The sequence below is a fragment of the Rhinatrema bivittatum genome, chromosome 3 (genome assembly GCF_901001135.1).
Source record: "Rhinatrema bivittatum chromosome 3, aRhiBiv1.1, whole genome shotgun sequence".
NCBI classification, from domain to species: domain Eukaryota; kingdom Metazoa; phylum Chordata; class Amphibia; order Gymnophiona; family Rhinatrematidae; genus Rhinatrema; species Rhinatrema bivittatum.
In genome coordinates, this window is record NC_042617.1 from 379,861,964 (window position 1) to 379,934,052 (window position 72,089).

The window sequence follows — 72,089 nt, forward strand, 5'->3', positions numbered from 1 at the left end:
TAGGGGTTTATGCAAACAGATATTTACACAGTTCTTTGTGGGGAAATAAGATAAACGTTTTCTCTCTACATCTCACCAAGGTTATTAATAAAATTATATAGGATAATTATATAACAGATAAAGGATATGACAGTAACTGCATCATTGCTTATATGTATCCTACATGCCCCTCAAAAAAATAATGTCCTCATTAGTTGTGACCAGCTCTGAGATGGCAGGATAAGGAGTTTGAAGAACCTTCAAAAGCAAGTCAAATATCTTCATAGAGAGATAAGGCAACTCAATCAGAACATCTCAGAAATGTGGACTGCATATCCACATAGACCACTGACTATCTCCAAACTATTAGGAAAAACATCTTCATCTCCATTAGAACTTTGAGAAATATGAGACAGAGCCACAGAGAGGAACCCTCCACTACCTCTGCAGAATCTACTTAGACTAAACCTATGGAGCAGCCAAAGCAAGAACAATTCCTGAAACTGAGGTGGTCAAGGTGGGCCTGCCTACCCATCAATGACAAAGTTTTGGCAAGAAAAGATCCCATCCAAAAAGTGTCCCTTTTTTCAATATACATGGTTGGACTCTCTGCTATGTACTCTGTCTCTAGATTACCTAACCTGACCTGGAAACTATGTTGACTTTCCCTTGTGTGTACTGATCCATCACACCAGTGTTAGGGTTTTGTATGTTTGTGGGCCAACGGGAGTAATGGTACCACCCATAGGGAGGAGCCCTGTGAGTCTCACCATCGGAAAGCAAAGTCTCAGCAGGCTTCATACACAGCTGTGGAATAAAGTCTTTATTAGAGAGAGAGAGAGGGACTGCCCAAGAAGCGGGCAGTGCAGAGACAAGCACAATGTTCGTGTAATGGGGTAGCCCCAGAGGGAATACCTCCTAATAGTAATCTGGTAATGATCCGCAGAGTGGGGTACACCGATAAGGTCCCCTCATAGAGATGGCTTGGTAGTGGCCTGCAGCGCAGGGTACACCAGTGGGGTTCCTCAAGTAGATCAGGAATGGTAATGGCCCGCAGTGTGGGGTACGCCAGAGGATTCCCACAGATGATGGTACAGAGGAGGTCCGCAGGATGAGGTGCTCATAGGAGGTCCTATGAAGGTGAATGCGGTAGTGGCCCACAGCGTGGGGTACAGCAGAGGCAGGAAGTAATCCAAGGATTCAGAGTACTCACAACAAGGTGCATTCCAGCAGTAGTCCTGGGATGCAGGGTAGAGTGATAGCCCAAGGCAGAAGGCCCTCCGAGGATCGCATAGCCAGAGACAAGGAAGGGCCCCCGAGGAGTGGGTACCCAGAGGGTGTCTTGCCAGAGTAGAAGCTGGAACGGAAGTCCGTAGCATGAGGTGCAGAATCAGCAATGAGGGAACTTGTTGCCAAGTCGTCAGTGGTCAGGTTCAGTCGGCTTAAGTATCCGGGAGTGGAGACGTCATCAGCGGGGGATGCCACTGAGGTTCCCGCCAAGCAGTGCTTAACCTGACCTGTGCATGCACGTGTCTAAGTGATCCAGGAGTCAAAGTGGCAGTCGGCAGCGCCCACGCCATCCTGGGACCGCCAGATGGGTCGGCGGTAGCTGGCGGAGGCTGCCACTTTCCCCAATGGAGTCACTGAAGAGAAGAGAGAGGTGAGCAGAAGTGGTCGCAGCCATCTGTGACTGACGGGTGTAACAATACCTCCCTTCTTAGGGCCCCCCCAGGGGGGTTTGGTTTTCTAGGGTGAGAGATGTGGAACTGTTTGATCAATTCCTTGTCAAGGATGTTGCTCGCAGGTTACCAACTATTTTCTTCGGGACCAAAACTTTCCCATGCGATGAGGTATTCCCAGCGTCTTCTGCCCTTCCTGATGTTTAAGATGTCCTCTACCTGGTATATGATGTTCTCTTCAGCAATTTAGAGGTTGGGGTTCAGGTGTTTTCCTTGAGAATTCATAAAGGATGAGTGGTTTTAAAAGCGACATGTGGAAGGTGTTGTGGATTTTCAAAGAAGTGGGTAATCGCAGACTCTAGGTGACTGGACCTAGGCGATGAAGTACTGCAAACGGCCCAATGTACCTGGGAGTGAAGCGAGCAGAGGGCAGCTTCAAATGGATGAATCAGGTTCTAAGCCACACCTTGTCTCCAGGATTTAACTGAGGAGCCGCATGATGATGAGCATCGTAGAATTTCTTGGCCTTTTTATGGGCTTGCTGCAGTAGCTGCTTTGTATGCTCCCAGATTTGGTGAAGCTCTTGTGCAGATACCTGTGCCACTGGAGATGACACCGACAGTGGTAAGGGTAGAGGTGGCAGAGGTTGAAGTCTGTAGACGATTTGAAAAGGTGATAAACCAGTTGAGGCAGACTGGTGAGAGTTTAAGGCAAACTCGTCCCATGGAAGAAGCTCAGACCAATTGCTCTGCCTAGTGATCACATATGCCCAGAGGAACTGCTTTAAGGTCTGATTCATTCTCTCTGTCTGACCATTAGCCTGTGGATGGTATGCGGATGTGAGGTCCAGAGATATGTCGAATTTCTTGCATAGCGATCTCCAAAATTTCTCCGCGATCCGATAGGATGTGTCTTGGGAGTCCGTGAAGGCGAAAAATATGATGGATGAATAACTTTGCTAATTCAGGTGCAGAGGGAAGACCGGGTAATGCCACAAAGTGAACCATCTTCAAAAAGCGGTCTACTGTAACCCAGATGTTGCCACTGGATGGAGGTAAATCCACGATGAAGTCTGTGACTATATGCGTGCATGGTTCGCTTGGAGCAGGTAGCGGTTGAGGGACTCCCCAGGGGCAGCCAGATGGTGGCTTTTGATGGTTGCAAGTAGGACATCTCTACGTAAATTTGGACATCTTTCTCATAGAGGGCCATCAATAATATCTTTGTAACGAGGAGAGCATCCTAGCCAGTCCAGGGTGGCCTGCGAGTAGAGAGTCATGTGCCCATCTAAAGATCTTCCTTCTGAGTGATCGGGGGACCACAGTCTTCCCAGCTGGCACTGTGTGTGTGGCAGCGAGGAGAACCCTTGCTGGATCGATGATGTGGCATGGAGTGTCAGGGACATCTTCCGTGGTGAATGAACGAGAAAGAGCGTCAGCTCGAGTATTCTTGTTCGCTGGCTGGTATCGCAAGATGAAATTGAATCTGGTAAAGAATAGAGACCACCGGGCTTGTCTGTGATTCAGGCGTTGAGCATGGTGCAGGAACTCGAGGTTCTTGTGGTCGGTGTAGCCAGGGACACCTCCTTGAAAGCCAACTTAACTGCTAGCAGTTCTTTGTCTCCTATCCCGTAGTTGTGCTCTGCAGGATAGAATCGCCATGAGTAAAAGGGACATGGATGTAACATGTTATTGGTGGAGTGCTGGCTGAGAACAGCGCCGACCCCAACGTCTGATGCGTCTACTTCGATGATGAAAGGTCGTTGGGGATCTGGATGGTGTAGGCATGGCTCTTGCAAAAATACCTCCTTAAGTTCTTGGAAGGCTGTCATGGCTTCAGGGGACCACTGTGAAAGGATGGCTCCCTTCCAAGTCATAGCTATGAGAGGCGCAGTTAGCGTAGAGTAGTTCCAAAAAACTTCAAAGGGCCTTGAGGCCTGTGGGTTGGGGCCAATCTCAAATGCTGTTGGTCTTTTTTGGATCCATCTGGAACCCTTGACTAGAAACCATGTAGCCCAAGATGGGAACTGACTCCTGGTGAAAGGAGCACTTCTCCAATTTAGCATATAACTGGTTGTCTCTTAGGCATTGTAAGACATTTGTGACATCTAAGTGGTGGCTCTGAAGGTTTTGAGAGAAAACCAAAATGTCGTCCAGATATACCACTACGCAGGTGTACAGCATCTCTCTGAAGGTTTCGTTCATCATGTTTTGAAAAACTGCTGGGGTGTTGCAGAGGCAAAATGTGGCTGTCGCGGGTGTTAAAAGCTGTTTTTCATTCATCACCCCAGCATATTCTCACTAAATTTTAGTCTCCTCTAAGGTCCAATTTAGTAAAATTCTTGGCCCCCTTGGAGCCTGTCAAAAAGTTCTGATATTAAAGGCAGCAGGTAACGATCCTTCTGAGTGATCTCGTTGAGGCCACGGTAGTCTATGCATGGTCGGAGAGAGCCATCTTTTTTTCCTACAAGAAGAATCCGGCCCCAACAGGAGACTTAGAAGGTCGAATAAAGCCTTTCGTCAACTTTTCTTTAATATAATCAGACATGGTGTTGGTCTCGGTCAGAGAAAGTAGGTAGACCCTTCCTCTGGGAGGCTCGGTGTTGGGTATTAAGTTTATGGCGCAGTCGAAGGAGCGATACAGTGGCAGGCCTGGAAGGGAGGTAGTAGTTGTGAGACAGGGCATGGGAGAAACTGTCTTCAAACACTTCCCATGGCAAGAATCGCCCCAGCGAGACAACTGTAATGTACCCCAATCGAATTGGGGTGTGTGCACTTGCAACCAAGGCGGTCCAAGCACCACGGGCTATATGGCTTTCTCTAGATCCAAGGATGAGATGGTCTCTGTGTGCATTGACCCAGTGCGAAGCTGGATTGGAACTATGGATCGGGTGGCTTCGCTTGGTAATGGTTCGCCATGGAGAGATGACAAGAGCAGACGCATAGGTGTCTGGATGGTGGGGATTTGTAGATGTTCCATGAGTTGTCTCATTATAAAGTTACCGCAGGCCCCGGAATCTATAAGCGCCAATGGGTGAAACTCCAAAGAGTCCAGGTTGATAGAGATGGGCAATGTTAGTGGAGGAGATGGTGCTGTTAGACCTAGGAGGAGTCCTCCAGCAGATCCTAGGATAGTACATATTGAGCTGATGCGAGAAGCACCTGACAAAACTTTCTTGGATCCTTTAACCCGTGGGATCGCTCTTGTAGATGATAATCAATGCGACCGTCGAGGTCGATAAAAGAGTCCAAAGTTGCAGGGAGTTCTCATGCAGCTAATTCATCCTTGATGCATGAGCTTAATCCCTCAAGGAATATGGCACGCAGACAGTCCGAGTCCCAGTGTTATTCAGAGGAAAGAGTCTTGAACTCAATGACATACTCAGTCAGCGACCGGTTACCTTGTTGCAAAAGCAGGAGTGTGGATCCAGCGATGGTCTTGCAACCAGGGTCATCAAATGCTGAGCAAAAGAGAGCAAGAAAGCCCAGCAGGTCATTGAGTATCAGATCCATCTGTTCCAAAAGGGGTGATACCCAGGCCAAGGCCTTCCCATCCAGGAGAAACAGAATATATGTAGTTTTGGCAGACATATCAGGAAAACATGCAGGTCATAAAGCGAAGTGCATGTTACATAGATTCAGAAAACCCCCACAGGAGAAGGGGTCACCTGCAAAACGTGGAGATGCCGAGAAGGGCACTGAAGGCCGGAACAAGGGCACCTATGAAGAAGGAATAGGCTTGGCAGGCATTGAGGCAGGGTCCAGCCAATTACTTAGCTGATTAATGGCGCTAGCCAAAGTCTCTAGTACCTTTTGCTGTTCTGTAATACGTTAGGCCAGGCCAGGGATGGCCTGTATCACTGAGACCTGTGCCGGGTCCATGACTTGGCAATCTGTTATGGTTTTGTATGTTTGTGGGCCCCTGGGCTGACAGGAGTGATGGTACCACCCACAGGGAAGAGCCCTGTGAGTCTCACCATCGGGAAGCGAAGTCTCAGCAGGCTTCATACACAGCTGTGGAATAAAGTCTTTATTAGAGAGAGAGAGAGAGTGACTGCCCGAGAAGTGGGCAGTGCAGAGACAAGCACAATGTTCGTGAGATGGGGTAGAACCAGAGGGGATACCTCCTAGAAGTAATCCGGTAATGGTCCGCAGAGCGGGGTACACCGATAAGGTCCTCTCATAGAGATGGTGTGATTGTGGCCTGCAGCACAGGGTACACCAGCGGGGTTCCTCAAGTAGATCAGAAATGGTAGTAGCCCGCAGTGCAGGGTATGCCAGAGGATTCCCACAGATGATGGTATGGAGGGGGTCTGCAGGATAAAGTCCTCATAGACGTTCCTATGAAGGTGAACGTGGTAGTAGCCTGCAGCGAGGGGTACACCGGAGGCTGGAAGTAATTCAAGGATTCGGAGTACTCACAACAAGGTACATTTAGCAGAAGTCCTGGGATGCAGGGTTGAGCGATAGCCCAAGACAGAAGGCCCTCCGAGGAGTGGATAGCCAGAGACAAGGAAGGGCCCCCGAGGAGCGGGTACCCAGAGGGTTTCTCACCAGAGTAGGAGCTGGAACGGAAGTCCGTAGAGTGAGGTGCGGAATCAGCAATGAGGGAACTCATTAGGGATGTGCAGACAAAACGTTTTCGTTGAATCGTTGATACGTTTTCGTGGGGTGTCGATTTCGTTCAATATGGACTTATGGAGAATTCCATAAGTTGAGGATCTGTCCATACTTTTCCCGGTTCCCTAAATAAAAATTTAAACCCCCCACCCTCCTTAATCCCTCCCAAGACTTATCAAAACTCCCTGGTGGTCCAGCAGGGAGTCAGGAAGCCATCCCTGCACTCCTTTGCAATTTCCTCACGGCGCCGATAGCCTGTGTCACAGGGGCTGCCCGTGCTATTGGTCAGCCCCTGTCACATGGTCACCGGCGCCATCTTGTGCTCCTACCACGTAACAGGTAGGTCATGTGGCAGGAGGTCGCTCCGGGGCCCCCGCTGGACCCAACCGGAACTTTTGGCCGGCTTGGGGGGGGCCTCCTGACCCCCCCAAGCTGGCCAAAAGTTCCGGTTGGGTCCAACGGGGGTCCCGGAGCGGAGGCGCGGAGGAGCACGTGACACCGGCGTCACTCCGCTCCGGCGTCACGTGCTACTCCGCTCCGGCGTCACATGCTCCTCCGCTCCCGGACCCCCGTTGGACCCAACCGGAACTTTTGGCCAGCTTGGGGAGGGTCAGGAGGCCCCCCCAAGCTGGCCAAAAGTTCCGGTTGGGTCCAACGGGGGTCCCGGAGCGACCTCCTGCCACATGACCTACCTGTCACGTGGTAGGAGCACAAGATGGCGCCGGTGACCATGTGACAGGGGCTGACCAATGGCACGGGCAGCCCCTGTGACACAGGCTATCGGCGCCGTGAGGAAATCGCAAAGGAGCGCAGGGATGGCTTCCTGACTCCCCGCTGGACCACCATGGAGTTTTGGTAAGTCTTGGGGGGGTCAGGAGGGTGGGGGGTTTAAGTGTTTATTTAGGTTCAACATATTCAACATAGCTATGTTGAATAAGTTGAAAGTCGCGATGCATTGCGCATCATCACTTTTTTTAAGTTTGAAAAAAAATAAGTTGCGGAGTGCAAATGCGTTCAAAATGAATGCACACCCCTAGAACTCATTGCCAAGTCATTAATGGTCAGGTTCGGTTGGCTTAAGTATCAGGAGTGGAGACGTCATTAGCAGGGGACGCCCCTGAGGTTCCCGCCAAGCAGTGCTGAACCTGATCTGTGCACGCACGCATGTGCCTATGTGATCCCAGAGTCAAGATGGTGGTCAGCAGCGCCCACGCCATCCCGGGAACACCAGGTGGGTCGGTGGTAGCTGGCGGAGGCCACCACTTTCCTCAATGGAGTCACTGAAGAGAAGAGAGAGGTGAGCAGAAGTGGTCGCAGCCGTCTGTGAACAACGGGCGTAACAACCAGGCATTGATGCTTCCATCCATTCTGTGTTATATGTCCAACTGGTATGTAAAAAAAACCAAAACATTAGTTGTACCAGAGTTGATTGTGGGCTTGTATTTATCTGAAGGCACTTATTTGTGTATAAATGGTGCTTATTTGAAGTTAGTTACCTTTACTGTTGTCTGATAATTGCTTTGTAATAAAAGTAATCTATTTTGGATTTTCATATCTTATTTTTTTGGGGGGTTGAGGATGGGGATTCCATATTATAATACACTTCCCACACAAAAAAATGTTAAAATATGTAAAATTAGGTGAATATATTATTATGACTTGTTTTGTTAATAAACATTTACTTACAGAAAACTTATCAGTCCATCATACAACAGCTGATCCACATTTTGTGAAGAAAAGAAAAAAAATCAAATAAAAAAGTTATTCATACTTCTTTCTGTGATCTTCATGCATAGGTACATACAATTTATGTACACCATTTCCAAAAGAAATAATTTGCAATCAGTTTTCTCAAGCCTGATTGTCACTGACTCTGGTTTCCCTGTCTCTAACAGGAGGGGTTCTGAGGATGCAGGAGATGACTAGGGTTTCTGTCAGCAGGAATACGATGCTTTACTGTTATATTATAGAGAAGACTGCAGGCAATGCAGTTATATTCCATTTTCTCAGAGACTGTCTGATGTATTTGAATATCTGAACTGATTTTTTAACTGTCTAAGAAACTGATGTGCAACATTTGTTTTATAAAAGGTTTTTTTGCATGAAAAAGAAAATGCAAAAAATACCCTCAAATGCACACTAATGTTAAAGTGTATGCGTTTTGCATGAAATTTCAGCGAAAGCCTCTTTTGCAAAAAATTTTCACAAAAGTTAGCTTCACAGTAGTAAATGTGTAGTCCATTTCATGAAACGTTTATTCACAGTCCCCATTCATGAGCTGCTGCAATGCAAACTCTTGCAAAACAACTCATGAAAGGGGAATTTAGGCAAACTGGGCATGAGAAAAAGGCTTTGGAAGCCTGTCTTCATTAAAAAAAATATACCTCAAAGTATAGTTATTTTAGATGTCCCATATGAGAGAGGTTTGCATCATGTGAGCCAACATGTGTGTTTAAAGGAGTCATGTTAGTTCGAAAGGCCTCCCTATCTACCCCATCCTCTTTCCCCATCGTAAAAAATCCAAGGTGGTGCTAGAGACAGTCCACTCCAACTCCCGAGCTCCTAGTGAGGCAAAAATGTTACAAAGCTTTGGGTCTTGTTAAGCTTTTCCCCTAAACCCCATCCCCTTACCCCCTGTTACGAGCGCGCGCGGGCGCGGTCGTCTCGGGCGGGTGGTGAGCCCTTGGGCCACGGCAGGACCCCAGGAGGAGCCCAAGGCCACACCGTGGGAGGTGAGCTGAGCAGGCATGGTGAGCCAGGCAGGCAGGAACAGAAGCAGGGAGTCCGGCCCTCAGCCGGACCTGCATGCCCATGGTAGCCAACACGGGGAAGTTGACTAGTGAACGGTCCTCCGACTGTTCCCGGCCCTTTCGGACCCGCCGCAGGGAACGGCAATGGGCAGCAGGCCGGACAGAGGCGAGGGCAGACAGAGTCCTTAAACTGAAGACATCAGACGGGGCAGAAGCAAGACGAAGACATCAGGACAAGGGCTGAAGCGAGACACAGGAAAGGCCCAGGCGAGCAGGAACTCCGATGCTGGGATACTCACATCCGAAGCCCCCTCGGCTGGCAGAAGCTCAAGAGCCCGTGGGACGAATCCCTCCTGTTGGCCACTCCAGGGCCCAACAGGACAGAAGGCTCAGGAACCAGGTCAAGGCAGAGACAGGTAGACATCCGGACAAGGGCTGAAGCAGACACTGGAGACAAGGCTGGACGGGAACATTGCACTGTCCATCAGGGCGCCCTACTCAGCCCACCCGTGGGACTGAGTCACGGACCACCCTGTCCCAGACGCGCCCTACACAGCCTAGGGAGGCTGGTCGCGGACCACGCTGAGAAGGAGGGCGCGGGGAAGACCCAGGCGAACAGGAACTCCGATGCTGGGATACTCACATCCGAAGTCCATACGGCTGGCAGGCACAGGAACAAACAACTAGGCACACGTCAAGGCAGACATCAGGAAACATGTCTAGGCAGACATCAGGAAACACAGAGGACCTGGACCGGCAAGGTTACAGACAACTGTAATGCACAATCTGCAGGCCGAAGACAAGCAGGAGTCGGAGTCACGGACCGGAGTCAAGGCAGGCTGAAGACAAGCAGGAGTCGGAGTCACGGACCGGAGTCAAGGCAGGCTGAAGACAAGCAGGAGTCGGAGTCACGGACCGGAGTCAAGGCAGGCTGAAGACAAGCAGGAGTCGGAGTCACGGACCGGAGTCAAGGCAGGCTGAAGACAAGCAGGAGTCGGAGTCACGGACCGGAGTCAAGGCAGGCTGAAGACAAGCAGGAGTCGGAGTCACGGACCGGAGTCAAGGCAGGCTTGACGACAAGCAGGAGTCGGAGTCACGGACCGGAGTCAAGGCAGGCTGACGACAAGCAGGAGTCGTAGTCACGGAGGACCTGGATCGGGAGAGGCCACAGGCAACTGTGTAACCCAATCCGAAGGCCGAAGACAAGCAGGAGTCGGAGTCACGGACCGGAGTCAAGGCAGGCTGAAGACAAGCAGGAGTCGGAGTCACGGACCGGAGTCAAGGCAGGCTGAAGACAAGCAGGAGTCGGAGTCACGGACCGGAGTCAAGGCATGCTGACGACAAGCAGGAGTCGGAGTCACGGACCGGAGTCAAGGCATGCTGACGACAAGCAGGAGTCGGAGTCACGGAGGACCTGGATCGGGAGAGGCCACAGGCAACTGTGTAACCCAATCCGAAGGCAAAGACACAGTGAACAGAAAGTCCTTAAATACTGGAGGTAGAGGGCAACTCCCTGGGAGGAGCTTGCCAGGACCGCCCACCACTGGTCCTATAACTAGGGTAGAGAGCTGCGGGCCAGCCCCTAGGGAAGGGCGTCGCCCAACAGGAAGTCCAAACACTGAGGCTGCAAGCCACCGGCACAGCTAGGCCTCTCAGGCCCTGGAGCAAGTCCTGGATGATGCGCAGGCGAGGCCCTGGCTTCAGAGCGGCCTCTGGAGGAAGGTAAGAGACCTCCTGCAGCGCAGCAGCAGGGGGGATCGCAACAACCCCCAATAAATAAAGTAATGATTACTGCCCCCAAGACCCTATAAAGAGGCAAATTAGCCCAAATAAAGACATGAACAACCCAATGCACCAAAAGCTGGTTTAGTTACTATATGTTGCAATTGTTTTTATTGTATTTCGATTCAAGTGATGCGATTGTTTTATTGTATCTCTATCAATTTGATATGAATGCTCTTATTGGAAGTTACCTAGATCCTGGCACCAGGCGATTAATAAATAAATAATAAATGAGGGGCAAAGGAGTAGCATGATGTGAAGTCCCCAAGGTGATAAAAGACAAGTAAATGGCACCAACAACAGTGACATGAACACCCCAAGGCATTTAAACTGAAGCAAGGGGCACAAACTACAGTGGCAAATACACACCAAGACACCAAAGAACAATATGGTACAAACAGTGAAATGAATATCCCAAGATTTAGAATGAGGAGTTTTAGCATTACAATACACCCAGTAGTGTAGACTCAAACACACAAAGTAAACAGTCAGTTTATTAGAAAAAAAAGCACACAATGGTATCAACATCTCCAGACATTGAGAGAGGGGGAAGAGGGTAGGTAGGAAGTGCAGTTTTCAACACCCGAAAGTAGAGAATGAGAGTTAAATTAGTAAGCACAATGGAATAACATCCAAGGCACAAAGTGAGGGTTAAAGCAGCAAGCACTGAGGCATCAAAGTCCCGAGACATAGATAGCACAGTAGAATCAATAATCCTAGGCATCGAGCAAGGGATAAAGCCAAAGGAACAGTGGCATCAAAACTTCAAGGCATAGAGTGAGGGCAAGGCAGCAGTACAGTGCTTTGGAGGCAGCAAGGTATAGAGTTAGGTGAAGGGCAGCAAATACAGTGGAATCAAAACCCTAAGGCATAGAGTGAGGGTAGGGCAGCAAGCACAGTGGTAGCAAAACAGGATGCTGGACTTGATGGACCTTTGGTATGACCCAATATAGCATTGTTTATGTTCTAAAACTCCAAGGAATCGTGAAAGGGACAAAGAGCATCAAGAACAGAGGCCAGAATAAACCAAGGTACCAGTCATTTTCTGGAACAATCTGGGAGAAAAGAGCAGCAAAGCAGTGCCAACAGTGGCATAAATATCCCAAGGCACCGTGAGGGGGCAAAATGTTGCCAGCAGTGGCAGGAGTTCACAGAGGCACCATGAGAGAGCCAGGAGCAAGCTGGTAAGTAACAATAGCAGAGTAGCACATCAAGGAGCTGTACCAGAAGAGAGGCAGGACTTGGGGATTGGGCAAGGCAGCAAGGGTAAAAGTGGCAACTAGTTACAACTCAGCAAAGTGCTGAGGGCACAAACTGTGGGCATTGATATACTATAGCTGTGCACTCAGTCCTCCTGCCGCTTGCATGGAAATTCAGGGAAACCCAAAAGAGGGAGGTTTAGATCAAAACAGATTTCCCGAGTGAATAAATAAATGAATCAAAACCCAAAAGGTCACTAGAATACAAATATTTTGTTTACCTCAGACAGCCTGCCAACAATAATAATCACTGAAGAAAAATGTGGGACTGCAAGGAAAAGGTTTGCCATCAGAGGTAAAAAAAAAACAAACAAACAAAAAAAGCCCCTCTCTTATACAATTTTTATGTGAAAAAATATAAAATAGAAAACACTTCATTAGCTTAAATCCCAAAGCCACAAAGTACTTCTCTTACTAAATTGTAGTCCAGCAATTTATATATATATATATATATATATATATATATATATATATATATATATATATATATATATATATATATATATACACACACACACACATACAAAGAGAGAGAGAGAGAAAACTTAGGTAGAGAGAAAAAAACTGCATTAGCTAAAATCCCAAAGTACTTATGTTGCTCAATTATTGTCCAACCTTCCAGCTTCAGGCATCAGAATAAAATGTTCACTATTGCTGTCTGGCTTAGGACAGCAGTTTTGTACATCTTATTCTGATGTCTGTTCTGGAAGGTTGGACTAAGATTGAGTAAGATAAGTACTTTGGGATTTAAGCTAATGATGTTTTTTTTTCTCTCTCCTTAAGTTTTTTTTTTTTATACAAAAATTGCTAGACAATTGAGTAAGATAAATACCTTGTGACTTTGGGATTTAAACTAATGAAGTTTTTCACTCAACTTTTTTCACATCAAATTTGTAAAAGAGGGTGGCTTACTTATGATGACATTTTTGCCTGCAGTCCAGCTTCTTTCTTCAGTGATTACTGTTATTGGTAGGCTGTATAAAGTTTTGTCTTTTGTTAAAACAAAACTTTTGTGTTCCAGTGATCTTTTGGGCTTTGTCACATTGATTTTAAAGAACAGCTTTTCCACCAAGTCTAGTGCAAGCTGTGAATGATGTGGACTCATAGAGCCCCCTCCGTTGAGAATATCTGTTCCCTAGACACGTTGGTTTGTGGCAGAAAAGGAAATGCTGGACCACCTTTGCCATATCTGGACAGAATGTAGCCTTGTGTACACAATGTATGTGTGCCCATATCCTTGATGGGTTCATTGAGCTAGTGTGCGACTGAAATTTGTGCCTGGAGTCTCCTTTGCTGAGGGAGGATAATCTCATCTGCTGTAGCTGTGGCCAGTGTCAGTAGAACCCATTCTCTGGTGGTCATTGTGGGGAGGAGATAAAGGTAGGGGAGAACATGGTAGCTGACAGGGTGCTGTGTGGAGTGCCCAATCTTTCCTGTGTTACATCCCCACTGTCTCTCTGCCTCAGATTCTCCTTTTCCCACATCCTAGCCACCAACATCTCCTTCCAATGAATTAGTCTGTGGTACTGGAAGGTAATATTCCCTTTTACCCATGGATCACATTGCATGGCTTTTCCAAGAGGCCTTTGTGTCATTTTTATCATATGACTTGTAATTTTGATGGGTTTTTTTTCCATTTGTATTTATGGGTTTTTTTTTTTAAACTCTTTATTTATAACTTTTCAAAATTAAATTACAAGAATATACTCTTGTTTTTAGGAACTTATTTAGGTATATCCCTAAAACAATATTCAAGGTGTTGCTACACAAAAAAAAAAGAATGAAAAAAAGAAAAAAATATCTGAACAATCAGACCATAAAGTGGGAAATCGTTAACAATGAAATTGAGCAAAGGAAGTACGAAAACGATACTTAATGGTTCCATTACTGTCTAGTCTAGCCAATTGAAGAAGACTTGTTCTGTAAGAAATTATATATTTGAGTAGGATCAAAACAAGTAGCTAGAACCAAGAAATGTTACTACACATTTACAGGGGTATTTCAATAAAAAGTACCCCCAATAGCCAGAACCCTTTACTTCTTTTCTAAAAAAAAAAAAAGCCTCCTACGAATTTGGGTATCCCTGACAAGGTCAGGGAATGCAGATAGCTTACATCCCAAAAAAAGCTGCTCACTTTGATGAAGAAAAAGGCACAAATTCCAAATTTTTATGAGATTCATCCATATGGAGAGTTGCTCTATCATTAATGGCAGTATAAGAATTTACCAAAAAATCAAAAATGTTGAAAGAGGATACGTCAGATACCTCAGTATCCTCAGATCTAGTAAAGGATTTGGAGTCATGAAGATAATAAACCTTAAAAAATTTACTGGGTCATTTATCAAATTGAATTAGGGCCTTTTCACATGCGTTAGGGCACTAACACACGCAATAAGGCCCTAACGCGCTTGATAAATACCACACTGCAAAATGTGTACGCAAAGGAAGAATTGGTATTTGAGTGGGAGGAATTTGAGCAGGGTAAATGGAAATGAGGGTGTGCTAGCACGGTTTGCGAACAGTAATGCACACTATCATGGAATTTAATGCGGGATTTAATAACACCTATTTATTTGCAGTATGGTGAAAAAATGATTTATCGCGGGTGATATCACGGATCAAGTCTATTATCACAGGGATTATTGTGTGTGAAAAAAAGTGGAATTGTAAGGGACACACCTACCAGGCCTTTCTGGCTCAATAAAAACACCTGTTCTTGTTGCGCTCGGGGGTGGACCCTTGTCCTGGAACAGTGGAGAATGGCTCCCTGGTAGGGACCAGGAAGCACCTGCCCCCAGGGAGTAGAGCACTGGAGGAGACAGAGGCTAGGATGAGCTTCACCACTGGAAGCCCAAGGTCCCCCCGGGTGGAGCCCGTAGGGACCCGGGCTACTTGGACTTAGGTGGGCCACGCAGGGTCTCCTTGAGAGATGATAGACAGGCATGCCCACAGACAGGAGAGAAGCGCGATCAGGTTCGAGACTGGAGGTCAGATGGCGCAAGGAGGACCAGAACAGCATAGGCGATGACAAGGCAAGGAACAGAACCAGAATCTGGAGACATGGTCAATCAGGCAGAGGTCAGAATCTGAGGGTCAGTCCGAGGAGTGGTCAACAATGCAGGGGTCAGGGTCTGGAGGTCAGATGAGGTAACAGGCAGCCCGAGGTCAGAAGGCAGGCAGCAGGCAGAGGAGTTAAGGAGCAAGCTGAGGTTGGAAGGCAGGCAGCAGGCAGGAGAGTCAAGGAGCAAGCCGAGGTCAGTACCAGTGAGACAGTCCGGAGGTACTACTTGGGGACACGACAGACAAACACAGGAACAAGAGGACACTGGAAAGGAAGGATGCAGGAATAAGGCTGGAACAGAAGGATCCTGGAACGAGACTGGAACAAGACAGGAACAAGACTAGAACAAGGCTCAGAATGCAGTGACAATCTAGCACAATACTAACCCGATTGCCAAGGCAAGGAAGTGCAGGCAGGGACTTCCTTATATCAGGGAATCAATTAAGGCGCGCCGCGGAGCTAGGACCCGCCCCTGGCCCTACAACAGGCCGGGCGGTCCGCACGTGTGTAGGTGCGTGGCCAATGCCATGGAAGGCGTGAACTCCGACGTGAGGCCTGGTGCGCAGTGGAAGGCCCGGTGACCACCACCGCAGGACGCCGGGGCCTGGAAGAGCTTGCAGCTGCCCCTAGGGAGGCCGACCCGGGACCTGCAGTGGAACCATAGAGGTGAGCATCCCCATGCGTGGGCCGGACATGGAAGGAGTGCGCAACAGTACCCTCCCTTCTAGGCCAACTCCTACGCGGCGTGGCTTGTCAGGGTGAGTCCTATGAAAGGTTTTCAGGAGTTCCTTATCAAAGATGTTGTGGGAAGGTTCCCACGAATTCTACTCGGCCCCATAACCCTCCCAGGCTAGGAGGTACTCCCATTTCCCTCAACGCCGATGGACGTCGAGGACCTCTCTTACCTGCAGGGATGAATCTGGTTCTGTAGAGACCCATGGAGGAGAGAGGACTCTACGTGAGGGCCAGTAGAGGACCAACGGCTTCAATAGGGACACATGAAACGTGTTATGGATACCCATGGCACGAGGTAGCTGGAGTTGATACGATACAGCTCCTACTCTTTGGATTACGGGAAATGGCCCAATGTATTTAGGAGCCAAGCGGTGAGAGGGAAGTCTCAGTCATATGTGTCGAGCGCTTAGCCACACCTTCTGGCCAGGGCAGAAGAGTGGAGTAGGACATCTATGGGCATCCGAAGTATGCTTGGAGCATTCAGCGGCCTGGGAAAGGCATTCTTTTACTTGGTTCCACACTTGACAAATGGTGTGAGCCATGGATTGCGTCTCTGGAGAAGGAACAGTCAGAGGAACTGGAAGAGGCAGCTGAGGTTGCCATCCAAATACCATGGAAAATAGAGATACATCGGTGGCTGCAGCGAAATGGGTATTGTGCGATAGCTCAGCCCAGGGAAGAAGATCAGACCAGTTATCCTGTTGATCATTTACATAGGAGCGGAGGAATATCTTCAAGGTCCGATTGGTTCTTTCAGCTTGACCATTGGCCTGTGGATGATAGGCCGATGTGAAACTTAGGAATATTAAACTTCTTACATAGGGAGCGCCAATACTTGGCAGTAAACTGTGGTCCCTGGTTGGATATAATCTCCTTGGGGAGTCCATGAAGGAGAAAAATGTTTTTCAAAAACAATTTGGCTAATTCTGGGACCGTCGGAAGGCCCGGCAATGGAATAAAGTGACCCAATTTTGAAAAACGGTCAATGATGCCTCAAATTACGGTATTGTTCTGGGATGGAGGCAGGCCTGTAATAAAGTCCATTGAGATGCCAGACCATGGCTTGGTAGGTGCTGGAAGTGGTTGGAGTAAGCCCCAAGGCTTTCCAGTAGGCGGTTTCTGTTGGGTGCAGACGAGACAGGAGTCCACATAGTTTCAGGAGTCTTGCACCATGTTGGGCCACCAGTAGTGTCTTCGTAACATCTCTAGGGTCCTGGCATGACCCGGGTGTCCTGCCAACTTGGAATCATGAGCCCATTTCAGAACTTGTTCACGTAATCTATGTGGAATGATGGTTTTTCCAGTAGGAAATGTAATGGTCACAGCAAGGGATATACAGGCAGGATCTATGATTTTTATTTTATTTATTTATTTATTTAAAATTTTTATATACCGACATTCATCCAGGATATCACATCGGTTTACAGTGTAACACAACCAAACGCCAAGCATGGCACTTTACATTGAACAAAATGATATAGCTAGGGCCTTCAGGAACATCTTCAGGTTCAAATGATCTTGACAGTGCACCAGCACGGAAGTTCTTGGAACCAGGACGGAAACATAGAATGAAGCTGAACTGTTCAAAGAAGAGAGGCCATCGAGCTTGTCGGGGATTCAGTAGTTGAGCTTCTTTAAGGTGCTCAAAGTTCTTATGGTCAGTGAAGATGATAAACTTGTGTTGTGCCCTTCCAACCAGGGGCGCCACTCTTGGAGTGCCAACTTGACTGCGAGGAGTTCTCGGTCACCAATGATATAACATTGTTCCGTAGGAGAGAACAATGGGGCGGATTTTAAGAGCCCTGCTCGCCTAAATCCGCCCAAATCCGGGCGGATTTAGGCGAGCAGGGCCCTGCGCGCCGGTGAGCCTATTTTACATAGGCTCACCGGCGCGCGCAGACCCCGGGACTCGCGTAAGTCCCGGGGTTCGCCGAGGGGGGCGTGTCAGGGCGTGTCAGGGGGCGGGCCCTAACCGCGCGGCGTTTAGGGGGCGTGCCGGGAGCGTTTCGGGGGCGGACCCGGAGGCGTGGTTACGGCCCGGGGCGGCCCAGGGGCGTGGCCGCGCCCTCCGGACCCGCCCCCAGGTTGCGTCCCGGCGCGCAGGATGCCCGCTGACGCGTGGGGATTTACGCCTCCCTCTGGGAGGCGTAAATCCCCCGACAAAGGTAAGGGGGGAGCTTAGACAGGGCCGGGTGGGTGGGTTAGGTAGGGGAAGGGAGGGGAAGGTGAGGGGAGGGCAAAAGGAAGTTCCCTCCGAGGCCGCTCCGATTTCGGAGCGGCCTTGGAGGGAACGGGGGTAGGCTGCGCGGCTCGGCGCGCGCCGGCTATACAAAATCGATAGCCTTGCGCGCGCCGATCCAGGTTTTTAGCAGATACGCGCGGCTCCGCGCGTATCTACTAAAATCCAGCGTACTTTTGTTTGCGCCTGGAGTGCAAACAAAAGTAGGCCTATTCGCGGAGTATGAAAATCCGCCCCAATGTGTATAGAATGAACAAGGTATCAATTTACCCATGGAGAAAATTGGCTTAAGACAGCTCCTGCGAAAATTGCAGAGGCGTCAACTTCAATGACAAATGGATGTCTTGGGTCCAGATGCTGAAGACAAGGGCCAGAACAGAAGGCCTCCTTATTCGTCTAAAAGGCGGCTTGTGCTTTAGGGGTCCATACCCGAGTGTTAGCCCCTTCCCTGGTCATGGCGGTAAGCGGGGCAACTAAGGTAGAATAATTGGCAATGAAGCTCTGGTAATAATTGGTAAAGCCAAGGAAACGTTGTAGGGCCCGTAGGCCTACTGGCTGGGACCAGTCACGGATACCCTGGACTTTCTCTGGATCCATGGAGAAACCTCGATCGGATATGATATACCCTAAGAAGGGTAAGCGATTACACTCAAAAAGGCATTTTTCCAACTTGGCATACAGATGGTTCTCTCTCAGACATTGAAGGATGATCTGAACATGATCTCAATGAGATTCAAGGTCTTTGGAAAAGATTAGGATGTCGTCAAGATATACAACTATGAAGGAGTACAAGAGGGCTCGGAGAATTTCTTTCATAAGGCGTTAAAAGACCGCTGGGGCATTGTATAGCCCAAAGATCATCACAGTATATTCGTAGTGACCATCCCTCATATTGAATGCGGTTCTTCAGATATTTTCTGGTTGGATGCATACCAGATTGTACGCACCTCTCAGATCCAACTTGGTGAAGATCTGTGCCTCTTCAAGGCGGTCGAAAAGTTCACTGATAAGGGGCAGGGGATATCGGTCTTTGTGGGTTATGGCGTTGAGCCCTCTGTAGTCAATTCAAGGGTGTAGACTGCCGTCCTTTTTCTTAACGAAGTAGAACCCCGCTTCAGCAGGGGAATCAGAAGGACAAATGAACCCTTTCTCTAGGTTCTCTTTAATATACTCAGATATAGCTTGGGTCTCGGGTTGAGACAGTGGGTAAGTTCTGTCTTTGAGAGGCGTTGTGCCCAGCAGAATTTCTATAGGGCAATTGAAGTTGTGTAACGGAGGCAAGGTATCCGCTTTCTGCTTCGAGAAGACATCTTTGAAGTCAGAGTACTGTGGAGGCAAACCAGGCAAAGTAACAGACTTCAGAACAGGGACTATTGGAGATACAGAACATAAACAGGTCTTCTGGCATTTAGAGCCCCACTGCACCAACTGCAGGGAATGCCAATCGAACTGGGGTTTGTGGGCCTGGAGCCAGGGCAGCCCCAGGATATCTGGTAGGGATGTGAATCGTTTTAGGACGATTAAAATTATCGTCCGATAATTTTAATATCGTCTTAAACCGTTATGGAACACAATACAATACAGATTCTAACGATTTATCGTTATAAATCGTTAGAATCGTGAGCCGGCACACTAAAACCCCCTAAAACCCACCCCCGACCCTTTAAATTAAATCCCCCACCCTCCCGAACCCCCCCCCAAATAACTTAAATAACCTGCGGGTCCAGCGGCGGTCCGGAACGGCAGCGGTCCGGAACGGGCTCCTGCTCCTGCATCTTGTCGTCTTCGGCCGGCGCCATTTTCCAAAATGGCGCCGAAAAATGGCGGCGGCCATAGACGAAAAAGATTGGACGGCAGGAGGTCCTTCCGGACCCCCGCTGGACTTTTGGCAAGTCTCGTGGGGGTCAGGAGGCCCCCCACAAGCTGGCCAAAAGTTCCTGGAGGTCCAGCGGGGGTCAGGGAGCGATTTCCCGCCGCGAATCGTTTTTGTACGGAAAATGGCGCCGGCAGGAGATCGACTGCAGGAGGTCGTTCAGCAAGGGTTCCGGCGCCTCGCTGAACGACCTCCTGCAGTCGATCTCCTGCCGGCGCCATTTTCCGTACGAAAACGATTCGCGGCGGGAAATCGCTCCCTGACCCCCGCTGGACCTCCAGGAACTTTTGGCCAGCTTGTGGGGGGCCTCCTGACCCCCACAAGACTTGCCAAAAGTCCAGCGGGGGTCCGGAAGGACCTCCTGCCGTCCAATCTTTTTCGTCTATGGCTGCCGCCATTTTTCGGCGCCATTTTGGAAAATGGCGCCGGCCGAAGACGACAAGATGCAGGAGCAGGAGCCCGTTCCGGACCGCTGCCGTTCCGGACCGCCGCTGGACCCGCAGGTTATTTAAGTTATTTGGGGGTGGGGGATTTAATTTAAAGGGTCGGGGGTGGGTTTTAGGGGGTTTTAATGTGCCGGTTTTTCGATTTTTCGATTTTTTAACGATTTTTCACGATTTTTCACGATATTTTACCCCCCCAAACGGCAACAATACGATTCCCTCCCCCTCCCAGCCGAAATCGATCGTTAAGACGATCGAGGACACGATTCACATCCCTAATATCTGGATGTGTCGATCATTTTAATACATAGAAGGACCTCCTCTTCGTGGAGAGTGCCCACGGTAAGACAAACAGCCACTGTTTGGTGGGTGATGAGCCCTGGAAGGTGTTCTCCTTGGATGGAGGTGATGCGGAGGCTCACCTCTAATGGCTGAAGAGGAATGTTTAGAAGCTTGACAATGTCATCCATAATGAAGCTGCCACTTGCTCCGGTATCGACAAGAGCAGTGGTGGCAAAGGTGTGGGCCTTGATGCCCAGAGAAACGGGAAGCAAGAGTTGAGGGCCAGTAACAGTAGCGCCTAAGCTCGGGACCCTCGCTGGGCTCAGGCGTTGCAGTTTCCCAGATGAACTAGGCAGAACTGTAGACGATGTCCAGAAGTGCCACAGTAAAGGCAAAGACCCTCCTTCCACCATCGGAGATATTCGGTCGGAGACAATCGCCCATGGTTCACCTCCATAGGTTCCACCACAGAAGCGGGTGGTGGTGCTGGAGTCTTAGCTGGAAGACTAGGAATATGTGTTGGATGTGGTGTAGGAGAACAGGGATCTTTTACTTCTAGGTGCCTTTGCCGGAGGTGATGATCAGGTTCTCTAGAGACGTGGGAGTCTCACAGATGGAGAGCTCATCTTTGAGAGCACAGGAGAGTCCATCTAGGAAGATGGCTTGCAGACAATCTTCTTGCCACTCAAGCTCAATGGCCAGAGTCCTAAATTCCACCGTATACTCGGAGAGGGTCCGTGATCCTTGGCGAAGGTGGAGTAGGTTATGGCTGGCTACAGCCTGGCAGCCTGGGTCTCTGAAGGTTTGCTTGAAGAGAGCGATGAATTCAGATAACTTGGAAAGTATTGGATCAGAGTGTTCCCATAAGGGAGAGGCCCATGCAAGAGCCTTCCCTTCCAGGTGAGAAAGGATGAAGGTCATGTTGGTGATTTCCTTCAGGAACAACGAGGGTTGCAGAGCAAATTGCATGAAGCTCTGATTAATGAAGCCACAACAGGAGCGTGGATCCACATTGTATCAAGGAGGTGCAGGAAATGCCAACGATGCTTTGGAAAGCTTGGAGGCCAATAGGTCCACAAGATTGTCCAAAGCTGCATCTTGAGCTGGGAAAGAAGCTCTTCCACCGAAGAAGTCAGCAATTCCAAAGCTTGGGGATGTTGTTTGACTGTGGTGGTCAAACCTGGTAGGGCCCTGGAGGCAGGAGACTGCGCCGAGTCCATGGCCTTGGCAACCTGTTGCGCTCGGGGATGGACCCTTGTCCTGGAGCAGTGGAAAACGGCTCCCTGGTAGGGACCAGGAAGCACCTGTCCCCAAGGGGCGGAGCACTGGAGGAGGCAGAGGCTAGGATGAGCTTCACCACTGAAAGCCCGAGGTCCCCCCGGGTGGAGCCTGTAGGGTCCCGGGCCGCTTGGACATAGGTGGGCCTCGCAGGGTCTCCTGGAGAGATGATAGACAGGCGTGCCCACAGACAGGAGAGGAGCGTGATCAGGTTCAAGACTGGAGGTCAGATGGAGCAAGGAGGACCAGAACAGCGTAGGTGATGACAAGGCAAGGAACAGAGCCAGAATCTGGAGACATGGTCAATCAGGCAGTGGTCAAAATCCGAGGGTCAGTCCGAGGAGTGGTCAACAATACAGGGATCAGGTTCCGGAGGTCAGAGGAGGTCACAGGAAGTCCGAGGTAAGAAGGCAGGCAGCAGGCAGATTAGTCAAGGAGCAAGCTGAGGTCGGAAGGCAGGCAGCAGGCAGGAGAGTCAAGGAGCAAGCCGAGGTCAGTACCCGTGAGACAGTCCGGAGGTACTACCTGGGGAGACGACAGATGAACACAGGAACAAGAGGACACTGGAACGGAAGGATGCAGGAACAAGGCTGGAACAGAAGGACCTTGGAACGAGACTGGAACAAGACTGCAACAAGACTGCAACAAGGCTCATAATGCAGTGACAATCTAGCACAATACTAACCCGATTGCCAAGGCAAGGAAGTGCAGGCAGGGACTTCCTTATATCAGGGAATCAATCGGGGCATGCCGCGGAGCTTGGACCTACCCCTGGCCCTACAAGAGGCTGGGTGGTCTGCATGCGCACGCGCAGGGGCATGGCCAATGCCATGGAAGGTGCCGAACTCCGACATGAGGCCTGGTGCGCAGTGGAAGGCCCGGAGACCGCCACCGCGGGACGCCGGGGCCTGGAAGAGCTCACAGTTGCCTCTCTGGTTCCACAGCAGGTCCTGGGACCTGCTGTGGAACCAGAGAGGTGAGCAGACCCACGCGCGGGCCGGACGCAGACGGGGTGCACAACAGTTCTTACCTGGTCTACCTTCCTAAAACCATAATGTTTATAGCGAGTTTAATTGCTGCGGGATACTGGGTGCTTTGGCAGGCTCACCGCAGACAATAACAAGCGGAAAATCAACAACCTCAAGAACAGGCAAAGCCAGTTCCAAGCCCTCCTAGGGAAGTCCCTGCACTGTAGGCAGAGCGAAGGGCCCCGCAGGGTCGGGGCTTAGACCAGAGCCTGGCACACAGGCGGCCACGGCTCAGGAGATACAGGGAGCGTATCTTCCCCCCATGAACATCCTTGCTAGGCATGCCAGAGGACTATGTGTGATTTGTAGGTATAACCTTAGCTCTTGGGCTATCCTGGAATTATATGAAGAAATCCGAGGGGATCTGGATCCAGTCACTCAAAGATCCCACGCTGTGCAAGGCCTCACCAAACTGTTGGGCACCCTGCATTTCATGGCAAGTGGTTCTTGCTGTTGACATTGCTGCTGTGGAGTTGGGGGCTGGTTGCCTGGCAGAAGAGACCATGGAGTCAGCTTAGGAGATAGTCTTCCCCTTTACATGGGATTTTCTGCTGCTGCTGTTGCTTTCATGGTAAACAGGGACTGTAGGCTTGTACTGACAGCCTCCCTTGAAACTTTCACTAATAGGCATTCTTTTGTAAAATTGCCAGTATCTTTCTTCTACTTATAGCTTTACAAACAATGAATGCATTCTGCCAAACTCTGATCTTCCAAAGTGCCTCCGTACCTCTGATGTTTTGCAGGATCTACTTTCCCCGATTAGGTTGCTTGGGTGCTGCTGCTGGAGCTGGAGTTAAGGGCAGACAGGGAGGAAAAAGCCCACGGGCATCTCTCACGCTCTCCACTATCCACTCTTCCCAGGGAGGGGGTGGGGTGTTCTTTACCCCCAGCAGTATCACTTTCTGTTTTCTGCAGCTGCTCACTAGATGCAAGCATGCTAATAACTAGAATCCCCAAATCCCCTTCAATGTCCTCTGAGTCAGAGAATTTTTCACATGGTTCATTTGAATGAACACATTGTCCAAGTATTTGCTACCAACACTGCTCAGGAAGAATGTGTGTGTGTGTGTGTGTGTGTGTGGGGGGGGGGGGGGGGTTGCTGTGCTGTTTTTGGGTGGCTCCACTCCTAGTGCCTCTGCCCCTCCACTGCTGATGCCACCTTCTGCTACTTCTGCTCCTGCACCATAGGAACAGAGATGAGTGTAGGAGCAAAGAGCAGATGCTCTTCCAGTTTGAGCTTTTTCTTGCTTGGTCCTGCCTCTGATTTCCCCCTTCTAAAGAAATTAGGAAGGAGATAGAGGAACAGCATTTAAACTAGAATACTGGGGAGAGCCAAGAGTTGATCTGGAGCAGATGGTTCAAATTAAGGTAACTTCAAAGGATACTGATGACAGATAGTAAAAGCTGAGCAAGCTCAGGTTGATTTAAATGAAAAGCAAATATGAATGCTTAAAGAGTACCTGAATAATCTGTTAACAATAAACAGGCTGTTATTAGGGATAAAAAAAAACCCCTCTTAAACTTACTTGTCTGCATGGAAACACAGGAAGCCTAAAAAATAAGAATGAAGATTTAATTTGTATGGCACTAAATGAAGATATGGGCATTATAGACATCTCAGCAATCTGTGGAAAAAAGGATAACCAATGAGAGATATTGTAATACCAGGATACAAAACATATCAAAATGTCAGGATATATCGAATGCAGAGTGAGGGTGGCACTACATGTTAAGGATGACATGGAGTCAAGTAGGAAAGAATTAAACTGGAAACAAACAGAGCTCTGGAATCTCTATTGATAGAAGTTCCATGTAAAATTGGGAAAAATATATCAGTAGTAGTAGTATACTATCATCTGCCTAACCTGGATAATGAAGCAGATTGTGAAATGCTGAAGTTGACTAGACAGGCTAATAATTTTGTCAACAGAATAATAATGGGAGATTTCAATTACCTACTATTACTTAGGTAAAAGGGTCATCAGGCCATGCAAGGGTGATATAATTTTTAGATGTCATAAATGACTGTTTCATGGAGCAGCAGATCCTGTAACTAACTGACAAAAGGGGGAATTACTTTAGATGTGTTTAAACGTAGTTCCCCCTCTTGCTAGACTTTGTGCAAGGGGCAGGGGCTGCTTGGAAACAGTGATCATAATGCAATCTAATTGGATAAAATCACCAAAGGGTGAATACTAAGTAAAAGTACTGCAGTAGCATTCAAATCAGAAAGGGATACTATGATGAAATAGAAAAAAACTTATTCAGGAAGAAACTAAAAGGGGCAATTGCAAGGATTAAAAATCTGCATGAGGCATGGAGATTGTTTAAGAATGGGCTCACCCCTACTTTGATAATATGTTTTTAGATTTTTTTAAGAATACTATCTTGGAAGCCCAGTTAAAATGTATTCCGTGAGTAAAAAAAAAAAAAAAAAAAAAGTCCAAGAAAGACCAAATGACTGCCAGCATGGGTAAATGGTGAGATAAAAAAAAGGCAACCTTCAAAATGGAAAACAAGCCCAAATGAGGAGAGTGGGAAAGAGCTGGCAAGGTAGTTGTAAAATATTAATAAGACTGGCTTAAAAAAATAGATTTGAAGCTTGCCACACAGGCAAAAATGAATAATAAAAACGTTTTCAAGTAGGTAAAAATCAAGTAGCCTGCATGAGAGTTAGTTCCACCACTAGATCAGTGTTTCTCAGCCCTTCCCTGGAGGCACACCTAACCAATTGGATTTTCAGGATTGCCACACAAATATACAGGAGACAGATTTGCATACTTTGCAGACCCAGTGAATACAAATCTATCTCAGGAATATTCATTGCTGCAATTCTGAAAACCCAATTGAGAATGGTTGGGAAACATTGCGCTAGATGCCCAGGTGATAAAAGGGGTGGTCAGACAGAGTGACTGCATGATTTACTGATGTTTGGCTTGTTCCTCAGAGAGCCGATATCTGGTACCTGTATGGGACAGCAAACTCTGTAAGGCCCCCCTCCAAACATAGATTTTTTTAACGACTTAATACTTCGAGATGTTTTTCTTATATTACCTATTTTTTTCTCCTTACTTCAACATCAGAGGTACATGTTTTACACATCTGGATAAAGACAAATAAATGCAAAATACATCTGTCCAAATCATAAATAGGACCTGGAAATTATAGCAGCCTTTATGTATTTGAAAATTAAAACCCAGGGAACAGAGCCCTTAGAATAACAATTTCCTGATGAAGGGAGTACTAGCTACAAATAGCTAGCCAAGAAATGTATTTAATCCAATAAGAAGGAATACAGTATATGATGATAAAAATACTGTGGTGAATATGTGCCTATCTTTGATTTTTCTTTGGGGAAAAAGTGAATATTCCTAAATAAGTTCTACATCAATCTTATTAACCACAGTCTCACATCACTTGGGGTTTTTTTGAAAAAAAAAAAAAGTCTTAGATTTGACTAGACTCCAGAAAACGGGCACTATTCTATTAATGTACAGTCAAAAGTCAAGTGAAAGTTTTGTGCATGAGTCTGAGAGGCATAGCAAGAGCACGTTGAAGCGTTTGATTCTTCAAATGGTTAGGAGCATTATTTTTATTTGGCTATATCTCAACTGTAAGGATTCATGAACTTTTTGAAATTGTCCAAAGAATTCAGTCTCTAAATAAGTTTTATTATATTATTGGTGTTTGCTTTGGTCAAACGATGTCAGGACAAGAGAGTTTCTATCTATTCTAAAATCGCATTTCGTTTCTTTGGTAAATGGTTAAAGTAATTGTACCTTTTTAGCTTGCTCCTCCATTGAGAGATTTTCTTAGGAGGCAGCATAATAATGTTTTAACAGTCATGTAATGGTTTGCTTAAGGAGTTCCACATAGGTGCAGATTTCAGAATTGCTTCGCACAAGTCGATACAAGCGTTAGACCTCCGCAACCCAAGCCCCTTCCAGATGTTCCCGGTAAGTACTGCGAGGCGGATCCGATGAAAATGTAGCATTAGTTTGTGGTGCAGAACTAAAGGGTGGTTAAACAGTGTCATTCTTGAAAAGCCAATAAAATAGTGCTGTCATATTTCTGATGACGAGGGGCAGGCGTGTTTCCTCTTTATTTCCCTCTTCTGAATTGTTTACCCTGTTTAACCTGCTACTGCTGCTTTAATGTGACCCTAACTAAGCCTGAGCAACTAAGGCGATCTCAGTATCATACCTCGGATATAGAGATTTAGAGAACACATCACACGGTCTGTGGGATCATGTGGCTGCACCGATGTGCATAAAATATCACCCCCCAATGTGTTGCTTTAAGCTTCACATTACACGATTATGTGTACATGTTTTTTTGTGGACAAGACCGTGTAGTGCACCTTACATTAAACATTTCTGACCATCCTGCCCACGGCTGCTAAAACGCAAGGAAAAAGCTGCAAACGATCCCTGCTTATTTCCCGATGCATTGTCGGTTCGCAGGACACAGGAGGAGGAGGAGGAGAAGGGGCGAGCAGCAGGAAGCCGTGGCGATAAATCCCTGAGCTCCTGCACGGAACATTTGCAATGGTAGCCGAAGCGCGGAGAAGTGCGGCTGACGTCCTGCTGCGGGCGGTGTCTCTGGGGCTGCCGCCAGGTTAAGGGAGGCTGAGGAGGTTCCGCACGGACGGCGGCTTCCCTGCTTGGAGGTTCACCCGCCCGGCGCTAGGACCCGGGAGGAGCCGGGGGGCTGAAAGTGAGAAGGAGAAGCGCCCGGGAGCAGCCTGAGCACCGTACTTGGGATTTTTTCTCCCACCGAAGAGGGGCTGTATATAAGGGCGAGCGCAGCCTCTCTCTAACGCATAGATTCGCAGTCCCTCCTAACTTTTGTTTTTTCTTTTCTTTTTCTTTCTTCCTTATCTTTTTTTTTTTTTTGCGTGCCTAACAGCTCGGACTGTCTGCTACGGGGAGCAAAGCAACCGCTGGGCAAGTCTCCGAGGATCGTGCACCGGAGACAGAAGGGTTATGGGGCTGCCAGCGTCTCCCCCTTCCAGCGCTAACTTCAAGAAGTAGACGAGAAGCCTTGAGGAAAAAAAAAAAAGAGCTGGAGTTGATGCAGATTTACTTTTTTTTTTTTTAATTGCAAAGCGCTGAAAAAATCTCCCAGGTAAAAAAAAAAAAAAAAAATCACTGGATTAACTCTTTCTGCTGTACCTAGCGAAGGGCTTCACCGGATAACCCTGCACAAATGAGATAAATAAACAAAAGAACTTGAGTTCTAAATGAAAAGAGGCTACAGCGAGTCCGGATAAATTCCAGAGTTTGCATCTTATTGGAAATCTTTTTTTTATGTTAAGCCCGAGGTGTTGGGGGATCCTCAGCAATGCCCGATGGTCGTTTCAGTCAAAGCTGCTCCAGCAGAGAGACGTTAAAGCCCGGTAGGTGAGGCATTCGCTCCACGATGGGCTCCTCCCGGGACCGGCCAGCGTGCAAAGCGAGCGAGTCCCACGCCCTGCACGGGAGAGCCTGCTTTCTCGCTCGATCCCCCTCTTCTGTCGTTTCACGAGGATGAGTTGGCCACCTTGTGAAACAAGCGGCTAGGGGGGGGGGGTTGCATCCCAACGACGTTCAGCCCGGGGGACCGCCCTGCAAAAGTTCAGGCGTTTGTGCCGGGCTTACGGGATCGGGCAGATCGGAGCCACGGGCGACCCCGAAGGACTCTAAACTGCGAGAGGGGTAAGTTAAACCCGAAGCGTTTCCATTGATTGCAGCCTTTTTTTTTTTTTGCTTTTGCTCAATGAGTGTCCGACGGCCCGAGTGATGGAGCAGCAAACTGGCTGTCCCCCAGCAGCTGACAGCCTGAATGTCTTTCAGACCAATGACTCTTACCAGGACAGAAACTGTAGCCACTATTCAGACGCCCCCGGGCTCTCCTCCTGGCAGATAATCCTGACCATCGTCCTGGCTCTTATCACCCTGGCCACTGTACTGTCCAACGCCTTTGTCATTGCCACAGTCTATCAGACCAGAAAGCTGCACACGCCCGCCAATTACCTTATAGCCTCCCTGGCTTTCACCGACCTTTTAGTGTCCATCCTGGTAATGCCCATCAGCACCATGTCCACAGTGACCGGCAAGTGGACTTTAGGCCAGGTGGTCTGTGATGTGTGGCTGTCGTCGGATATCACTTGTTGCAGCGCGTCCATCCTCCACCTGTGTGCCATAGCGTTGGACAGATACTGGGCGATCACGGACGCGGTCGAATATGCCAAGAAAAGGACTCCCAAGAGGGCGGCGGTGATGATCGTGCTGGTGTGGGTCTTCTCCATCTCCATCTCCATGCCCCCCTTCTTTTGGCGGCAGGCAAAAGTCGAGGGCGAGCTGTCCGTCTGCGAGGTGAACACGGACCACATCCTGTACACGATTTACTCCACGGTGGGCGCGTTTTACTTCCCCACCTTACTTCTCATCGCGCTGTACGGAAGGATCTACGTGGAGGCCCGGTCCAGGATCCTGAAGCAGTCGCCGAAGAAGACGGGGAAGAGGTTGACCAGGGCGCACTTGATCACCGACTCGCCGGGCTCGTCCTCTGTGTCCTCCGTGAACTCCAAGACGCCAGACATGGCCGGCGAGACGGGCTCTCCGGTCTACTTGAATCAGGTCAAAGTGAAAGTGTCGGATGCCCTTTTGGAGAAGAAGAAGATCATGGCTGCCAGGGAGCGCAAAGCCACCAAGACTTTGGGGATTATCCTAGGAGCCTTCATTGTCTGTTGGTTGCCCTTCTTCATCATCACCCTGGTGCTTCCTATTTGCAAGGAATCCTGCTGGTTCCACGCCTCCATTTTTGACTTTTTCACGTGGCTAGGATATCTCAACTCTTTAATTAACCCAATAATCTATACTATGTCAAACGAGGACTTCAAACAAGCTTTTCATAAACTGATTCGGTTTAGATGCACATGCTGAGTTTTGACTGCTGTGTTCTATAAAGCTCCTTGAATGCACTTATGTTGGGGGTCTAGCTCTACAGGTAGGTGCATTCTTCTTACGGTGTTCCCAGCTGTTCGGGTGTGGAGAGCCCAGTTCGAGATTTCTCCCAAGAGAGACCAAAGGCCCAACGCTAGCGGTGTGTATAGATGGGGGGGTGTACATTATATAGGGTTCCTGCCATATATATATATATATACCATGTTAAATAATAACTCTGCTGCACTGCAATCGTTAAGAGTGTCCTACATGAGCAGGCGCGCCTTGTGGATTTATGTCATAAAATCAGTAGCAGAGCAAATCCAGGATCTGGAGAGAGAGCTCTGGGCAAGGAGACTTTTACTTTTTGGACAGATTAAACTGCAGATATTGACGGGAAGGGAGCTAAGTTGTTTAGGTGACTTGCTATAGACATGTTTGCGTAGGGAATCTTAAAGGGAAAGGCATTGCAGGGCTCCAGTACGTCCTGCGTGTGTAAAACTGAAGGTTCAGGGAACTGCAGGGACTTTTATAGCTTGAAAGGTTCCCTGTGCTAAAAGTTTTGATTGGACAGAGCAAAAAAAAAAAAAAAGGGGGGAAAAAAAAGTTTTAGAAGCGCTTGCATCAGTGTAATGAATCATAAATCGTATGTTTGTTTTCGTGTTTGAAACTAAAAAGTAACTTCCGAGAACAGCCATCTAGGAGGGCGTGTGTGTTTACTGGAGGTGTCTGATCATTTCTCCGCAGCGGTGCAGCGGTTGTCAAACGGTGTCTTACCAGGGAAACGACGCGTGTGTAGATAGGTGCAGGGGCCAAAGCTGATTGTTGTTTTTTTTTTCTTTTTAATTTTAAACTCAGGGTTGCTGTAGGGTAATACCTATTGGTTGGTAGTTAATGGAGCTCATGATATGTAAATGACAGCGAGCTGCACACATTAATGCAGCTATTGGTATCAATTAGCGTTGAATTAGTCGGACCCTATGAGAAGTGCTGACATTATCTCAGTTCTACATTACTTATGTGAATCTGAGCATTGGAGAAAAAAAAAAAAAAAGAAACCCTTAAAAGCCCAGCTGCAGGACATCACGCATGCGGCTCACTACCATCATTTCCCTCTGACATTAAAGCTGGGTGGTATTAAAGGCCATGTGAACTGCCATGGTTCAAGGAAGTTGTCTTTTATTCCTTCCCACGGTCCATCCTGTTCATTCCACTACCGCTTGCTTCCAGACCAGTACACACTGAAGGTGGACCGGAGGGTTTTTTTTTTTTTTTTTTACACAAGCAACATGTCACAATTCACATTCCCCGCCATTTTTTACCCCTCTTGTTGTTCATTGTTCTCAATCCCCTTTGCTCCACCCGACTAAATTCCTAGAAATGATGAATATGGATCCTCTACACAGTATGAAAAAAAACAAAACAGAAAACTTTATAAATATTTAAGCAGCAGTAGGATTCTTGAGTCCACATATTCATATATGTGGTCTAAATGCAGAAGCAGAATTCAGATCTAAAGAGGTCTGAATAGATATGCAAGTTTTATTATAATCACACCTGTTGTTTTCTTTTTCTTTTTTTTTTAATCTGCTAAATTCACCTATAATTTAGGCATCACCCTATTATCCGTATAGCACGAATACCACACACACACACTGCGTTTTAGTTTATGCTGTCTGAGGTTTTCCTTGGGATCTGCAGAGGGATGACCCAAGATTTATTTAGAACCACAGTGGTAAGGGAAGATGAGGAGAAGGCTACAAAGATTTCACATGTTTCTTGAGCTGCTAATTTCAATAAAAATCAGAACAACAAAGGGGAATAATATTTTTGTAATCAGTTTAACTGCAAATGGAATTATTTGTTTTGTTTAACTATTTAAAATTCAAAGAATAAAGGAAGAAGACAGCAACATTCAATAATTCTTTACTCAAATATTTCACTTTTCAAGTTAAGAACCCATGACCTTTCTATGGCACTAGTATATTTTGTTAAAAAAAAAAAAAAAAGCTGGCCTGGTGGCTCACTTGGCAAATGCTGTGCACTGCCATGCAGAAAATCCCAGGTTTGATGCCTTGGTTGGGACGGGCTGGGGATGCTATGGAGACAGTATTCCCAGCTCCTGGGGGAGGGTGTAATGGTCCTTGCTTAAGGGTGACACCTAGTGGCTGGATTCCAGTTTCATGCTGAATGGCCTTTGGGAAAGCCCCCCAAGCCCCCCAAGCTACTGCTTTAATGGCTTGACAAAATCACAAAGTAGGAGGAGGAGAGGAATCCTTGGCTAGTTGCAAATAAAAGCTCATGGCACCAGTCCTGGTTCGGACTGAGCCGGAAGTAGAAAGGAGCTAGAGGAAATTGCTTTAAAAAGTTAATGATGACCAGAAGCCGTCATGCCACTCTAATCTTTTTAAATTCTACAAACAGAAAGAGGAAGGGGAGGGGTCTTTGTAAATCAGACCCTTGGGTCAGAAATCATAGTGTTCCTATGGCAAAACATCTAGGGGCCAATTTAGAAAAGATCTAGGTGCCTAATTTAAGAAGTTAGGTACTTAGAGCTTCCTAAATGAAGACTTTCCCTTCCTGAACACCTACATTTAGGCACTCATTTTCACTAGGCACTTACATTTAGTGCATAGATTGTGGGCATGGCTCGGTGGGAGTCAGGTTGGGGGAAGTAAGTTAGATGCCTATTCACTGATTTTCAGGACAAGGCACCTAATTTAGGTATCTAAGTTAAGATGGAAAAATAGCAGGACTCAGTTTTAGGTGACTAAAGTTAGGTTTGTTTGTTGTTTTGTTTTTAAGTACAAAACATAAGCACCCTACTTTAGCTGACAATTTGGCTAACTTTAGGCACCAGAAACTGAGTTGCCTAGGTCAGATGCTCAGCTTTCTTTGAATATTGGCATCCTATTTACTAGGCGAAAAAAGGGATCTGAGGATTGGTTTCAGAGTAGGGATCTTAAGAGAGACTGGGCAGCAATTCTATAGCTGAATTTTGGGTGTCTTGGGTTAGCTTAGCCTATGATCATAAACCAAAAATGAAAATCCTTAACCATGAGTATCAATAGAGGCAGTCAAAAGGAAAATTTAAACTTGAAAGTGAACGTCCTGTTTTAACAAAATAAAGGTTCTTCTGTTTTATGACTACTGTCTGCCAAAATGCTTTTTGAAAATAAGAACCAGTTTTATCCAAATTGAATAATATCTATTTTGTAGAACATAGAGTATACAATCTCTATATTTTTTTTCTTCAGAGACACTTTTATGTAAAATAATCTGAAGAATTCATTTTTTGACGCTTCCTCAATAATTCTATGAATGTTTTCCTTTTTGTCTACAGAATCAAGTCGATATTGTAAAGAATCACTGCCTGAAACTCCCCAACCAGAGTTGTCAGACTCATGAATGCTACTGAGCAAAAACATCAATACATACTGCCACCCTACTGTTCAGCCCTGCATTTCACAGTAATGACTATTACCATGACGTTCCTCAAATATTCACTCATATCAGATGCAAAGAGGGCAACTTCAAATCAATGCTTAGAATTGACATCTGGATTGTAGAAAACTAAGTCTTTCCATTGGTTTAATTTGCAATCCCGCCGTGACCGTTGGTTTTCTTTTTTATGTTTTCTCCCATGTGAAACTTTCAAATACACATTGTAGGGGTGTGCACTAAAGCACATGCAGTTGTGTTTGTGTTACTAGGATGTGTGTTTTTATATGTAGACTTGTAATTCCTTTTAGTAGGAAACATGACTGATTTTCCATGATGAGTATAGGGAGAGCATCTAAACTTTAGGAAGAAATGCCAGCTCATTCAAGGGTATAAAATGCAACTTCCTTTTGGTTAGCTGAGTAGAGATGGAAAGTAGGAGTGTGGAAAAAGCCAGATTTGTATTTCAGAATGAAAGTGCAGGCATATACTGTAGTGATAATGTTTTTAAAAGTTAGTAAATTGTATTGCATGTGAATCTAAAGAGTGTGGTATGTAATGATCTATGTAGCACATCATTCCTCTTTTTTTTTTTTATTTGCATCAGTTTTATTTATAAATGAAATTTGTTTTTACTTTGAAGGAAAGAATGAAGGGAAAGAAACCATGTCCTTTTGTTCTTGCCAAATTAAATTTAAAGTATTGGCTTTTTGACAACATTAGCTGCACACCCCTACTGCACTGAGCTCCTAGACTACATAAGTTTATGATTGACTGAAATACTACCTATACTGTCTTGTGTTGTACATTGTCAAAAGTTAAAACAGCTTGCTCTTTTAGAACAGCCATATCACCTACAAAATAAATGCCTAGAGAGCTGAATAAACTGATGTCAGACATAAATGAAATGTTGCTCTGATTTAATTCTCTTTGATATGTGTTTGAATTATTTCCTTTTGTTAAAAAAAACAAACCAAAAACAAACCCCAAGTAAACTCTGGTCCAGTATGGTCATTATAAATCAGAATACAAGAATTTGGGAGTAACTGCTAAGGTAGAACAATTCATGTTCTGGTTATCAAAAATATATGTATATATATATATATATATATATATATATATATATATTTATATACAGTATGTGTATTTCTGCAAGTAAAAGGCAATCCCAAAGAATATTAAATTGAAAAACATAAAGAAAACCACATTTACTGTGATCTTAACAGAATCTTGAAGCATTTACATTACTTGTAATACAACTTAATGGGTTAACTTGATTTTTTTTTTCAATATTGGACTTAAAGATGATTTGATGCATCACTTGAAAAAAATGATTGATGATGGCTACAATTGCCACCTGCTCTAGTTTTAGCAGAAATATTCAATCTGCCTTTACTTATGCATTTCATGTCTCCCTTCTACACAATCTCAAGTAAATCTAGGTGAGAATGAAACTAATAAAACCACAGCCTAGCAATGCAATGGCAATAAGCACAAAGCAGTAACAACTGTAATAAGTCCATGCACTGCATCACCTAAGAATGGGATGCCTTTCCAGGGTTATTAGGTTTGAAGGGATGTCAAGATGGATGTATTAGAAATCTGCAATGCAGTACAAGCTGTTTCTGAAGGGTTAAAGACCATTTCCCTACTGCTACAGAATTAACTAAACAGTGGAGGACAGCTAAATCTGAACATTTGCTAATAAAAGCATACTTGTTTTTGCATAAGAATTCCTGACTTGGATGTGACTTAGTTAATAGAAATATAACAGACATGGATATCTGGGTTTCAGTTAGATTTTAATCTCTGGAAATAAAAAAAAAATTAATATAACTCGATTTGGTAGTAGGGTCATGTTTCTTTAAGTCAAAATAGTAAGGCCTCAGATTTTATGGATACAAAAACAATATCTGAGGATCAGTTACTTTCATCCTTTCATTTTTGGAAGTATTGGAAAAAGTTATCTTCTAATTAAGGTCAGACCTGACAAGCAAATATGTGGCTCAGTGTTGCTTCTACAGCAAAACTGGGGGCTATATCAAATACTACCTTCTTGAAACCATACTATAATGCTGAACAAATTTGAAAACATGGAAATTGATGCACTAATTATTTATGAAAATTAAAAACGGAATGAATAGTTAATCCAACAGGTCATGAGGGCTACAGGCCCCTTAGTTTTCCTTGTATAAAGAATAATGCATTTCCATGTGCAAGACTGAAATGCCAAGCTTTCTTTCATTTGCACTATGACAACATTGTGCTGCTTTGTATCAGTCATGTTCCCACATATATAATGTTCCCAAACTGACACAGCTTACCAAACCCTTTTTCATTTGCGAGGTTGGAAAAATGTAGTTTTCTTGAATCTGTCCCCCATCACCCCTCTCCAATAAACGACTTTAAGAACAATACAGTGTTGGAGAATTTTCTTTCATTTTTCTTCATAACAACACCCTGCCTTTTTTTTTTTTTAATTTTTGTAATGGGAGGTTGAGTCATGGCTAAGTTCACTGGTCATAGTAGCCGTGACTAATTTTTAGTAGCTTATAAGGCTACTGTGGATAGATCTGTAAAACGTACCCTTGAAAGTAAGAGTGTCAAATGATCATTAGCATTGATATACCTGTCACCTGCTCCCTGATTAACAACACCCTATTCTTCACCACAGTCACATTGCAAGTCCCATGGATATCTTGCCTCCAGAAGACATTGCATATAACAGTGATTTGCAGGAAACAATGATCTGCATTATTCCTTGAGGTACCATGTTGCCTTTCACTTGCAATACCTTTGAGAATAATCCTAAAATGAGAAGGATAAAGATATCTTTTACATTTTCTAGGACTTGTAAAACAACAGTGGTGCAGAGTTCCAGCAGCTGTAGTGGTCTGGAGAAAACTTGATTCTTTGCAAGCTGTGCTATCTTCTATTGGACCAACAGAAAAGTTAACCAAAATGCTGATGCTTAAGAGTTTTCAAGATCACGTAGAATGGCATAGCTCTAATTTTTTTTTTTTTTTTGCAACCCCCCAAATAATTATTTTCATGGTTCAGAAATGCTGCATGCAGTAGTGTAACAGGAAGAGGTAAACTTAGCATAGGCACCAGGTCTTAAGAATTAAACATTCTTGATCATGAGAATGTATACCAAATGCATAATAAAAAGATCTGGAATGTTTTTCACACTTCTGAGTTTACTATTGATGAGATCAATCTTGCACATTGGCTGTAGGTTTAGCGTTACACTGTTATTAAACACAAATATTTGCCATGGAAAGTACGCGTAACCAAGCTGGTTGATTTGCACATCATTTCTTTTTGATTTGGATAGCACCGAACAGAACTATTGAAGATAGATTACTAAATGCTGTTTGTATTATGGGCATAGTATATATGTCATAGATAAAACAGAACCATAGTTTGTTTCAGATTGACCAAGACATTACAAGAAAGGAATTCAGTTTCTAAAAAAATAAAAGTGTAATTTTGTATTAGAGCAATGTACTAAAATAACATAGTAATATAGCAACATTATAAATGCAGCAGAAAAATGTCAAAATGGCCCATCAGTCTGCCCAGAAAAGATTTTAGGATTGTAATTGTCACTCTGTGCAGGTTACCCCCATGCTATTCCTGGAAGCACAGTAAAATCATTTCAATGCAGCTTTGGAGTGATGACTGAATTAGTTCTTACAATGATTATTCAAAATCCAAATTTCATAAGTTTCCCAGCACAGGTCTGAAGAGGTAATCTTCCGACTATCTTGTACATCACATTAAGTCAAATATTGACTGCAGAGTGTGGCATAGATACTGGTAATGAAGTGCACAGCTTAATGCATGTGGCTTGCCCATATTGCAGTATTTCCATTTTTTAATCATTCTAAACTGATAGCTTTGGGTACTATGCTATTTCCTATGTGGTAAATCCTTTCCTTTTTTGAGGTTCTTGAATTTGGGAGCTCCGGGGAAGCAGCATTTAATGTTCTTTAGAGCAGTGTCTCAATGTTTTCCACACCAGAGACAGGCAGGCTATCTTCCTTAAATTCTATGGATCGGTTGCAGTGCTGCTGAGAGTGAGGGGCGCAGAAAACTACAGAGTGTGGGGGAAAGGATATATCCCCTCCTCCACCCGATATTTGATCTTATTGGTCAGCCCTGTAGCTTGCCTGTGTCATTTTAAAGCAGGTAACTTAGCTAGTTTAATGACACTTGTTTTAAAAAAAAAAAAAATTGCTTTTATTTAAAAAAAAAAAAAAAAAAATATTCCCTTTCTCTCCCTTCTCCTTGCCAGGAAGAAACACTACTACTACAATGAATACTCCTACCCTCTGAATTTTGTTTTTCCACTCGGGGCTGGGCCCGAGGCACAATGTCTGGGAGGGGAGAAACTACGGCTGAATATTAATGAGCTTACCTGAAAGTGAGTCAGTGTCTGCTCCACTCTCAGGCCCCACAATGGTCTCCTCTCCTCTTGGCTTCTATAGAGGAATTGGAGACTGAGAGCAGAGGAAACACTGACCCAGTCTCACGTCAGCTCTTTAACATTCATCCGCAGGGCAGGACGGGTGAAACGTTAGAAAAAATGGTCTCTGCTGGCTGCGTGTGCAGCCCCAGGGCAAGTCTCGCTTTCACTTCATCCTCCTGCAATGACCGTCACACGGACTGGAATAAACACTGCCCGGGTCTGGGGCCGGTCCATTGACCAGTGGTTGAGAAACACTTCTTTAGAGAGTGGTTAAATCCGGCCTGGCTTAGGTGGCCTGGGAAGTGACTCTGGGAGGAATTAAGTCAAGAAGTCATTGTCGTTTTAGAACAGGTACAGCAGGGGTTTGAAGCTGCAATACTCAAGGGGGCCACAAAATCAGCCTGGATTTTAGATTATCCCTAATGAATATACATGAAATATATTTGCATGTACTGCATCAATTGTACACATGTATGTCTCATGCATATTCATTAGGGATAAGCTAAAAACCGGTCCCATCTGTAGTCCGCATTCTTCAAGGACTGCAGTTAGTCATTTCTGTGGTACATGGTATGGGAGGAAATGATAAGGGCAGATGAGGAGTTAGCTTAGCAGAGCAATATCCAGAGGACTGTGCTCCGTATTACCAAAATGGGACCATTTGTGATCTTCTCTTCCCACATGATATGAGACCAAAGGTTTTCCCTATCCTATTTCCCACACCCTAATGCAAAGAGAAAGTGGCAGAACCTGGTGAAAATATGCCTTGATATAGCTTCTTTGATCAGGAGAGTCATGGGTACAGGAAGAGGGGAAAAGGGAAGAATCTACAATATAAATGGGCTCTGACCAACGGCCCGCAAATGCGCAGTAGAGAGCAGCTCTACCGCGCATGCGCAGAACAGAGAGCTCTGACCGATGTGCCGTGCATCTCTCTCTCCATGGAGACGGGAACCGGCGTGAGTTCTTCTCTTCATGTAGATGAGAACCGGCGCGAGTTCAGTGCGCGGACAAGGAGTATTGGGGGGAGGGGGAAGGGAGTCGGGATGGCAGGAACGTCAAGAGCTCTGACAGACGTGCGTGCTGCAGGTGAAAGAGTGAGTCACATAGCGTAGTGACTGAGAGGGGACGGGAGGGGATAAGAGTGAGAGTGAGGGATGGGATTGTGAGAGGGTGGGGAGTGACTAAGAAGGGAAGGGGAGGAGTAGGAGTGAGAGTGAGGGGGGAGGTGAGAGTGGAGGGAGGCAATGGGAGAAAGAGGGTGAGTAAGACTGAGGGAAGGGAATTTGAGTGGGAGCAGGGGAGGGAAGGGAGGTGAGTGGAGGAAGAGGGGAGAGTGACCGAGGGGGAGGAGGATAAGAGACTGAGGTGAATGAGTGAGGGGAAGGGGGAGTGAGGGAGAAGAAGTGTAGAAGAGTGCCGTTTCCGAAAAATGAACCGAAAACAACATTTTTAATGTAGCCTTTTGTTACGGGCTTAACAGCTTGTGATACAATATAGGCAGTGATTGTATCTTTCAAACAACTCTACGTGGCAGCATACACACGCATGTATGGCTGTGCAGAGATCTATCTTAGTATTTATTAATAGCCTGTGTGCATCAGATACATGCATATAATAAAATACATGTTACTCTACCCTGCAACATACGTGCTTATGCATGCTTATGCGTTAAAAGTAAGCATTTTTCCTAACACTTTTAAAAATATAGGTGGGTATATTTTGTATACAAAAATAAAGTAGGACATGCGTGAATAAAATCCAGTTTCATGTGGAAAGCAGTATATTTTATAATATGTGCACATAATTGAAAATACCAGTTTTCTAATTCCTTTACCAGTTCGTCCAGGTCATCGAGACCCTCCTGATTCTTCAGCCTGAACTCCCCCCCCCCCCCCCCCCCCAAGTTCACCTAGACCTCCTACCTGGCTATTAGTACACAATAAACAAGTCCCATATCAATTCTGCAAGATTAATAGCAGGTGCAAAATGATAGGAGTAAGTTGCCAAATGTACGCACATAAATGTTGATCCCACCCTGGAACACATCTGGACCACCTCCTTTTTTCCAGGTGTATATGTGTGCATGAAACATAAAGTACTTCCAAACTTTCAAAGTTTTTAAAATAGTGATTATGCGAGTAATGTTTAGCCACGGAGCTCTGAAAATTAACTCCACTATGTACTAAGCATTTTTCCCATAGACACAATATGGAAGCAGTCCTGTAGCATAGAGACATGATCTGTTATAATGTTGGCATGTCTGGGTCTGCAGTTGATGAAAGAGCTTTTCATCTTCCAAAGCTTTCAAGATGCTGACAAGTCATCTGACAATTTAGGTGACATCTTTCCAAAACAAGGTGCCTTTATTTTTGAAGGGTCAAGATACCAAAATTATATTTGATATATTAAAGGCAACAACTGGGGGAGAATCCACCCCCCCCCAAATAGTATCTGTTGTAAAATCAAATATGTTACTGAAAAAAAAAAAGATATTGGGAATGATCTGAATGAAGATAATCATAGACACAACCATTACTGCCCTGCATTCCACAAAATTACTTACATGCCGTTGATTCACCTATGACCACCCTCAACTTTAATATATTTACTCCTTCCTGATGCAGGACCAATTCTAGGTTGGCGTGCTGCCTGCTGCTGGTTTGTGGTTCTCATTTATGTTAATCAGCATGATATGACTCTAAAATGCTTCTCTAACTTGAGAAAATATTAGGAAATCGTGATCTATCAAACCCTCATCTTTTTCTTTATCCCTAAAAAGATCTGGATTTTTTTTATTGTGCTTCCCTTTATAATGTTTTTTGTTGTTGTTGTTTTTAATTAAATCTAGTGTTCCCTAAGATCATGGATCCTTTTCCTCTCTCTTTCCATTTTTTCCTTTTCATTCTCCCAGATTCTCTATCGTATGTAACAAACTAGGATAAAGTACATTTAAATATATATTGTTGATTTTTTCCAGCTAATTTGTGGACTTCTTTTGCCGCAGTTCAATAATTTATCCTCCAAAATGTAATTGCGGCTGATGTCTCTGTTACCAGTTCAGTTCTGAGATTCAAGTCCCTAGTTCCTGCTGAAAAAGCATGCTTTCCATTTTAATTTCTTCAGGTTTCTGGCCCACAGGAAGGATCTGACTGCAGGGCCAATGTTTCCATTTGACAAAATAGGCAGATACCTGGAGCGCCAATCCTCAGGGGGGGCAGCAAACCTGCGAGAGTGAGCCCAGGCTGCTGGTGGTGGCTGTAAAAAGGAGGGGAGAGGCCTGGCAGGACTGCCGGCAGAGCCCATCTGTTAGTATCTTGAGGAAAGAGGGAAGGCACCTCCGAAGATAGAGGCACAAGGCTGTCAGGTTCGCCTAAGGCACCTTAGACCCTTGCACTGACCCTGCCTGACTGGGAGAGATGGTGAAGGCTCAAGGAAGAGAAGGAGGAGGGGACATTATATGTTCTACTGAGGTGCATCCATTTTTATATGATATTATTGGCCCAAATTTTGAAATTGTCTATGGAACACCCTATGTGTGCATAGGTGTAGGCCCAATGAGATGTTTGTGAGTATTTCACACATTTTGTGGTGGGAGCTGCACAGTTTATAAATGACCATGCATTTCTGCCCTGAAAGTAGATGCAAATGTTGCAGTATGCAGGAATATTTGTAATGCAGGAACACACATACTTTCTCTACCTGTCTCATAAAAAATAAATGTATAAAATTTACCTGCATTATAATTCTAAAAATGTCATTGGAATAGCCCATAATTAAAGTCAGAGGTATTGCATGTATTCTACTTCTGAAAATACCTGCATAAGTACATGGAATCACCTATTTACCGATACCTCCACCAGTTCACCCAGACCTTCATTGGTTCACCTAGATCCTCCAGTACTTCACACTGAACCCCCCCAAATTCACTTAGTCCTCCCACATAAAAACTATAGATAAAAGTCAAGTGCAATATGAATTGCGCAAGGCAATCAGCAGATGTATACAGAACTGCAAACTGCCTCTTCTTTTCCCTGTTCACATTTACACATGACACTATAAGTACGCTCATGCTCTCGAGATTTTTAAAATTGCATAAACATGCGCACATGCTACTTATGTGCATATATGCTAATTTTATGCACGCAAGCCCCACATAACTTTCAAAAATTACCTCCAATAAATTGTTGACCTGAACATAACCAGGTCATCTGACATTCCTTTTTTACAGCTGTGGTTCTTTGGTATTTTATAATTTTCCTGTCTTTTCTTCTCACTACAACACTACCCCTAGCGATTAGAGCAGCTGGCTATATTTGCTTGGGGGAGGTGGGGGTTAAGAAGAAAAGAAAAGACAGGAAAATTAAGAAACCAGGGAGACCAGCGTTCAAATCCCATGGATTTTCCTTGTGACCTTGGGTAAGTCACCTTACCTTCCATTGCCTCAGGTACAAAACTTAGATTGTGAGCCCTCTGGGGACAGAGAAATAACTACGGTACCTGAATGCAATCTGCTCTGAAGTGCCAAAAAGCAGAATATAAAAATCAAATAAATATATTAAAAGATACATTATAATAATTACACAATATCTTTTTATGATCACAGTAAGACATACAAGGGTATACTCCATAGTGAGATAATGACATTTGCACTTTTTGAATGGTTGAAAGACCCAAGCTGTGCCTATATACTGTATATAAGTTCTCAACAGCAAATGACTTCCTGTCGTGACTTATTGCTTAAATAAGCAGCACAAACCCGCTGCACATAGTCAACAATTAGAATTCACTAATAATTTATCTCAGCAAAAACCATAAAACAGACATTTTTAATATCCCCCTTGCCCATTTGTAACTTGCTAGCAGAAGTCTGTGTGCCAAATTTAAGCCCTGGGCAAAAGTCCCACAATACTTTGTGCTTTTGCAGGGTTTTATTGTTTGTGTTTGTTGTTGTTGTTTTTGTACTTCTTTTTGTTTTACCTTTTTTGGAAAATTGTAGCTGAAGGCTAAAGATGTGCTCTTTCAAAACTGCAGAAGCATAGATTTACGTTAAATAATATGCAACTGTCTTTAAATAATTTGTTTCTTTCCAGTTTTGCTGGAGCAGCTATTTTAATGTGAATTGACTCCTGTGCAGACTGCTGAACAAATTTGTTTTAATACTTTTATGTACTTTTTTAATGGCTGGTGAAATGTGACAGGTGCGGAAGCAAAACATGGGCTAGTTTAACATATATATTTCCACTTTGATAATAGCAGAAGACTGACAGACACATACATTGTAAAAAAAAAAAAAAAAGAAAACCATGATTATACTAAACCCCCAAAAAATTATTTTCCAAATAATTTAAACATTGCCAAGTTTTTGTTACACATTAGTTTTAGCTAGATTGTTAACATGTGAATGTGCCTGGGTTTATGTGAGCTCTTTCTCTTCCTCTTTTAGTCCTATGCATAGACCTAATTGGTTGTGTAGACTAATTTAATTTGCTTAGTAACTTGTTAATTGTTTTTTAACAAAAGGTGAGCATCTTTCATTAATGATGCACACAAGGTCAGATTTAAGAAGCAGTAAAAACTAGAGCAAAGTACAAAAACATTGCAAAAGCAATGTTTAATTTATAAGTTGTATACATTTAGAAATTAGAGCTAGGTGAGCTGTGGAAAGCTGGAGCGTGGCCCATGGCTATTGGTTGACTGTACTTGATTCAATTTTCAATGTTCTACATGCCCCCCTTCTTCTATGATGTGTTGCATCAAACTAGGAGGGGAGAAGTGAAATGAAAGGACACAGATGAAGGGAATAGGAAAAATGGAATGGAGCCTGCAGTTACAAGGGAAAGGGATCAAGGGAGAAAAAGTAGTTGACGACAAGGGGGAGATATTGAGATGACGAGAGACTTGAAAGGGAAATAAGATGTAATAATTAGGGGAAGACAGATACAATGAGATGTAAGGGCACGATACAGGGAAATGAAGGGTTAGGATAGAGGCAGAAAAGGGGAGACAGGAAGCTAAGATGGAAGAGATAGGATGAGATGAAGGGGAGAATAGAGGAATGGGAAAATAGAATGGATGGGGGAAACTCACATGGAATTAGAGACATGAGAGATAGACACAGAGCGAAATGTAGACAATGGAGGTGCAAAAGGAGAAGAAGAGGAGATGAACTGGTCAAGCAAAGAGCAGAAATGGAAAGGAATATTATAAATATCTCACTCTTTTATGACAAGCTGAGGTAGGGTGAAGAAACAATCAGGTCGATTCTGTAAAAAGTGCAAGAGAGCCAGCGCTCCGTGTTGAGCGCCTGCTCTCCTGACGCGTGCCCAGGCACCTCTCCTGGGCGTGCATTTCTCTATTCAAATTAGGTGTCATGCTAACAAGGAGGGGCTAGGGACAATGGCGCATCCCTAGTGCCTTCTTAGTAGCGATAGAGCTGGCTGTCAGCAGGTCCGACAACCGACGCTCTACTTTACCGGGGTCGGTTTTCGAACCCGCTGACAGCCACAGGTTTGGAAAATGGATGCCGGTAAAATTGAGCGTTCATTTTTCTAACACACTCACTGGCAGGTTAGATTTCTTTTTTGTTTTAAAATTTTAGGTTCTTCTGACTTAATATCGCTATGATATTAAGTCAGAGAGTGTACAGAAAAGCAGTTGTTTCAGACTTAATGCCTGCCCTTTCAGAATCCCAGGTGACTGACTAATAGGCTCATCAAAATGCATTTGCATGTGATGAGCACTATTAGTTTTCAGGGGGTTGGTTACACATGTTCGAGGCGCTATTAGCCCTTACGGTATAAGGGGTAATAAGAGCACGTCAAAAACGCATGTCCAAACAGGTGTTAAATGGTGCACTCAACCGAGCGCATCATACTCTATTGCCCTGAATGGGAGAGACAGGTAGGAGGAAGAGATAGACAGGCTGCAAAAAGGTGCATGAAACAGAAAGGGGACAATAAAGAAGTTGAAGAAATGAGAGGAAGACAGGAAACCAAAAACTGTAGGAAAAAAATGTGCTGGCAAAGTTAATTGAAATGGAAGAAGACCAAGAAAAGAAGGGATGCACAGAACCAGTCAAAATGAAACCTGAAAAATACAAAAGTAGAAAATAATTTATTTTAATATTGGTTAGAAATGTGGGATATTTTTCCATGTTAAAGTGTCTTGGTTTATATTTTGGTTGCTAGTGCCAAGTCAGCTCTGTCTCAGCTCAGCTCTGTCTCCGCTCATCAAGTAACATTTCTGGCTTCCCGTCTGCTTTTTGAAGTAGCTCATATTTTTCCCATCTGCAACTTCTTGAATGGAAGACATTTCACAGAAAAAAATATGCAAACAAAATTTCACTGAACAAATATGCAAATAGAGGGGCAGATCTGAAAACCTGCACGCGGGTGTAGATTTGTTCACGCAACCCGGTGCAAACAAATCTACGCCCGATTTTATAACGTGCGCGCAGCCGCGCACATGTTACAAAATCCAGGGTCGGCGCATGCAAGGGGGTGCACAATTGTGCAACTTGCGTGTGCCGAGCCACGCAGCCTTCCTCCGTTCCCCTACTTAACCTGCCCCCCAGCCCTACCTAAACCCCCCCTTTACCTTTGTTCCAAAAGTTACGCCTGCCCAAGGCCACTGTGTGGAAGCACTCGGCCCCGCCCCCAGACCGCCATCACACCCCTGCCACGCCCCCAGACCGCCATCACACTCCTGCCACGCCCCCAGACCGCCATCACACCCCTGCCACGCCCCCAGACCACCCCAGACTGCGGCCCCACCTCTGGCCCGCCCCTTTTTCGAAACCCCAGGACATACGCGCGTCCGGGGGCTTGCGCGCGCCGCTGAGCCTATGCAAGCTCCCCTTTTCTCCCATAGAAATGTCCCATTCAAACTAGAATTTTAACAATTTACAGTTATTTTAATCCAGATATAAACATGTTTTTAATGATGATGACTATAAAAAAATTAAAGCTGAGGCCTTTACCCCAGGAATGTTGTATTACATATTCCAAACATTTGTCATGGCTAATAGCAAAATATCGGTGATAAAATGTACAAATATATGGTGAAAGTGCAAACATATGCTCGTTCAGTGATTTGAAGGAATTGTGAGAATAAACTCAAAATTATTTTTAGAACAGTTCTCTACCTTATTCCCATGCTTCTTCTTTTTCCTTGATCTGACAGTTTCTTCCTGCTCTTCTGGGTTTACAATTTAATTGGAACCAGGCACCATGAAACTTCATTTGCAACAACCTGCGAAATTCTCCCCCATTTCATATTCCTCTCCAGTGGGCCTTATCTGTACCAGTGACAGTCCTAGGCCAAGGGTTATACTTCAGGGCTTTTTTTCAGAGCCCTGCAGAAACGGGCCCTGAATCTGGTCACCAAGTGTCCCCCCTGAGCCATGACTATGACTCTCTATCCCCATCAGCAGCATCCCTAACCCCAGCTGATTCAGGGAGCTGGATACCTGACAGGGAGGATCGAACTACCACTGAGCCGCTGGACTCACCCATCCATAGGCTTCTATTGATTATCTTTTTTTATCATTTCTTGGACTAATGAAGAATGAAGCCCTCTGTCTGGTCTTAAGTTGCCATAAATATTATACACATTATCAGTGAGCAAGAAAATTGTGTCACATCTGGGATCACAGTTTTAATTTCCTGTGTAAAATCCACTGAACTGTCAAATCATGTCATAGTTAGTGTAAAATCTAGTTCTCTTACCAATTTGACTCAAAACATATCTAGCTTTAACAACTAGAGTGGATGCAATAATATATTTTGACTTTGGGCCTCAAAATCCACAGAGTGACATGCCTGTTCACCAATATTGCTTATGTTTCTGGCATAGAAGTCACTATCTGATGTTCAGTTCCTGCCAACTGACCTTAATATTCACAAAATCTCTCGCAGTTCTCAACATCTATCAGACTCAGAGGTTCAAACTGAACCTAGAACAGAAATGATTTTGATTTTTCTTCTTCTGGATCAAAGTGAACACATGCCTTACCCCGGGGCTTCTCAGTCCTGTGCTGGGAACCCCATAGCCAGTCAGGTTTTTAGGATGCCCGCAATGAATATGTACGAGATGCATTTGCATATACTGGGTCTCCAATTCATGCAGATTTAGCTCTTGTATATTCCTTGAGGATTATCCTGACAACCCGACTGGCTGTGGAGTCCCGAGACAGGTTTGGAAAGCTGTGTGCCTTTTTTTCCCCTTTTGCCTCCTGGGCCCTCCGCAGTTCATACTGGCTCACCCAACTTGATAGAAATATACATTTTCAGCTGGTGCTAATTTGCTGCTGTCAATATTGTTTTAACAGTTTTTTTTGTTGGGCAAGTAGCAAATATAATTTGTTTAATTTTGGATGAATGCCGAATGATTATAATGGCATTTGTGTGGATTAGAATATGCAGCCACAACATCAGTGAAATAGTCGAGATGAGACGCCGAGGCGCTAAAATGTTCTTTTATTTCAACAAGATGCCAGTCAAGATATTAAAAAGAGTTAAGGAATACTAGGAGACAAGATCTAGACTCCAGTTTGAAAAAGAATTATTGCGGCTGTGCTGACCATCTGCCTGCAGCCGGTATCCTTTACTGCAATAAATAAAATCAAGCCAGCCTAGAAGGTACTAGCGTACACAAAGACTGAGCCACACAGTTTATTAGATCAAATTATTTATATTATGTTATTACTCTCCTATAATTCTTCTTGGCTGACAGTAAGTTTAAGGAAATTTTACATTTCTTTTCTAGCAAAGGAAGTTGCAAAGTTTACTGGTTAAGTTACTATAGCCTAGAATAGACCAGACAGGGAAGGAAACTAGATTTTACTTATCATCAAGAATAATAACTAACCACTTGGCAATGCTGGAGTGTGGCTAGAAAAGAAATAACATTATTATACTTCCATTATGCAAGGAACAAAAAAAGTGCCTTGCAGTGAGAAAAGCTAAAAGCTTGCTAATACATGAACTTAAGGCAGAAGATATTGAATTTAGGGTAAATAAGATGTTCTACGGCATGAGGTAAAAGTGCTGCCGTGTTCATAATAAGCATCGCCTATAGTGCTAAACACTCTTTCATTGTCCACATGAGTTGGCTGAGCTGCCAAGAAAGCATGGAAAACAAAGACCTCCAGTACTGTGGAGCTCACTCTTCCAGGAGCAGTAGCTCTGATAAGCAAACTGAAAGATCAGCAAAAAGAGAGCTTATATACTAGTTATTACTGGTTCTCAGAAGTATGAGGTATTCTGGGACAAATTACATACACACATTAAGGAGCTACATTGGTAGGTTTGATGGAAGTGCATTAGTGAATTCTCAGTCATCTGAAAATGTGTGCTTAGTTTCATAACACATGCACTATTAACCACACTAAAATGATGAAATGGGGCGCAGGAGGGCACATCATGGGTGTGGTTGGAAACTATTCATGTACAATTCCATTTTTAAAAAATGTACATGCATCATAAGCATGCCACTGCTGGGTGTTCAACATCGTGTAAGCATATGTGCAGAACAGGCTGATATTCATGCAGAATGTGCATGGGTACCCTGTGTTTCAATATCAGCTGGATTTGTGGGGGCTTTCAGCTTTATCATAACAGGATTAATAGGGGTTCATTTCTGAAAGGATTTGCCACAGAAAACTCCAGTTTCTGCGCATAAATCCCAGGCTAAAAAGTCAATTTGTTGTCTATGTGTGTGAAAGTTTGTGCAAAACACAATTTCACATGTACTTTTATGCACAAAGTAAGTGGTTATTTATTTATAAACATTTGATATTCTGCCTTTTTCCCTAGAATGCCCTCAAGGTGGATTACAATCAACTTAAATTAAGCTTACTGGTACAATAACAATAACATTAATTGCAGGGTCGTTTGTAATTACAATTGGATCAAGTGAACAATCATAGCAGCATTACACATTTTTTTCTTCTTCTTTACTGAGCAATCTGTGAAATGGCCCGGCTGGTTGTACTGCCCAAGCCTTTGCTTTTTTTCTGGAAAATAAGGTAACATGGCTCTAGGCGAAGGGGGTAGTGGTACTTTGCTCCAGATTTTTGGTGCATAGCAGCTGAAAGCACGAAGTCCTGTGCAAGTCAATCTGGCAGAAGCCAGAGAGGCAAATTACTCGGGGGCGCATCCCAGAGAGGCTATGGAACCCACCGCTGCCTTTTTAGTGGACGCGGGCTCTGACCTAGTCCATACCACTGAGCAGAGCAGTGGCCTCAGTGGTGGCGGCCAGAAGACATCTATGGCTGCTAAATTGGTCAGCGGATGCAACATATAAGGCAAACCTCACAGAGATGCCCTTTAAGGGAGCCCTCCTATTCGGAAACCAATTTTAAAAGCTGGCCAGTAAGTGAGGTGAATCTCCAGTGCCTCGGCTACCAGAAGATATGAGAGAGAGGTCGCAGCGCCCCTTGCCTTAGAGGGCCAGGGTCTCCTAGCACTTTCGGCCCTGAAGGAACTCAACATTTCAGACATCTCGGCCCTCGGGAAGGTCTCAGTCCTTACGGAGTCAACAACCAAAGAGAGGGGCTGATTCGGGTTCAGGTTCCGCCTGAACTTCCCCATGACGTTTTGCTGACCCATCCATGGGACGAGGAGATAGGGGTCGACTATCCCTCTTCTACCAGAGGTGGGTCAAGATCACGTCTGACAAATGGGTACCTGATATCGCTGGAGTTTCGCAGCAATCCTCAGGACACATTCATGATGTCTCAGTGCAACTCCCAGCACAAGAAGCTCCCCTATGAGGAAAGACAAAAGAGGTTAGGACTTTTCAGCTTGGAGAAGAGTTGGCTGAGGGGGGATATGATAGAGGTGTTTAAAATCATGAGAGGTCTAGAACGGGTAGATGTGAATCGGTTTTTTACTCTTTCAGATAATAGAAGGACTAGGGGGCACTCCATGAAGTTAGCATGAGGCACATTTAAAACTAAATCGGAGAAAGTTCTTTTTCACTCAACGCACAATTAAACTCTGGAATTTATTACCAGAGGATGTGGTTAGTGCAGTTAGTATAGCTGTGTTTAAAAAAGGATTGGATAAGTTCTTGGAGAAGTCCATTACCTGCTATTAATTGAGTTGTCTTAGAAAATTGCCACTGCTATTACTAGCAACAGTAACCTAGAACAGACTTAGTTTTTGGGTACTTGCCAGGTTCTTATGGCCTGGATTGGTTGACCACTGTTGGAAACAGGATGCTGGGCTTGATGGACCATTGGTCTGACCCAGTATGGCATGTTCTCAGGGGAGAAAAGAAGGGCCATTCGAGAGGATCAGAATTCTCTAGTAGAAATGTAGAAGGAAAAAAGTTGGGAAAGATATTCAGGGGTCTTTTTATTCACATATTTAAAGATGTAGCAAAGGGTTTTACATTTGATCCTGCTTTCAACTGGAAGTCAGTTCAATTCATGTAAGATGTGGTCAATTCCTTTGGACATTCTGGCAGCAGTATTCTGTGAGAGTTGGAGGAGTTTCAGTTTGTATTGGAAGATGTTGTCGAATAGAAAGTTACAATAGTCAGTTCCATTGGTGTTTAATGCATGAGTTATGGCAGTGAATTTGTTTTTATCAAAGTAGTTGCACAATTAGCGAATCTGATGTAGATGCATAAAGTAGTCTCTTAGTCCTTTGAGATGAGATTTTGATTGAATTGAAGCACAAAGCTTCATACTGATTCCTTAGGATGATGGTGGGGGGCCGCTCCTGACAGGGAAGGTAGAACTTATGGGATATGACCTGGGTGGCCTAGGTAAATGTGTTCTGATTTAGAGGGATTTAATTTGAGTTTGTGGTTACTAAGCCATTGGGAATTGCTGTAAGATAGTCATTGAGATTAGTAGTGGGAAAAGTTTAATCGAATCCTAAATTTTGATGCAGAGTTGGATATCATCTCTGAATAAGTGACATTCAATGTTGACGGAATGAATAAGGTTGCAAACTGGACCAATGTAAATGTTGAATAAGATTGTGGAGAGGACAAAGCCCCGTGGTACCACACAGGTGAGATGTCTAAGAATGGATGTTTTGTGGCCCATGAGACAGGTTGTGTTCTGTTAGATGGAAAGATTCAAACCATTTAAGATTTAACTTGGTATTCCAGGGAAGAGGGTGGAGTTGGGGACAGAATCAGGATTTACTTGCAGATTTTTGAAACTATGCATGTAAGTCCACATGCACAAAGTTACACCTGCTCTCAATAACAGTAACTTTGTGCGTGTATGGCACAGTGGATTTCACACCCACCCACAACATTTCAAAGACATTTCTGTCTGAAATCTGCGGGTAAAAAGTAAATGCAGGCTTTAGCCTGTGCGGACGGTTTGAAAATTGTCCTCTTTAAGGGCACAGTGCTATGAGTCTTCATTTCCAGCTCAGTATTTGTTCTCCCTTTTCTCTATGTCCCACTGTAACTCACTAAGCTTAGCCATTTCAGCAGCCACAGTTCTCTGACGGGACAGGTAAGTGCAAGGGGGAGGGGAGGGGCATGGGACTAAGATCCCTTTGAGACACAGCAATATGGACACTGAGAGTAGCTTAAGAATTGTTGATATGTGGCATCACCTGCAGAGGCAGCACTCACTAGCATTGGCATCAGGAGAGGATGTCAGTACTGGCCCGAAGACTCCTTCTAGTTATACAAGCTAGAGAAAAGGAGTTGAAAAGGGAAAGACTTTTCTCCAAGCTGTTCCCACAGCCCCTTTCAGTGATTATATGGCAGGCCGGCAGACCCCCTGAAACGAAACTGCAGTAGCAACACATCATAGAGGAAATGGGGTGGTATTCCAAATCCCTATCCATGGGCAAGACACAGTCAGCATCAAAATTAATAATCAGGGAAATGATTGCCCTGGATGTCCAGCCCCTGCAGAAATCGAGAATGTAGGATTTAAGTGTCTGCTACATCTGTTAGCACCCAATTACAAAGTACACTCCAGGATTATGTTTAGTAGGCAGGTTATCCCTGCCCTGTGCAACCGGTGCCATAGTTGCATACACATGCAGCTGACTAAGCCAGATGGGAGTAGTTGCATTTCATGAGCGATATCTGGATGGGACATTGGTAGAACCTGGCTAAGCCAGGGGAAGGCAGCAGCTCTGGCCAGGACTTAGCATCAGGCTGCAGGCGGGCAGTGCTTAAGATGCAGGAAATGTTTAACTTTCATATCTCATGCAATAGCCTATCAATCATAAGAAAGATGATAGAGGATTGACAGCTAGACCAGAGAGGCAGGAGTCTTTAGGAACATTTCTTTGTGACAGTGGTAACAATATAATAAAGGAAATAGAATAAGGAGGCTTTCAGGGGATATGTTGTATTGTTCACTTGCACACCTGCAATGAGGGATGCTCTAGGACTTGAAGCCAATAACTATGAGAATCTGTTCCTGAAGGACCTGATAAAGAGGTCTTGCTTCCACTATGCCTAGCTGCTATACGCCATATATATATCAGCTCACGGGGCATTGCTGCCACTATGTCTAGCTGCAATGCCCCTGATGTACCACCTTGAGGATCTTGCTGCCACTATGTCTAGCTGACATGGCTATGATAGTACTTTAAGAATTTTTGTGCCTCCATGTCATTTTCTTTTTGGATACCAGCATAGATCTCCCACACTACTTCTGTCTGTATTATACTGGGGTATTTTGTCTCCCAAATAAAAATGTGAAAAAAAGAAAAAAAACTACAAGTTTCTCTTCCCACTTCATCTATTTTCTCATTCTCCACCCTACTGTTTTGTTCTATCCCTCTAAAATCCTAGTCTAGTTATTGTACCCTGCTTCTTTGTTGGCTATATTAGTGTGTTTTATCCCCCTTCCCCCCCCCAAAAAAAAGTTTGAAAAAAAGATGCAAGTTTGTCTTCCTAGCCCACTTCTTTTCTGGTTCTTCATTTTCTTCTATCCCCTTTACAATCCCAGTCTAGATCTCCAAACCTGCTTCTTTCATGGTTATACCAAGGTGTTTTGTCCTGAAATTAAAAATGTAAAGAAAGAGCTAAAAAACATTTTTCAACTCCAACCATAAATCTTTACTCATTTTATTGCTGCCCTGGACGGTTTTGCCTTTGTGCTGCTTGCAATTGATTGCCCACTATGTCTTGGGGGTTTCAACATATTGGTGCTGTTTGCAATAAACCACACTTTATGTCTTGGGACTTTTGACACATTTGTGCTATTTGTGATGGACCACACTCAATGTTTTGGGGAGTTTGACACATTTGTGCTGTTTGCAATGGACAACACTCTATGCCTTAGGATTTTTTACACCTTTCAGCTGTTTGCGATTGACCACTCTCAATGCCTTAGGGTTTTGACATCTTTGTGCTGTTTTGATTAACTGCACTCTTTACCTTATATCTTTGCACTGTTTGAGATTGATCACTCTCTATGTCTTGGGAGTTTCAACATCTTTGTGTTATTTTCAATTAACCTCACTCTATGCCTTGGTGTTTTCAACACTGTTATACTGTTTGTGATTCCCTGCGCTTTGTTTTGGGGGTCAGTACTCACCGGCATGTATTTAGAAAACAAATGAAGGCTTTCATTTTTTAAAATGCTTTTAATATGTGAATTGTTTTTAATTCTTTTTAACTGCTTAATTTGTCAGTGATTTTAAATTTTCATTGTTATCCACATTGAATATTTTTTTTAGATACTGCAATACAAATGTTGCTAAATAAATCCAAGTAACAGTTGGAACCATAACTAATTTAATGAGCGATTCATAGTTTTACTGTACTGGCCATATGTACTTAACACATGTATGGATCAATGTTTATTTTTGACAGAAGCATATGCCATTGGTAGGATCAAGCATGTAGTAATGCCTTCAACTTCAACTTTGATATTTATTTATTTAAAAACCTTTCTATACCGTTGTTTACAGATAGGCACATAAATAAGTCTGGTTAGGATTATAAATTAGCTAGTAGGTGCCAATAAAGTTTCGGTTACATGAATCAAATAATATACGCTATTTGGATTGTGGATTGGAAATTCCATTTATACGAATAATAGGATATCCATATGAGAATACTGTACTCTTAAATTAATCTTTAGGTATGAGAAAAAAATAATAAATAATAAAGGAGGGATAACTGCTATTTGTTGACTTTTAACAGTGTGCCAGAGTTCTCTTTCTTGTCCGCTAGTATTCCTTACTCCTCACTCTCATTGTGAATAGCTTTTTTGAAGAGCCATGTTTTTAAACTTTTTTTTTTAAGAGTTTTAGATCTTTCATTAGTCTTATTTCGAGTGGTAGTGTGTTCCATAATATTGGACCGGCTAGGGATAGTACTCTCTCTCTTACTTGCGTCAGTTTTGCTGTCTTTACAGAGGGAATGGTTAGTAGAGCTTTATTGGCTGATCTTAGATTTCTCTGGGGGACATGTAGTCGTAGTGCAGTGTTTAGCCAGTCAGTATTTTCCTCATAGATTAGTTTGTGGATTGTGCATAGTGTTTTAAATTGCACTCTTTGTTCAATTGGCAGCCAGTGTAATTCAGCGAGTGTTTGAGTGATGTGATCTCTTCTGCTTTTTCCAGTTAGAATTCTGGCTGCAGAGTTCTGTAGGATTTGTAGTGGTCTTAGTGTTGTATATGGTAATCCAAGGAAGAGTGTGTTACAATAGTCTGTGCTCGCGAATATAAGTGCTTGAAGAATGGTTCTAAAGTTCGCTTGGGTTAATAGGGGTTTTAGCCTTCTAAGCACCATAAGTTTGGCATAACCTTCCCTAACTTTCACTGATATGTGTTGCTTAAGATTGAGTTCATTGTCAATTATTACACCTAGGTTTCTGGCTTTTTCGTTTAGTTCCACTATCTGATCCTTTTTAAGTTTGATGGGATTCTGTATTAATTCAGTGGTTTTTCTTTCAAGGTGTATGAATTCTGTCTTTTCAATATTAATTACCAGTTCCATTTGGCTTAATAGTTGTTTTATTATATCTAGGTACAACATTGCTAAGTTTAGTGTTTTTTCAATTGTTTCCTCTACTGGTAGGATTAGCTGAATGTCATCACGGTATATGTAATGTATGATACCTAGTCCTGCCAAGAGGTGGCATAGAGGCAGCATGTAGATATTAAATAGAGTTGCCGAAAGTGCTGACCCCTGTGGGACCCCAGTCAATAGCTTGATTTTGTCTGATATTGTGTTTTTTATCTGTACCTGAAAAAATCTATTGTGTAGGTAGGAGCAGAACCACTCAATTGTTTTGTTTTGTAGTCCTATTTCTTCAAGCCTTTTTATTAGTATGCTGTGATTTACTGTGTCAAATGCTGCTGACAGGTCTAGTAATATCATAATGTAGTGTTTTCCGCTGTCAAACCCCCGTAATACATTATCTGTTAGTGAGATTAGTAATGTTTCAGTGCTATAGTGTTTTCTGAAGCCATGTTGTGAGGGGTAAAGTATGTTATTGTTGTCTAGATGTTCTGCCAGTTGCTTTTGTACTGTTTTTTCTATTAATTTAGCAAGCATGGGTAAGTTTGAAACAGGTCTATAGTTACTTAAGACATCTGGGTCACTGTTATTTTTCTTTGGTATTGGTTTAATTATTGCACCTTTAAGAGATTCTGGTATTAGTCCTTCACTAAGTGATAGGTTGATTATAGTATAGGAGATTATATCAGCTAGTTTTTTGATGTCCATGGTGGGAATGGTGTCAATCTTATGTGGAGCGGGGTTCAAATTTATTATCATGGATTCCACTTCTCTCTGGGATACCTCGTCGAATGTGTCCCATGGTGTTACATCTCTTTTGTGCATCTTAATTTCCTGCTTAGTTAAGATCGGTATTTTTGCTTTAAGGCTAGTGATTTTATCTGAGAAATACTGTGCTATTTCATTGCATTTATTTTCTTTAGGGGTTTGAGGCGCCTCTGTGTTATCATTAGTCAGATTTTTTACTATGTTAAATAAAGCTCTTGGGTTGTTTGTAAATTTCTCAATTTTTGCGCTAAAGAATTGTTTTTTTGCGTCGAGAATTACTTTTTTTTATAATAAGCTAGTTGTTTCCTAAATTTGGTTAGGTTTTCTGCTGATTTGTCTTTTTTCCATTTTTTTTCCTTTTTTCTCAGACTTTGTTTGATTTCCTTTATCCTCTCGTTAAACCATGGGTTTTTTGTTTTAGGCTCGTGTATTTGCATTGTTTTTGTTGGGTTAATGTCTTCAGCCAATTTATTTGTGCTAGTCAGCCATTCTGTAGTTGCGGTTACACAGTCTTTGTGGTCAAAGTGTATTAGTGTCTCTTCTAGTTTATATTTTAATGTTTCAATGTTAACAGGTGGACGATATTTAAACTCTAATGTTTTATTTTCCTGTATTTCTTTTGGTTTTATGCATTTAATAGTGGACTGAATTAGGAAATGGTCTGACCATGGAATTTGCTTATATTTAGTGTTCATGTGTTCAAAGAAGCTATGGTTGATGTAAGTGAGGTCCAGTGAGTGTCCCACTTTGTGAGTAGGTCTATCTGTGATTAATGTGAATCCTAGTGCTGTCATCAAATCGTTTAGTGTTTGGCATGTATTAGATAGTGGATTTGTGTCCATGTGAAGGTTGAAATCTCCAAGCATGATAGTTGGTTTGGAGGGGTTTAGATTAATTGTTAAATATTCAATTAGTGGTGATATGTTTAGCTCAAGTAAGCTGGGGGGGGCAATAGATAAGGCATATTTGAGTATGGCACCACACACTACTTCAGGATGGCATGCACCAGACAGGGCCCACCCTTTGCTCTCCAGTTAAAAGAAAAGTCTTGGTGCATATGAGAACAAAAAGGGAATCTGACCCAGCCTCTTCTGGGTTGGAAAGCAGAGCAGTTCCATACTCTGAAGATAAAGCAGCCATGAAAGTTAGAGGAACATGCATGTGTCTTGCATGTGCCATGCAAGTCCCTCTTTTTGCCTTGTTTGCCAGAAGAATGGGTCAATCCTTTGTCTATGCTCAGGCTCATAGTTGAGCTGCCAGGCAAATTGGCCTTGCCAAGCCAAAGTCAGGTCCTGATAGGAGTTCCCCACACTATGCCCTCTGAGGGATCCCAAATGGGAAGCCATTTTTAATACCTTAGGGTGCTTCCTCCTCTTCTCCAGCTATCTTCAAAGTGCTTTCCAAATTCATTCCCCTATGGTACTTACTAAGCCTTGATCTTGCCCTGGCTATATATTGATTTTGTTATATCACTCCTCAGGCCCTTTATGCTACTCCAGGTAGTGTTTTGCCCCCCACTCCTTGTACCTTAGACCTATGGATGTCATGGCTCCTCCAACCTCAGCCCTCAAAGTCATCTGGGGGGGGGGGGGGGGGTTCAGCTACTTCTTTGGCTGTGTTACTCTGTTCCTACCCTTTATGTTTTTAATCACCATTGTCACTGTTCCAAGCCTGTCTTGATACTTTAGGGTTATCCTTCCTCTCATCCAGCTGTCCTCAAGCTGCTTTCCAAATACTTTTCCCCAATGATACTTGCAAATTCTTGGTTATGCCCTGTACATCTGAAACTTTATACTCACCCAGTTATCTTTAATGGTTTTATGCCCTCTTGGATATTTTCTTCAAAGTGTTCTCCCTTACAGTGCTTACAATTATTGGTCTCCTCTGATATTTAGCCTTTGATGGATTACACAGCAAAATGCAATGGCCATAGAAATATAGCACCAAGAACCAGGATCATGTTCCTCCATGATTGCTGTTCCTGAGTCAATAAAGGTAGTATTTGCAAAAACTGATTCAGAAGAAAATTCATGTCCTGGATACAATGAATCACAGGCTATTAAACAGCTAGTGGCTAAAGAGCATTTGGTGCCTCAAGTCAATAGCATCTTAGCTTTCAGTGAAGATCAACTCTAAGCCTAAACAGTCAGCTCCTTCACTTAATGATGCCATACAGACATGACATCATGTCTCCTCTAGGGTTCCTCTGACTTTTCCATGCCTAACACTTTCTACTAATTTGATTTGTGCCCTTTGCTTCTCATTTGGAGCTTTGGAGTCTTCATGCCACTTTTTCAATTGCTTTGATCCTTTACCACTGCCTTGGGCAGGTTTCTGCCTCTTTAGGTGCTTTTTTCCACCTTCATGGTGTCTTAAGCTGCTCATGCCACATTTGGTACTACTTTGCCTATCTTGTACAGAATTGATGGGTTAATGCCACTTTTGTTGCTGCCATTTAACCTTCTTTTGGAGCCTGAGAGTTTTCTGTCCACTCTTGTTTCTGTTTTGCTCTTCTGATGGCACCTTAGAGAAAACCTTCCATTGTGGGTCCTTGGGCTTTTCACACCACTTTTGATGCCGTTATGACATAGTTAGGAATGTGCTAGTATATCTTTACCCTTCAGATGATATCTACCCACAAATGTCATTAGAAATCATTAGAAAATTAGTTTTATTTTAGGACCTTGCTTTGTTCCTATTTTACTATTTTGTATTCCTACATTCTATATTATCATAATTTAGCTCTTTCACATGAATTTACTGTTTGGTGTTTTTCTAAGTAAGGAATGTGCACAGGGGTTCTCAGGCATTATATACTACTAAAGGAGAAGTACCCAAACACTAAAAAGATCCCATGCTACCGATGCCAGTAATAGCAGAGGCCATTCCCTAAGTTAACTTGGTTAATAACAGTTAATGGACTTCTCCTCCAAGAACTTATCCAAACCTTTTTTAAACCCAGCTATACTAACTTCACTAATCACGTCCTCTGGCAACAAATTCCAGAGCTTCATTGTGCATTGAGTGAAAAGGAATTCTCTCCAATTAGTCTTAAATGTGCTACTTGCTACTTCAAAGAGTGCCCCCTAGTACTTCTATTATCTAAAAGTACAAAACACACAGATATAATATCCCACTAGAAAAAAATCATACTATTGGAATATACATTCCTTTTCCTCTATCTTGAAAGTATTAGGAGGAAAAAGACCTCAGAAATGAGCGTGTAAGATACTGAGATATCTATATCTCATTTATGAGGTCTTTTTTCTCCTAATATTTTAAAGAGGAATGTATACTCTAATAGTGTGATTATTCACACTATTTGTAGGCTAATATATCTGTGTGGTTTAAAAACCTTTCTATCCATGTAAATTAACTGACTGGAAACTTCCCACCATTTGCCTGGGTAAAAGTACAAAAGGATTAACAGTGCAAGCACTTTCAACCGGGAACAAAGTTAGTGTTCCTGGTGGTGTGTTGAGATCAGGGGCAGGAAATAATGCAGGTAGATTACACTTTTAAAATCTACATATATTATCCTCAAGGGGATAAGTACCCACAGAAAATGCAAGGGCAAATGGATGCAGCTACTGTTTTACCCCAGGGCAATTTTCAAAGGGTAGATATGCTTGTCCTCTCCCTTGGAAAACTGGTGCAAAACTCATGGGTTAAAATACTGGCAGAGTTTGCATCAGTGGGACATCTGTGGATGAGGCTGTGCTTTACCCACAGAAATGGTCCTTCATAAAACCATGTGACTGATATACATTTTAAATTATGATCATACGCACTATGGGGGAAATTTCAAAAACTGATCTTTACATGTGGAATGGAACAGCTCCCCTATGAGGAAAGACTAAAGAGGTTAGGGCTGTTCAGCTTGGAGAAGAGACGGCTGAGGGAGGATATGATAGAGGTCTTTAAAATCATGAGAGTTCTAGAACAGATAAATGTGAATCAGTTATTTACTCTTTCGGATAATAGAAGGACTAGGGGGCACTCCATGAAGTTAGCATGTGGCACATTTAAAACTAATCAGAGAAAGTTATTTTTCACTCAACGCACAATTAAACTCTGGAATTTGTTGCCAGGGGATCTGGTTAGTGCAGTTAGTGTAGCTGGGTTTAAAATGGTTTGGATAAGTTCTTGGCGGAGAAGTCCATTACCTGCTATTAATCAAATTGACTTAGAAAATAGCCACTGCTATTACTAACAGTGACATGGGATAGACTTAGGTTTTGGGTACTTGCCAGGTTCTTATGGCCTGGATTGGCCACTGTTGGAAACAGGATGCTGGGCTTGATGGACCCTTGGCCTGACCCAGTATGGCAATTTCTTATGTTCTTATGTTCTTTATGTCTGTAAGTGGGCTTTTGAAAATTTCTACAATTCTATGTTACATTTATATACATGACTTCTTTGAAATAGACTTTATATGTGCATGGGGGTGGGGGGGGGGGGGGGGGGGGGGAGAGACATTCCAGGGAGTGGAACCTGGATTTGGAATCCGAGTTTGGAACTTATGCTCATACATTTTGATTTCTAAAGTATACCCATAAATTATTTTGGGAAAACTATGCACGTTCCAAATAGCAGGTGTACCTTTTGTGCATAGATCTGCCAGGGTAATTTATGCACATATTTGATGGCCAATTTATGCCCGATGTTACAAAAGTACCCCCATATTGTGTAGAGGGTGAATCCCAATTTTGGAGCCGCAAATAGCCAGCTTTTAACCCTCTTTGACTATTATGGTAAATGAATGAATACATGAACATGCTTATTTTCATTTGAAACAAACATATTGAAGGACGACAACCTCTGAAATGAATGAACCAACATGAATGTTTGACTCTGCACATGCCTAATATAGTGCGTGTTTTGGCATGTTAATATATCTTTAAATAGGGGCTATGGAATTTCTATGATTTTCGATTATTTGTGACCCTGTGGAATGCAAAACATCTAAAATTCTTGAAAGGGGTTCAGCAGTCATGAAACATTGAGAACTATGTTGTAAATCACTTAGGAAGATATGTTCTGTTAGGCGATAAACAAATGCCTTTTAAACAAACAAATACATAAATAAACTTAGCTGGATAATTTTAGGGCTGCCTGAAAGGAGTCCCAAGGTTAGGCCGGGTAAACTTTGCTGGTGAAATTCCCGATAGCCGAGTATGTTCAGCGGTGCAATCATGCGGCTGAATATCTAGTGTAAGTTAACCAGATACGTTTATCAAACTATCTTTTCCACACTCCATCCAGCTAAATGCTGACCTCTTTGCCAGTAGCTGGCTTACTGAAAATTCCCCCTCCCCCCAATTACAAATTTTCTTTAGAAAAGTATTGTTTTATTTAAAAACCAAAAAAAAAAACCCAACTAGCAATTAAAAACAGTGTTGTAGACCTAAAAATGAGACAGGTTGACATAGTGAAGAAAACACTTAAAATAGAGATGTACATTACATAAATATTTAGGGCAGCACTGAGCAAATCATTCCTTGGGGTTTACATGGCCTGAGGAACAAAGGGTTCAGGATGGCTGGCTGATTCTGTAAAGTTTGTTCTAGCAAGCAGAGCAGAAATGCTCTGCACTTTCCTCCCCTGGAGGCTGAAAATACAGCTGGAGCTGTGTGTGAAGTGAGGGAAACGGAGGAGGAGGGCTTTTAGTGAGAACTTTGCAATCCATTGTAATTTTCAAATAATTTCTTCTTTCTTCTAAACTTACCTTGAATTTGAAAAGAGTAAATTCCCTGTTGGATTAACTGTCATCCTTTTTTTTTTTCCTCCTCTCTGAGAAGAAAGAAAAAAAAAGAAAAAGAAAAGATTTATCTGCCTTTAACATACTTGTCTATCTATCACCCTTGGTCACTTCTTTCCAAACAGTCCCACCTGCAATCAGGTACTTCCTTCTAAGTCTTCTATTTCAAAGATTAATTAAACCCATCTTCATCTGCTTCCAGAAGAAACCTTAGGGGCCCTATTTTTTTTTGGGGGGGGGGGGGGGTGGGGTTTTTCCCTATTTATTTATTTAAAAATGTTTAGATTCCACCTATATCGTCCAATGCATGCTAGGCGGATTCCAATAGCAGACAAAATTCATAACATCTATAAACAGATGCAATACTTAAAACAACAAAAACAGACATAAAGCAAGACATTTCCAGACTTAAGCACATTGAAAGTACTCCCCCTAATAGCAATAGGGCTCAAAAGCCTGCCTAAACAGATGTGTCTTGAGTTGCTTTCTAAATTATTTGGTATCACTTCAAGCCCATAGGCATTCTACAACTTTGGCCCTGCAACCAAAAAAGTCCTATCCCGCATCTCCTGCAATCACGCTGCCAGAGTGGTAGGAATTACCAAGAAATTCTTATCCTTGGACCGCAGGCTCCGGGTCAGAACATGGTGCATAAGTAATTCAGCTAAATAAGAAGGACCACCTGAGTTCAGGGATTTGAGTACAAGGACCAGAGTTTTAAACTCCGTCCAGTAGCCAATGAAGCTCCTGTAACCAAGGAGAAACGTGCTTTCAACACTGAACACCAACTAAGAGACGAGCTGCAGTTTTCTGCAGAACCTGAATTGCTCTCAGTGAAGCAGCAGGAGTCCTGTGAACAAAGAATTGCAGTAATCAACTACAAATGGCATGAAAGCTTGGACCATAGTTTGAAAATCATTTTTATCAAGCACTTACCTAAAATGCCTCAGCAATCTTAGTTTAAAGTAACCAGACTTCAATATGTGCTGTATATGATCTTTGAATGTAAGTCTGGTATTGAACATAAAACCCTAGCTTCGGATTCATTATCAAGTAAATTTTAAAAGCCCTGCATGCGTGAATTATGGGGTTACACACGTAGCCGGCTGTGCGCGCCCTGTGTGCATTTTCAGAAAGGCTCGGCCACACACGTAACCCCTGTTATGCACAAAAGTGCTGGGCCTTTGAAAAGGGGTCGGACAGGGGGCGTGGTCTGGGCGGGGTGGGGATACAGGTTGGACAGTAGGGATATGATTTCATTTTGGACAATTTAGACAATTACAACAAAATTGTCTAATTCGTCCTGGTTCGGAGGACCCGAAAAACAAATGTAAATTTTCCGAAATTTCGTAAAAATTCATTTTTCGGGTTAGAGTGCACTAACAGGAGTGCGCACTAACCCCAAAATTGGTGTCCCCTGAAAAAAAAGCCCGACCCACGGGAAAAACAAAACTTCCTGCGGCGGGCCGAAAACGAAGCCCAAACCGAATGTTCTTACCGCTGCACACCTCTATGGGACAGTGCCTTTTGATTCTGTCCTGGGGAAGCGCGCGCCGGCAGCCATCCAGTGCATGGAGATTACTTCTGCTCCCAAGGAGCAGTAAGTAATCGAGCTGGAGAAGCGCTAATCCCATCACCGCACACGGTCTTTTAAAATTTCCCCCCCCATGCGTGGAGGAGGCCACCCACCCACACAGGCACGTGTGGATGTTAAAATCCACCATGCATGTGCGCGTGGATATCATATTTTATAACACATGCCGACGCGTGTATTATAAAATAGCCACGTCCACGTGCGCGTGCTGGGAACCACACGCACATCTTAAAATTGACCCCTAAATGTAGTTCAGATGAGATCTCGCACTTGTGCAAACAACTGTGTTCTTTTTAAGCAGATGCTGTTGAATCAGATGTGCATAGCTTCCTATAGCATACTTTATCTGTTGTGGGTCAGCACTCTGCATTATTTAAATGAAGATGCCATGTCATTTATAAAAGCCTTGGGATGAGGTGGCAATGACATTTGAACACATGAAAATGCTATCCTCCTCCCCCTCCCCACACACACACATTGACTGTTTGGGCTGTCAGTTTTTAATATTCAGTACATTTATTTGCTCTTTTGAATCAGAAAAATGTAACATTTGTTTCTAGCTAAAAAAAAGGATATTTCTTAAATCAAAGGGATTCTTTACCCTTTGAAAAGATTGCGTAGAAATCCTAACAGAAAGGGTTAATTGAATTGCAACTAATCCCATAAGATGGAAGGTCCTGTGACTAGCTGAGAAAGTATAGGGAAAAGCACAACTCTGTGCATATGTTATGGGTGAATTTTTAAAACATTTTGTGATTAAAAATTAGCAAATATGTGCATAAGAAGCATCTGCCTGCATATTTCTTGTTTTATAAAAATTGAAAATATGCATCTATTTTCACTTTTGCATACACATATATGCATGTAAGAAAAAGAGGGTCTAGGGCATTCTGGGGCAGAGCCAACATTTACACACATAGGGCCAGATTTTAAAAGCCTACGCACGTAAATCCATTGGATTTACGCGCGTAGGTGGGGTTACGCGCGCCGGGCCTATTTTAGAAAGGCCTGGAGACGAGCGTAAAGCTCCGGGACGTGTCTATGTCTCAGGGCTTCAAAAAAGGGGTGGAGAGGGGGCAGGGAGGGGGAGGAGCGGTCCAAGGGGCGGGACAGGATGGGGTCAGAGGCTCCCAGCACAGCAGCCATTTGCCGCTATGCCGGAGGATCGTGTGCCGGCAGGCTGCCTGTGCACTCAACCTGTGCCTGCCCAGAGGCAGGTGAAGTTAAAACGAAGATCGGGGGGGGGGGGGGGGGGGGGGGTTAGGATAGGGCTGGGGGGATAGGTTAGGGGAATGGGTAGGAAGGTTAGATTAGGGGGTTAGGAACTTCCCTCCGAGGCCGCTCCGAAATCAAAGTGGCCTGGGAGGGAATGGGTGAAGGCCGCGGGTGTCGGCGCGTGCAGGGTGCACAATTGTGCACCCTGTTGCATGCGCCGACCCCTAATTATATAACATGCCCTCACCTGTGTGCGCATATTATAAAATTGGGTATCCATGTGTGCGCGCCGGGTAGCACACATGGCAGAGTAGCTAGGGTTGCGGAGAGCGAATCCCATCCGCAGGATGAAGCTAGGTAATCAATCCCCTTGCTAACTCGTCTTGTTAGCGAAAACTGAGACCTTAAATATCTGGAGCCGGTGACATCATCTCAGGGGGACGCCCCTGAGGTTCGCGCCAACGCCGGTACATCAGTCAGGCCGCGCACACATGCGCGCCCTTCGGCATCTGGTCAACATGGCAGCTTGCAGCATCGAGCCGGTCCGGGAACGCCGGAGGAGTACGGCCTGGATTTATGCGTGTGGGAGGGGTGGGGGTTACGTGCGCTGGGCCTATTTTATAAAGGCCCGAAATGCGTGTAAAGCCCTCAGACCCATCTAAGTCCCAGGGCTTCGAAAAAGGGGCAGGGAGGGGGCAGGGCATGGCCAGAGGCCTCCAGCACAGTGGCCATTTGCCGCTGTGTTGGAGGATTGTGTGCCGGCAGGCTGCCGGCATGCGCAACTTGTACCTGCCTGGAGGCAGGTGCAAAAGGTACGGTAAATGTCAGGGGGGGTTAGAATAGAGCTAGGGGGTGGGAAGGGTAGGGGAAGGGGTGGGAAGGATAGAGGAGAGGGAAGGGAAGTTCCTTCACAGGCTGCTCCTAAATTGGAGCAGCCTGTGAGGGAACGGGGGAAGGCCACGGGCGTCGGCGCACACAAGATGCACTAGTGTGCACCCCCTTGCGCGCTGACCAGCAATTTTATAACATGCGTGTATGTTATATGTAGGCCCGTGCACTTCTTTTAAAATCTACCCCATAAGTTGCTATTTTAAAAGACACTTATGTACAAATTAGCTTTGCGAACTTACTCGTGTTACTTTACACCTGTGGAGGAGAAGCCTAGTGGTTAGAGCAGAGGGCTACGATGGAGGGAAATCAGTGGTCAATTCCTAATGCTGGTCCTTGTAAATTTAGGGAAGCCACTTCACCCCCTATTGCCTCAGGTACAAACGTACAGGGAAATTCATCAAACCACATGGTAGCACAATATTTTGTATCTCCCTGCCCAGATTCCACCCCCCCCCCCATTACAATGATCTTTTTTGCATTGATATGCATGAATGAATAATGCAAATGCATGTAAAGAAGGCCATGCATAAGTAATCTTATTCAAATATTGTATCCTGGCTGACAGAGATAAATGTGACAGAGATAAATGCCCTGAGACCCTAATGTGGATTCCCAGGCTCCTGCCTCACATTTAAAGTGGCAGCAACCCCTCCCCCCCCCCCAAAAAAAAAAAATCCCAGCAAAGAGGGAATGTTGATCAGGGGTTAATGCTGACCCCTGGCTCAACTTGGGGCCACCACTCAAGGTAGCCGTGGCTCCCCCCAAAGTGTAAAAATGAAAAAAATGTATCCATGTGGCGACGACCCTGGCCCCCTCCAATCCATCAAATAAAAATGTTGAGCCTCTCCCAGCCCTCCCTTCCCAACCTCCCCAGTCCATCAAATTCCAGAGTAGCCCTGGCCTCCTTTCCTATACCCCGTAGTCCATCAAATAACAAAGTAGCCTAAGCTCCCCCTTCCCTCCCTCCCCCCCAGTCCATCAGATACCAATGTAGCCCTGGTGCTCCCCTTCCCATCAAATAAAATTGATGATCCAGCTCTGGCCCCCTTCCCATACCCACTCCCCTCCCTGAAAGGTTAAATAGAAAAGGAATGCCCTGGGTTCTGTCCCCCTTCAAGCCACCATCCCCCCACCCTTGATCCCCCTCCAGCACCCTCTCAAACTTTAAAAATGATCCTGCAGAGGGGCCCGGTGCATTAGGGTAAGGTCTGGGGATAAGACCTAGGCCATGAGGTCCGATCACTGGACATTACCCCAGTCACATAACTGAGGCAAGGTCAGGTTAGTGCCAATTTATCACAATCCACTGTGATTTAAGTACTCTGAATAGTTTTGGGTCATCTGCAAATTCGAAGTGGTTGAAGTGTGGAATATAAAATAAATAAATGGTATTAAATGAGTTTATTGTATACTAATGTGTGAATGAACTGATTGGAGTTCAGGCTCAAGAACCAGGAGGGTCTTGATGACTTGGAGAAGGACTGGGCAAACTGATGGACTAATTGGTAAAACTAGTCATTTCCATTGATGTGTATGTTTTAAAAAACACTGACTTATGCATGTAAACCCTACTTCATTTTTACATATAAAATATACATATATATTTTACAAAATAAGTAGGCGAAGAATTCACATTCAATACATTTCTATTTGCTCTTTCAATGCATTGCATTAATTCATGTACATGACTACATACAGACGTAAGTTGTGGGGTAGACAGAGGTAATTTATAAAATGTGTGAATATCATACACACAGGTTACAAAATAGTAGTGTAGATCGGCTCGTGCCCATATAGGTGAGTAGATGCCCTGCATGCATTTTTTTGAGAGTTATCCTCCTAACTTACTTGCTGAGCAATTGATTTCAGTAGATGGGTTGAACCTATCTACTGGGCTGGGCAGAATGCTGGGCAGACTGGTTGGGCCTATTGGTCTTCTTTTGCCGTCATTTCTATGTTTCTGTGTAACCTGGCCCACAATCTTAGGTGAAGAAAAATAAATTTTGTTCTGGTTTCCTGTTAATTGCCAATGTAGACAACTATGAACATTTTGTATAGTTGTAAGGCACTATTTTATAACGTACATACACCTTATTATTTCATCATTAGTAAGTATGTGACAAGACTTTCTTAATCAATTTTCCCCCTAACCATTGACAGTGTCCCACTTACCATTAATACTCACAAAATTGAATGGGAAGAGGAGATAGACTAAATCCAATTAATGGCATATAATGATGCAAATACTGCCCACTGAGAAAGGTTAAAAGACTGAAAGAGCCCAGAAATTACAGTGAATCTTTTCCAACTGTTTTCCAGCATATTTTTCTTGAAGAATCCAAAAGTCAGATGGGATATGTTAATTTATTATTTTAGCCTTTGAACCCACTTCACTAAACAAATGGATGCATTTATTTATTTAGTTAGTTAGTTACTTATTTACTTATTTGTGCTTCATTACTCGCCTTACTGGAGGCCATCAAGGTGAAGAACAATCACAAAAACATCAAAGTCAAACAAAAATATAACATATTGCAGTGATCTGCATGGATTAAAATGTCCAGAAATTTCAACCCAGTTATGTTACAATTGGGACAATGACTTATAATCATAGCAATTCAATGGCCCATGTCCAAATACCAAAGCAGAGAACATCGAGCGACATTGTCTGAATTGCTGGGAGGGCTCCTCACCCAATAGAGATGCTGTTTGGTTTTGATTGTAAATATTACTACGTACCCTTTATCATAGGGCCTGGGGGGGGGGGGGGGGGGGTGACTGTGCGGAGCGGCAGTTGCTGCCCATAAGAGAAACCTGGGGGTGTCCTGCACAGAGCGGCAGATACTGCCATGGGAAGCTTGCTGGGCAGGCTGGACGGGCCATCTGACCCTTTTCTGCCATCATTACTAAGTTACTATGCAATAATTTTTCAGGCCTGAGAACCAGTGAACAGAGCCAACAGAATACATGGTGTCAATGCTCAGAGTATATCCCTATACCATTTGTTTCTTTGTTCAGCCCTAGGGAGTTTGAACTTTTGTGAGAGAACTCTTACTGACATTCCCAGGGCCAAATGGATCCATGGGAGGGACTTTTGGGGAGGGCAGGCTTGCTACTTAATTTGGTAGCACAGTTCTTTTCAGCAGCCATTTTGCAGTCATTCAAGAGGTGAATACTGCTAGCCCCCTTCATGCATCTTTCACCTTTCTCCTTCTTCCCTTTGCTGTTGTCATATCAATACCATACCACTGTGTCAGATTGACCATCTAACACAGCAACTTCTGTTTACAGCGAGCTAGCGATGCCATGATTGGTTCAGCAGTGGAGAAACCACTTGGATCTTTAGATCCCATCTATAGATCCACCAACCCTTATCATTCCCTATTTCTTCCCTAGGTGTTCCCCAATAGTTAGGGGGAAAATGGTTCATAATGCACTCCTTCAGAGTTTCTCAGCCATGCAAATGACGGTTGGGTCTGGTGGCAAAGTGTTACACAGAAGAAGGAACAGGCGTGGTATGTGCTGGTATGAGTTCATTCCACTTCTCCAGAAACTGGCAGTGCTGGTGTGCCCAAATGCTAGGGATGTGCAGGCAAAAGGTTTTCGTTGCGTACGTGATCCGTATTCGTGGGGGGTCAATTCCGTTTCATGCGGAAGTATGGAGAATTCAATAAGTTGTCGATCTGTAAATACGTTACTACTAAATTAACTACAAGCCCCCATCCTCCTGACCCCCCCCCAAGACTTACCAAAACTCCCTGGTGGTCCAGCGGTGGGGTCCGGGAATTCACTCAGACCCTCGGTGCTAGTTTCATCACGGCGCCGATAGCCTTTGTCACAGGGGCTACCGGTGCCATTGGTCAGCCCCTGTCACATGGTAGGAGCACAAGATGGCGCCGATGGCCATGTGACAGGGGCTGACCAATGGCACCGGTAGCCCCTGTGACAAAGGCTATCGGCGCCGTGATGAAACTAGCACCGAGGGTGTGAGTGAGTTCCCGGACCCCACCGCTGGACCACCAGGGAGTTTTGGTGAGTCTTGGGGGGGTCAGGAGGGTGGGGGGGGGGTAAATTTTTATTTAGGCCGAATTAAACAGAAATCAGTTTAATACGTGGGGAGTCGCGATGCGTTTCGCCTCCCCACGTATTTAACAGATAGCAAAAAATAAGTTGCGGATTACCAATACGTGGAAAACGGATGCACACCTCTACCAAATGCCCAGATTATTTATCTGGGATGTCACTACCTGGCAATTGATCCAGTCTGGGTTTACATCAATACGAAATCAGGCAAAACCTCTTTAATAATGCTTTAGAAAAAGTTCTTGAAACATTAGTACATTTTATTGCAGTTTTTAAAAAAATATATATTGTTCCTATGTCTAACACATCAGGTTTTTGGCTCTCTGTCCTCCCTGAAATTGAATAAATAATTTGGGATATGAAAACCCCAGTTGAGAGGGTGCAGAGAGAGGAATTCTAGCTCTACAACAACTTACTTCTGTTGGCATTTTGCAAGAAATGAGTCTAAAAATAGTCCCTCAATTTTTCTGCAGTGCTCATAAAATTCTGCACAATGACTGCACAGACAAGATGGGCCAATTGGTCTACTATGAGCCATCATCTAATATATTACTATGCTAATATCCTTTGCATTTTATTAATTGCATACCAAATTCAGGCAATTATACTGTGGTAGGCTTTTATCTTTTAGTTAAATTTTTTTAGAGAAATGTTATTTTATGTATGTGACCTAGTGCTAGTGCTACAGCCGTAGCAGTGGTGTTAATGAAGAAGCACAATTTATAACCCAGCACATTTAGCACCGAGAATAAAGGATTATTTAACAGAGGTCACAATTTACAACCTTACAGCTTGTCCTACTGGTGCACTAAAATCAAGACACACCAAGAATTTTAAAAATGCTGGTTTACCCTCTTTATCCACTGCTGCACTAAAGTAAGGAAAATATTGAAGGCGAAAGTTTAAAAAATATTCTCCATCTAGAAAAAAGATTGTTTTCAAAGTTTGATGCACACTGTACAAAACTGTCCACTTAAGACTGTTTTGTAGGCTTTCTATCTTTCCAAAAAATTTGTGGCCAAATCCTTCTTTTCCCACCAATCTCTAATTTCCAGGGTTTAGGTTGATGCTGGCACTTAAAATGGAGCCTGCATCACTCCTTGTAATTTGTGCCTCCGTTGCACAGCAACTTGTTCAGAAGTCAAATTTAGCATCTAAACACCCAAGGTTCAAAAGACATATGGGCCTAGATCTTCCTAAATAAAAGTTCTCCTTTGCTCATCACCTGAATCTGTGTGTCTTAAAAGTGGATGGGGCCTCAGGCAGAGCCAAGGTTGGGGAACGAGGGTGAGAAGCCTTAACTGAAGAGAGGCACCTGCTGGCTTAAATTTAAGAGCCCCATTTTAAAGCATCAAAAGTTAAAGTTAGATGCCTATATTCAGCCAATAACGTAGGTACCATAGATCAGCTGAAAATAAGGCATGCGATAATTGTGTTAGCACATGGCATGAATGCAAATATTTAGAAGGGGTAGGACTGGGGACGGGTTTGCAGGTAATAATTAATAATGAGGGGCAGTATTGCACTGTGTATAGCATAACACATGCAATTGCACAGTTTTAACACTGGAAATAGCTACACCTTTTTTCCTGGTGTTAAGCTGTGTGATATGCCTGAAACAGCCATTAGGGGTGTGCATTCGTTTTGAACTTAAATGGAAAACGCAACTTATTTTTTTTTTTAACTTAAAAAAGTGATGAGGCGTAAACGATCGGATTTCCAACTTATTCAACATAGCTATGTTGAATACGTTGGAAATCGCGATTGTTGATCTAAATAAAAATTTAAACCCCTCACCCTCCTTAATCCCCCCCCCAAGACTTACCAAAACTCCCCAAGCTGGCCAAAAGTTCCGTGAGGGTCCGGGAGCGGACGCGTGGGGAATCACATGACGCCGCGTCACTCCGACGTGGCGTCGACGTCACGTGATTCCCCTCGGGTTCGCTCCCGGAACCCTCGTTGGGCCCAAAAGGAACTTTTGGCCAGCTTGGGGGGGCCTCCTGACCCCCCCAAGCTGGCCAAAAGTGCCTTTTGGGCCCAACGAGGGTCCGGGAGCAGACCCGAGGGGAATCACGTGACGCCGCGTCACTCCGACGTGACACCGACCTCACGTGCTCCTTGCAAAGGAGTTCAGAAATGGCGTCCTTACCCCGCTGGACCACCAGGGAGTTTTGGTAAATCTTGGGGAGGGGGGGGATTAAGGTGGGTGAGGGGTTTAAATTTTTATTTGCACATATGGACATAGACTCAACTTATGGAATTCTCCATATGTCCATATTGACCGCAAATGACCCCCCCTTTCGACTTATGGACTTATGAACTTAAACTTTTGGTCTGCACATCCCTAACAGCCATAATGCTATTTGTGATAAATTCTGCAAATTGCATTTTGGCCTTGGAGAGAGAGAGAGAGAGAGAGAGAGAAAGAGAGAGAGTGAGAGAGAGGCAGTCAGTTTTATTTGAATATTGACCTTTAAGGGGGTAATTTAGTAGTATTGTCATAAGTTATCTGGCAAATGCATGCATAAAGGTGCACCAGTGTTCAAAGCAGACTTACATATATTTATGTCTGCTTCAAAAGTTATCCCACCAAATCTACTCACACACAATTATGCCTGCTAAAGTATCTGAAAAAATGTATATGCATACTTAAGAAAATCCAAAAGTATGTGTGCAACTGCAAACCCATCCCAACTCCCAGCCCTTGGGAACGTCTCCTCTCAGTATGGGCAAACTTATGCTGGAACAGGACATATGCATAGGGTTACCCACATATCATGCTGCAATTCTTTTACAAGACCTTTTCTTTGGAAAAAATACTGCTTTACCAGTAGAAATGCCCTGGGAAATTATCTTCCCCTGTGCCCAGCAGCCCTGGAAAAGAGACCTCTGGATTCTTCCACAGTTGAATTAGTAATGGGGGCAAAAGAGCAAAATGCTCAATAGGAAATTAAATCA

The 72,089-nt window shown here is 44.1% G+C and overlaps 1 protein-coding gene across 1 annotated transcript; it reads left to right on the forward strand.

Moving 5' to 3' along the window:
• The first annotated feature begins 28,766 nt into the window (after window positions 1-28,766).
• HTR1B (5-hydroxytryptamine receptor 1B) lies at window positions 28,767-34,350 on the forward strand. The gene is made up of 2 exons (XM_029595579.1): window positions 28,767-29,998; window positions 33,278-34,350. The coding sequence occupies exon 1, from the start codon at window positions 28,789-28,791 to the stop codon at window positions 29,932-29,934; it is 1,146 nt and encodes a 381-aa protein (XP_029451439.1). The 5' UTR covers window positions 28,767-28,788; the 3' UTR covers window positions 29,935-29,998; window positions 33,278-34,350.
• Window positions 34,351-72,089: the final 37,739 nt, after the last annotated feature.

Excerpts from the sequence above, each read along its gene's own strand:
- HTR1B (XM_029595579.1), top strand. The coding sequence starts at position 28,789 with ATGGAGCAGCAAACTGGCTGTCCCCCAGCAGCTGACAGCCTGAATGTC.